At 44.1% G+C, this 72,089-nt stretch overlaps 1 protein-coding gene across 2 annotated transcripts; it reads right to left on the reverse strand.

Annotated features, from left to right (window-relative positions):
- Nucleotides 1-5,314: 5,314 nt before the first annotated feature.
- Nucleotides 5,315-60,437, reverse strand: CNPY1 (canopy FGF signaling regulator 1). Of its 2 annotated transcripts, XM_060247944.1 has the most exons (6): nt 60,363-60,437; nt 59,720-59,833; nt 43,507-43,622; nt 12,623-12,826; nt 10,832-10,928; nt 5,315-5,522 (listed from the first exon to the last, which is right to left on the reverse strand). In XM_060247944.1, exons 2-6 carry the CDS (start codon nt 59,817-59,819, stop codon nt 5,485-5,487), a joined length of 555 nt encoding a protein of 184 aa, XP_060103927.1. In that variant the 5' UTR covers nt 59,820-59,833; nt 60,363-60,437; the 3' UTR covers nt 5,315-5,484. The 2 variants fall into 2 exon arrangements, with proteins under 2 accessions (XP_060103927.1, XP_060103928.1); XM_060247945.1 differs by lacking the exons at nt 43,507-43,622; nt 59,720-59,833; nt 60,363-60,437 and adding an exon at nt 13,369-13,629.
- Between the last annotated feature and the right edge of the window lie 11,652 nt (nt 60,438-72,089).

Here is a 72,089-nt window from a genome sequence, read left to right on the forward strand (position 1 = left end):
TTAAATATAATATCAGTCACAGAAAACCTGAGCTCCTTGCCCGATCAACCTGATGCGGAAAATGAAATCGACCATTAAAAAGTAAGTGTGTGATTCTTACCCGGTCACCATCTTTGTTTTGAATGACAACAGAGGCCAGGGATTTGGCTATCGCAGAAGGGCACAGCGTCATTGACCTTAGAGGGATGGTGCCCTCATGGACTGCGCCAGGGGCTCCTTGAAGCGTTTTGCTGAACTAATCTTGCTCATTTTTATGTTTGTACAGCTGGCAGATTTTTTGCTACAGATAAAATATGCTTTCTCATCAGGATAATTAATTTTACTATTTCCCCTCTCCTGGGTTTAGGGTGAACATTTTCATGTGTTAGTAAAATAAGAACTGTCAGAGCTAGAAGCTAAACTTCATATTTCCACTAATCACAGTGGCTTACTCTTAATTGCTAATTAAGCAGAAATATTTCATCAAGCAATGGCATATCATGGTATTCCGTGCCATTAGATCTTTAACACACTTGAACATACATACTTGGAAGTAAGTCCTGTTGTCTTCAAGGGAGCTTACTTCCAACTAAGTGCCCTTAGGATCGTGGCCTTGCAAAACCAACCACAAATTTACTGATTTGAAAATATCCTATCCAGATGGAAGCTGAGATTCACTAGCAATGATGTTTACGTTATCCTGTATTGCAAGATAGTATATGTTGTATTTTAGCGATACAACAACTTTCTTTGATCAATAAATCGGGGGGGGGGGTTAAAAGAAAGGGGTTCCATGATTTTTAAATTTTCTTCTTCTTAATGTTCAGGAGGAAGAAACAAATGTTCTCCTTCTAGGATGGTCCTAATCAGGACTTTTTTTGTAGAAAAAGCCCAGCAGGAACTCATTTGCATATTAGGCACATCCCCTGATTCCAAGCCAGCTGGAACTGCATTCCTGTGTGTTCCTGCTCAAAAAAAGCCCTGGTCCTAATAATGAAATGCTCAGAAATGCCACTAACTTATTATAGTGACTTCTGGAGTTTTCAAGATATGGGCACCCACATCAGAAGACTTGGGGAAATGTAGCATGGAAAAGTATATTTATTTCTGCTCACATTTTGGAAAGTACAGCTGTAGCCATCTTAAGTTAAAGAAAAGCCTTACCATGGACCAAAATTCACTTTTATGAGGCCAAAAATGGCACATTCCGAACAAACTTCCCCCAACCCTACCTTCAAATTAAAAATACATATTTGTAAGAACTGAATCATATTAAAGCAACTAGGAGTAACAGCAAGACTTCTGTAAAAAATTCTTTATAATTATGAATGGGTATGTTATTTTGTAGAAATATGTTGTGCTGCATGGCATAATAAAAAGACCCTAATGACCTTTAGCTAGCAGAGATCTGCGTCCTAATGGCATATTTAATAATGAAATATTGATGGATATCCCCTGAGCTTTCCAAGAAGACTGTTGATGTATCTCCTTTTTTCACCCCACTAATACAGTGAATGGCCAGACCATTATTTCCCAGGTTAAGACAGTGATCCTATGAATTCGGGGTTAAGCCTGATTGAACAAAGTGAGATTTACTTCTAGATAAACATGTATAGAACTATAGCATGAAGGTAGCAAGCTCACTTCAGGCATGTATGTACATACTCATCTCTTATTTGCACTGGAGAATCTCTATTGATCTCAATGGATTTTTTTTGTCATAGTTGCAATCAATTTATGAAGACCCTGTAGAGTTTTCAAGGCAAGAGATGTTCACAGATGGTTTGCCATTGCCTGCCTCTGTGTCCTTAGTGGTCTCCCATCCAAATACTAACCAGAGCTGACCCAGCTTAGCTTCTGAGGTCTATCAATATGAGGCTAGCCTGGGTTATCCAGGTCAGAGTGATGGGATTAGTGTTTGTGAAAGCAGATAAGCATCACCATTTTAGATCTCATCATGGCATGGTGTTGAAAGTAGCTAGTGGTTTTTCAAGGAAGAAGAAGAGGAGGAAGAGATGGATCTATATCCTACCTTTCACTTGGAGCTTACATCTCCCTTTCCTTCCTCTCCCCGCAACAGGCACCCTGTGAGGTAAGTGGGGCTGAGAGAGCTTTTTTGGGAACTGCTCTTGAAAGAGCAACTCTTCGAAGAACTGTGACTGACTCAAAGTCACTCAGTAGGTGCATGTGAAGAAGTGGGGAATCAAACCAGCTCTCCCAGATTAGAGTCCATGCTCTGAACCACTACAACAACTGGATATAAAACAGTGTTCATTAAGACACAACCAACAGTTACTGAAAGAACATATGGAATCCTTGCCTTTTTTTTGAAATTCTGTCACTGTAAGGCATGGTTTCAACACAACAAATGGATGCTGGGAATCCAGCGGTAAGCCAAGTAGAGTCATGTGTATCTTGTAGGTACGTTGGTATTTGCCCATTAAATAAAGTGTTTAACCCCGAGTCAAAGTGCTAAATGTAGATGTTTATGAAAATACAAACAATTGTGCTCAGTTGGACACTCTTTTACTGCAATCTGTAAATAGCAATATCAAAGATCACCGGAGAGGCAGGAGAAAAGCAACTCTTTGCTCTGTTAATGCCTTTAAATTTGTTTACTTCATAAATGCAGTGTGGGGGGTGTCTCCACAGAGTTTATACATATGCTGGGTTTCCCAATAGGTGAGTCACTTTTCTTGGCTGGCGGGTGGATTGTACAAATAGTAATGCTTTTTTAAAACGGGGAAAAATGATTTACCATTCCCCCAAACTAATTGCAATATTGAGACTATTCCTGAGCAATTAGAATAAACTGATGAGATTTCAAGTTGATTATGACCCTCTGTAATATATATAAAATATAGATTTTAGGTAAGTCCTTTCCTTATCTTGATCCTAAAACAATCAATAAGATTCCATGAAGTGTGAAGGAAGCAATTTGACCCTTTCCATTTAATTTTCCATCCACCATGAATAGGGACTGAGTGTCTAGCTTTATTTGTCTAAATGAAGCCAACTGGAAATCTCCCTGTTTCTTCTACATATTCGGGGTGTTTACTCAGCGCATGAGTTCCATGTCAAAATTAAAGCCCTCAAATTGATTTGAGGGTTATTTTTGTTCATCAACAGAACAGAAACCTAGCCAATTAGCCCAAATGTGTGGCTGAAATGAAAGAAGGTAACATCTATTCCAGAGGCAGGCAACAGAAAGTTACTACAAAAGTACAAAACTGAGATACTATTTGACAAATCTTTAAAAACAATTCATTTTATTTAGATGAAAATTCTTGCTAAAATCATCTACAGATGAGGAATTGGCAGTAAATGAGAGAATAACAGTTGGTAACAAAGTGAATATTAAGGCATCAATTTTAGGCTCAGTTACATTTATTTTTATACTAATTTCTTTACAGTTCTAATGGCTTGTGTTTCATAGTGTGGTATTTAACAGGAAGCTGCCTCGAGCAGGACTTTGAAGAGCAGCAGAGAAATATTCTAAATAAATAATTATTTAGAGTCAACTCCATGGATTTCAATGGGGTTTGTTTCCAGCAAAATGTTAGTGGAGTTGTAGTTCTATGGCTTTCATGTTGCCCAATCCAATTAAACTGAAATAGGTTCAACTGAATGTAAGCCAGTGAAGTTCCGTTCACTGGAATGGCAATAGTGTGCCAGCCGTAAGCATATTTACTTGGAAATACATCCACTGATATCAGGGTCAGGTTACCATTCATCATAAATTGGCCCTCTGTTCCTTGGAAGGCTTGTGAGTTAAGACTGTAAACCATGAAACTGGAATTCTGCTTAAGTTATAAAGTGATGTTATTAGCTCCAGTTAAAGCCAAATTAGTACAAGTTCACAGTGAATGAATGCACCAAGATTACGTACCTAGCTCATACGTAAAATACACTTTAGGTCTAATATTAAAGTAAATCAAATTTCCAAGGAACTCATTGCCAGCCTAAATTTTGCAAATATTAAAATCTGTAAAGACAACAGAGGAAATTTGATTAGTAGGAATAAAGTATGCAAGGATTTTCCTTCTGAATTTAGTAAGACACTTCACACGGTGAGGGTATTATTTCAACATTGACACCTTCTATTATTATTTTGAGTCATTTCAAGGGTGTTTCTTCCCTTTTAAACTCTTGAACATTTCTATTAAATTCTGTGAAGGTTTTCATTGAATTCCTGGTTAACTCAAAACAGAAAATCTATTTATTCATCAAAGTTATTTTTTGATAAAATATTTCACACTCTGCCCCCCCCCCCAAAAAAATCTCTAAACCTAAAGGTGACCTTAAGATATCTACCTTTCCAATAATCTTTTTTAAAAAAAAAATTGTGGGTGATCAGCATGTGATCGGGTCTGTAAGCAGAATATACTTATGCTTATCAAGAAAAAATTACAAGTGAGAAACATTTTATATTAGCTATAGTGCAGGAGCTAGTAAAGAGCAAGCTTTTTAAAATTATAAAGCATTGCAAATTATGAACAGATATATTGTGCAAGTTTGTCATATAAAATACCTTCCAATAAAAGCCATTACTGGACAAAATTGACAGGTGCAAGGAACTTGCATCTCTGTCACAGAGTTAGTTCACAAGTCAAGGAATGGTTCAGCATTTACTCTGTGATTTCCAGGTGATCACATGAATGTCAGCAATTGCCAAATATGAGCTCAGAAGGTTCCTCCCACCCCATAGTTTAAAGCTCCATATTCATATGGTCTTGGAAACCCTCTCTCGGCTTGGCTTCGCGAACAAAGATTTAAGAAGGGTGCAATAGTCCACGTCTGCTGCAGGCTCGCTGGTGGCTGACAAGACCAATGCGGGACAGGCAGGTCCAGCCACAGTGGCTGCAGGGAAAAGTCTGATTTAGGATTGGTGCTGTCTCCAGGTTAGCATCAGGCGACCAATACCCTGAACCGCCTACATGCAGGATTGGGACTGCGGCTTCCAGTGGCACCTTCCACCTGCCGTTTCGCCCCTTGCCCATCGCTGATGACCCCCAGGTGAAAGGGTGGAGCCAGTACCGCGCACACTGCGCTTCACCTAAAAAATTCCTCTGCGCAGGCCTGAAGGGCATATCTTGGAAACCAATCAGTGGCTAAAATGACAGAATGATACTTAAGCACGATAATTTGACTTTGTCGCTTCTCAGTACTGATAAGCATTAGTCAACATTTTACCAGTCACAAGTAATCATTCCTCTCAGAAAGAGCCACTGGATTTCTTAGAAATTCAAATGAATGACACCATGGTCTTATTATCATGGGAAGCATTTTGACCACCTATTGGTTAAACAAGCCCCTGTCTACTGTCCACAAGAAATGGTGCAAATGGCAATTTTAATATATTTGTCTGTCAATACAAAAAAAATAATCAGTGTTTTCGATAGACTTTTTTAAATAAAAAAAGTGAAAATAAGAATGGAAGACAGAGACCGTAGAGCTATTTCTGTCATTGTTCTTCATCTGTAATATTACTCGACGGCTGTTTTGCTAGAGTTCACTATGTGTCTCAGGCTTTTCACAAAGACCTGAACAGGAGAGGAGAAAGTAACACATCAATAAAGCATTCAACAGTTGGCTTCCCTTAAACTACACAGCTTTATTCATCTAGTTTTCATTCTAGAAGATTCTGACCATAATGATGCAACAAACCATAGTTAAAACTAAGTAAACTTTGTTTTTTTCTTTAGAAAAGTGCAAGCATCCAGTAGTACCTTAAAGACTAGCAAAACTTGTGGCAGGGGAGGAGCATTCGTGAGGGTTATTTTTATTTTTACTTCTTGAAATTCAGAAGTACCTCTAAACTGTCTGACAATAAACCAGTCTTTTTGATGATCGGGCACAGTTCTTTCAATACAACCTTTTACAAAATGACAGTAAGTTTCCACAAGCAGTATTGCGTCATTATGGGTACGTTAAAACTTAATGAAAAGTAAGGCAAGCGGTTAAGCTGCAGTTCTGAGTCTTGTACAAACTGAAATTTTTGTACAAATGGGACATTTAAAGTTTGATAGCTTCATCTCCACTTGAAATAATTTCCTCAAAAACAGACTCCAAGCATAGTAAATGAAGGATATTCTACACATGTGCATCCCAAACACTGTTATCATATATCTCCAGTTACTGACGAAGCAATCTAAAATCATGACTGGTTCTCAACCCAGTTATTCTGGAGCTGATGGGTTTAGACTATTAACTGTTCTCTGGCAAGACTTGTGGGCTTAAATTAAACTGATTTTAGGCTTGGCAGAGAGGATACCTTTTAAGATATTTAAGCCAACAAGATGTAACACCTTCAGGTTTCTCTATGCACATGCTAACACACATATGTTTGTATACATGTTTCTTTCTTGTAAATCAAAACCAAATCCAAATGTTAAGATTATATCTTCACCTATTTTAAAAAAATATGAATTAAAAATACTTATGCCCTGAAGTATCTTTGTCCCCCCAAAACTTAAATTTATAGAATTTCTCACTGCAGGAGAGGGATATAATGAAGCACTTTATGTATTGACTGGGAATTCCCTACAATGTTTTTTGGGGGAAACCTCTCAGTTAAATGTAAAACTGCATAAACTTTCATAAAATAATTACATCCATGAAGGGAAACACTTCCTCAGTCCCAGGCACTGTATGCCGGTGCAGTGGAAACGTTAGTCTCCTTCAGGCACACAAAAGAGAGCTGTATGGTTCAGAACTGCGAGCACACTGCTTTGGGGGTGGCAAATTATCCTGAAGAGCAGCTCTCAGTGAGGACTAGTCACCTGGAAAACGTCAACTTTCAAAGCTCTGCTGTTAGAGGAATAATAGACATGTCGGAGTGAGGTAGAGACGGGGAGGGGGGAGGGAGCGGCAAACAAACGGCATGTTTTTAGAGTAGAATAGATATATTTTTTTCCTTCCATTGCGTGACTTGAAAATGCATGAATGGTTTCTGCTCAAGCTTTCTGCATAAATACATTCACCTTTGGGATGAGAATGGAAAATTTCAGCCAAAGAGAATAATTTTGCAGACTTATAAGCATGTGAAGAGGATTATTATAATGGAAGTCTCTATGTTTACCTTAACGATAAAATGGGGATGGGGTGGGGTACGTGTGGAAGCTACAAGTGCATTGTATCCCAATGGTAAATTGACTGACAGAAGTCCATACATTAACTCAGAATATCCTTGGGCATTTTCCTGATTCTGATTATTACAAACAACATCATAGCTATGACTCCCTTCAAAATGTCAGCAAGAAACTGGTGGATCGACAAAGTTTGGAGTTTACATAAACAAGCATTCATTCTGCCCACCCCACCCCCACTCCCTGAAATTGTTTAGACCAGCCATTTGATACATTAAGTGACAACAGTTCATCCTGACAAATATCAATACTTCTGCAAAATCTTTGGGACCATGAAGATCTCAGCTTCCGGCTTCTGGCTGAACCAAAAAAGAGAAGCATTCCGCTCAGAAAAAAAAAGTTTCTGGTGTTTTTAACTGGGGTGGGAAGGTATTCTTAGATAACAGCTAAGAATGTAAAAAGCATGCGCCACCTTTTTTATTATTATTATTCCTTGTCTGTGAAAAGGGTAAGTATAGAGATTTTCAGTTGAGATCAAAGAACACTTTTGACAGATTACTGAGCTACAGTTGTCTGTATCAAACAGTTTCATCCTTTTAACACATTTCACTTAAGTATTTTTTTTTTTTTGCTTTTTAGTCAAACAAAGGATGCAGATGTCATGTAAACACCTACAGAAGTGCCAGAACTCATGGAGGGAAAGGTTGCTGAATTTGCCACAGTGGTATCACGTATTCTTCAGGAATCCATGCAACTTTCCCCACGTATGTCTTCTGAGAAGACCCCACAATCCTTAATAATTTTCTGTTCCATGTAAGAAGTGCGAAGCTCATTAATTCCAATTCTAGTCAGCTTCTTCCAGGCCACCCCAAATACATGATATCCCCGGAACTTTTGCTTTGTGAAAGGCTGCAAAATATTCAGATGAACGCTGTTTGTAGTTTTGCTTCCCTGCAAAATTCCTAGGCTCATAATCAGCTCTTTGCCGGAGGCAATGTCTTTCCGTGGGCCATTTCGGTTCCTGAAAATGTTCATTTTTCATAAAGCTATATGTGCATCTAAAATAGTATCTTGAGTATACTTCAACACAAACTGCGGGGCTGACGGGACTGGCTGCCAACATTAACGCAAGTTTATAACAAAGCTGTAATATAATATAGATGGGAAATGAATTATAGATGCACAACATACATAAGGGTTGCTCTACATTTTGTCACACCGTCCTTCCTTATGCAGTGTATCCCTATTAACGATTGCTGGAGAATTCCACTTTTATTCTGTTCTTCTTGCCAAAAGGAGCTCTCTTGCTAATTCAGAAACGGATTCCCTCTCCACCTACACAGTTCAGGAGAGCTGTTTAGTTTTCCTATTGTCGAGGATGATGATATGAATTAATTTAAGATTTGTGCATTATGACTTCTTATTTTTTTTTTCTGTAAAATAAATCTACCTCCAAGTTTGAATTAGTAGGCTCTTTTTTACATCAACACTTTCCCATATTCACAAAGGGACTGATGACGCATATGGTGGCTGTTTACTTTTCCTTTCTCTCTTGCGTGGCTGGGGTTCCTCTTTTGCATGGCTGCCATTTTGTACCCCCGGGAGTCTTTACAAGGTCAAACATAAAGACTGCTATACCCTACCACTTGATAGGTTCTGGTCTCCTGTCCAGGCCCCAAATGATAAACCTTTTATCCCCCCTTTGCTTTTGATAATTACTCAATTCTGCAAGGTTGAATGCCCATTTTACTATTTGATGTAAGGCCCTTTCTTCCTTTCACAATCAACCACACACCACCATGGTCTTAAACTCGTTTAATATGAAGATACCTTCATTTCAGCAGAATATTTTTCCAATTGTCCTAAGGAGGGGATTCTAGATACAGTTTCTGGGGAGTCAGGTCCACCGAACTCAGTAGGAATTGCTTCCAAGTAAATCGAGCTAGCTAGACTGAGGCTTAGAATCACAATCTAACTCAACAGTCTGGAAGTAAGTCCCACGGACTGAGATGAAAGTTAGGCAAGTTCTAGAGAGACAGCTGGTTTCTTTGAGATAGTTTTAAGGGAAGTGGGCTGCTGAAGATCTATTTTGAAAGGTTTCTACACTATTTTAACAAATTCTAACATCTGAATAAGGAAACCAATAAGAAAAGAAGACAAAAGAATCCTCCGGCACCTTGGAGTCTGTCAACCCAATCCTAAACACATTTACTTGGAAATGAGTCCTGGTAGCTGTAGTAGATTAGACTCTTGAGTTAGCATGCCTAGACTGCAGTCTAACTTACTGCAGCCTTCACTTCCATAAGCTAAAGCTAACTTGGGGTGATGCTGCAGGAATAGGAATTCATTACTTTCATCTTTAGCATAAACACACAACTTTCAGCATGCTTTTGGCTAAGATGTAACAGCAAATTATTTCACACAAAAGCTACAGGCATGCTTGAATTAGATCAACATGTTGGCAAAAAATGGCTCATAAAATTAACCAGCTTCTCTCTGTTCTTGAATTTCCCTTTCTCTTAATCTCTATGGTACTTGCGGGGGTAGGGGGAGAAACTCAGGGTGGTGGGGAGAGATCCTAGTTAATGCATTAAGCATATGCTAAGGCCATGGTGTTGTGCAAACTATCTTAGCTGATCACTTTTTCTAATACATTAAGGGGAAAAAACTAACATATAATGACCCAAAGAAACAGAATTGAAAATCTATAACTGTAAATAGTGTAATTGTGTATGAGGCAAAGAAGGCCTTATGAGACATTTTCTTAGCTATTTAGCTTCATTTTGGTGAAAACTTCCCCTCTGCTAGCACTTTTTAACTCCTGTACTGAAAATGTCCTTTGTGCTTCAGATCAATAGATCTACTGAATCCCAAAACCATATACAAGCACTGGGTCTTATGTGAGCCACCGTTCCCACACATTTTCACTCTCTACTTCTAGAGTACTTTTAGCCCAAAGTGGAAGTTTAATTTTATTTTAAATTAAACAGGATTCTCATCCCCAGTCTTGTACCAGTATCGAAAATGAAAACCCAAGTGACCCAAATCCCTTGGTCTTCCTAACAGGGAATAATCTATCCGGGCATTCTTTAGGGAGGAAATTAGGGATGATGAGACAGAACAAATTTTATTTTAAAGGACCAAATAAAAACATTGAAATGTAAAAAAAAATGGAAATCAAAGATGCTGCCGCTCAAGCATCATTGACGAACTGTAGCCCACCATAATGGTATAATGTTTATTTTCCATAATCCCCCTTTTTTTCAGGGATCTAGAAGTCACAAAAATATATAACTGCTACAAATAGACCTTGGGAGCACTCCAGCTCCTTTGAAAGATGATGAAAGGCAGGATATAAATGTTTTAATTAATAAACAGTAGGGATTTTGGCTGCAGCCTTCAATGAATTTTGGATAGTTTCCTTCCTTTGTACGTAAAAGAACTTTTTCAGGCATTGTGATTACAGATACGTAATGAAAGCATGCAGAATATGCAGGTGGGATTTTTTAAAAATGGTGTCATGTTAGAGTCAGAGCAAGAATGGAAGAGCAGATGTTAAATCTGTGTAAAAGAACCCACTTTCAGCACACACATACACACCCAACGCGCTGTGGCAGGGCAATGTCAATGCTTATTCAACTCCAGATATTTTTTTCTAAAGTGTTTTTTGCTACACCCAAGTCATGCAACTCGGTTGAAGGGGGAGGTGGGGGGGGGAGAGATGCTGTTGAGAGAGAGAGCACATGTTACATCAGACACAGTACCTGATTTTTCAATGCACAGCCTGTCAGCCAGAAAGTCTGCCTCCTGGGCGATAAGTGAGAATATTTCATCTTCATACTGTTCTATGATAGTTTCACACTGAAAGGGGGTGGAAAAAGGTAGTTGCTCTCTAGCAAAGAACTAAACAAGACCTTTTCAGACAGAGTAGCAGCAAAGAAGTACAGTGTAAAGAAGGCCATGTGATATTTTTGACTGGTGCAGCCTCCTGAACCATTGTGCTATTTCTCTGTGTAATTAACAGCACATCCAAGATTTCAACATATGCTAATTCAGGACCCATTTCTAACAAAAATATCCTCCTTATGTTATGAGGTTGAGGGGTTTTTTTTTAAAGCATCATACTCAGATTGTGAACATTTTCACTTATAGAGAGGTTTACTTGCATTACAAACCAGTTAGGTGAAATTTTCACCAATTCTTTAAAATCGTCACATGGATTGTCCTTGGCATTCAAAGACATATACACCTTCGTCTGACTTTGCTTTTAAGTGAAATGCTGGCATCATTTAAAATGCTAACCGCAGCCCACAATTGGGTTTTCAAGCATGGTTTGGATTTCTAATTTTCTGAACTGTGGGTGCTGCCTTCACAAAATCTCATTGGCGATAACGCTTGACTCAAGGGAGCAATTTTAGCCGTAAGTGAAACATATGCACAGCTTTCCCAAAAACTCTGAACTGGATCATAGGAACAGAGTTACAAAATATATTTAGGGGGGAAAAATATGTATTTCAGTCAGGAGGCCAAAAATCTAGCACTAAGGCTGCCAAACATTTGCCCAGCCCCAATGATGACAGCTAGTCTACGCCATGAGAGATATAGATACAATCTCAGCACATTAAACACAGAGAATCACGAAACACAAGAATCGCCATTCTCTCTCAAAAGAACCAAGAGCAATTGGCCCAACCAGCTACCTTGAAGAATCTACAAAGCATTCAGATCCTGCAGCTGCGTTCACATTAATGTAGCTAGAATCTGTTCAGAACCCCAGTCCAAAATACAATTCTTTCAAGAAGTAAACTGCTTTGAAAACAATGGACTGTACTCCCACAGAAGGGCCTTCAGAATGGAGTGGAAATCTACCACTACCCCCCTTCTATCTTTATAGACTTAAAAAAAAATAGCAAGTATTCTTTGACATGGCCATGACACTCGACATGTTGGGGGGGGGGGGGGTAGAAAAAGCATTTGACGAAGGAACACCCTGGGACCAGGCCGGCTAGAGAAGCCATGCTGCCTTTTGCTTCAACCAGCTCTAGGCCCTCCTTCGTACTCAGGCCATAAACTCCCTTTCAACAAGGCCCAAAGGGGGGGAGGGAAGAAAACAGTACAACTTCCCTTCCTCCCCATCAGTCCAGCAATAAATATTCGAAATATTTGAAACAACACTCACATTAATTTTGGATTGTTAGCCTAGTAGCACAACTGCGTGCATCTTATTGAAGTCGGCAGGAGAGAAAAACAGATTATTTTGTTTTTTAAAGAATCTCGCAGGAGAGACGAAAACACGAAAACAGACAGCAACTGCATTTGCCTATGCAACCAGCATACTGAATTATGCAATATTTCGATGCACATGCAATGCTCCCGCTTAAAAAAAAACAACCCTAAGTCATGCCACACTGTTACTCCTAGTTAGGCTGGAAGAATAGGGCAATACAATGAGAACTCTGAGTTTACACTGAATGGAATGATTTAATATACAGTATCAAATATTATGCTAATAGCAATTCTGCCTGAAATGTCAGTCGTTTATTATGATGTCTTACCGCATATTTTAGGGGCTTATAAGCATCAGAATAAAAAAAGTATTTTTTATATTCTGCATAGATTGGCTCATCCTTCCGAGGGGCATATCTCTTGAATATCTTTTTCTTCGTGTCTGGATCATCTTGAAGCTGGTAATCGTTCATCCGGTCACATATCTTTTCCAAAACATCCGTTAAAAAGGTCTCGGATTTTGCAAAAGGGATCTAAAGGGGAAAAAGGAGGGAAATGCTGTTAACAAACATTTGAACTTCAAACATTATCAGAGCAAAATGCCTAAGCAGAAATGCCTAAGACCGATCAAAGGAAGAGGCCAACAGATCTCCATATCTCCATAACTGCTCATTTACGTTATACAAAATACATAATTAGCAATGTCACCTGAACCTAAATGACACTTAAATTAGACATTTTATGCTTCCATAAAACATTCCTTTTAGAACTGAAATAATATACTGTTGTAATTAAATGTTAAGCACATTTTGAAACTCTGTGTACAAGACACAGCAAAGAAAGAGAGAAACACTTCTTCTTATGCCCAGTGTCTCCTTAGTGCAACCCTGAAAAGATTTCTTGCTGGAATCAGCTTCACTTCTTTAAATGGAGCAGAGTTGGTACAAAGTCTCTCTCCCTCCCCCCCCTCCCTTTCCCCCTTCAGTTGGTCTATCTTCCTTGCTGCTCGTCAACTCTGAAGCAGCTGTTTAAAGCCTCCCAGGGGTTTTTTTTTGCAAAGAAAATAATCGCTTACAAAAATGCAAGTTCTCCCAGGTTCTACTGTTTCAAGCTTTATTTTCAAACAGCTGGCCCATGTCTTCGCCCAGTCCTCTTCCTCCAGAGTTAAGCCAAAATCCAGCGGAAACATTGAGACTGCTACCTACATTCTTAGCGAGAGTCTTCACAGTTAGTGTTGGAAGGGGTCAAAGAGCACCCCTCGCCCTTGGTAACAGGGACAAAAAAACTTCTCTCCCGTCTAGACAGGTCAAGGTGCAAGATGCGCCTATCCCTGTTGCTTCTTCCGGAAGGGGGCGTGAACTGAAGCCAAGTGCACAGTAAACAACGGGGGCTGCATCCCTGGGCCTTTAGAAGGTTCCCCCCCCCTCCACCCTCTACTGATCAAAGTAGGAAGTTTTCATGACAACCATAGTCAAAGGGACTGAATCACAAATGAACTCGATTTCTGCAATGTTGATATATCCAGTCTCCATTGTCTCTTTTCAGGCTCAGTATGAACCCTTCCGGTCTCAATGATTACATTACAGAAGCACTTTCATATGTGTGCTCCATTTACACAAAGGGTTGCCTTGCTTCACCACCATCTGGCTACAAATCAGATAAATAAAGGCAGGAGAATTAAAATTAAAGCTTAGAGTCCCTTTCCCCCCCTCCACCCCCTCCCAACCTCCTGTGTTTCTTAAACTAGGGCCTTTTATGAGACTTTTCCTCTCTCACCCCAGCCTTGTTTTGCATTTGGAAATTAACTTTTTCTTAAAAAAAATTTTTGGGGGGGACAACAAAAGACATAAATACTGCAGTAAAAGAATAAGAAAAAGTGGATCATATAGAAAGAATTTGTAGGTGACAGATCTCATTTCAAGTGTTCTGTTGAAGGCCAATTTCTAAATTAAGCAGAATGCTCCAAATAATTGCGTGCAGCTGTCAGTTTAATGGGCAAACATAATGACCTCAAGAAAACCACATGAAATATGCAATCCGGGTCCAACCCATCCCAACACACACCATGATTTGGGATTTAAACAGCCAAATACCCTGACGTTATATGGTTTCCGTGGAATTCTATGTTCAGCTGTTAAGGGTCTGGATGCAAATAAAACAAGAAGTTGCTTGCCTGTTGGTACCTTTCTGAATGTTACAAATGTCTTCGTTTTCCATGACAATTCTATATATTTTTTATTTTTTTAAATAAAGCTCATTGCAAAGGCCAAGGATTCAATGAAACAGCTACAGGATGTAATAATATGACGGTGGTTAAAGCTCAGCAAGTTGGAGCTGAGAGGTAACTGAGCCCCGATTTGAGCTATCCTGTCTTAAAGCTGTAACAGCCACCGTCTTAACACAGAATTAATAGTGTATAAGCTCACTGATTTCAATGAGCTTAGGCATGCTTAACTCTGCGTTGGATTGTAGGCATGGTGAATTATATAGAACAGTATATGGAGCACATGAAATCAATGGCAGCATGTTATGTTTTCACCTTTAAGGGGGACACACGTATGGCGACCAAATACGGCAGAGAAAATCACGTGCTAGGTAATTCTTAGCCAACTGATTGGAGAAAAAGACCGATAATTTGTTCACAGCATCAGGATGGCAGTTTTACCATGCTGGATAAGGTGTTCTGCTTGTATGGTTGCTGAGACCCAATCCAATGAAGGGCATTGGCCTATCAAGACTGCATCCCATATAAGCTGCAAATATCACTGCTTATGCTTGCACTGATTTGCATTTTTCATGTTCTGCGGTTCTAGCTTGCATTTCAGCTTTGGAACCTCAAAATATATAAAAAATGCAAATCAGTGCAAGCATATGCATATTTATGCCTCAGCATCAGTGGGAGTCAAGTGTACTGTGGCACATGCTGAACTGAATACATTAAGTGTATTTCAAGAACAAATTTAAAAAAACAAACAAAATTTTAAATATAGGGGATTAAAAATTACCTTGTTGCTTTGTCTACCCATTCATAAGGATTATACATATCAAGAAAATAGACTCCAATTGAATTGATTGCATGCATTTGTCTTCTACACACATATATTTCACAATAAATATGTGTCTGCTTGAATATGTATCTGCATAGAGTAAGGACTGGATTAAATATATGTCTTGCTAGAAACAAATGAGGGAACTGCATTATTCTACGTGCATTTTAGCATGCCCTCTCTATATATTTAGCAAAGTAGTGCTAAACAGTGTTGACATGGTGGATGGACTTAGTTACAAGTACTTTCTTTAGTTTCATTACAATCATGCACCTTCTTCTTTTTTTTTTTGAAATGATCAGAATTAAACTCAATGTGAGACTTCAGATCAGCTTCCTTTCCCCATATAATTATTAAGAGATTAAACTCTGCTTTTACATAATCTTGTGTGCCACTTTATACACAGGATTTACTCACTCAATGCATATATTCAAGCACATATATTCAAGCACTAGTACATTATGGTCTAGCACAAATAAAATGTGTACTATTGGACATAATCTGATCATTCCTGCCGCATCTCTGTTGCTATTTCTTCTTTATCAGAGAACAACCTGAATCTGTATTGAAAGTAATGCATTTGGCTGGGAATATATATATAAATAAAAAAATGTAACTGCTATGCATGGACATCTCTATATATGTTTATATAGATATCTATATATCTATGATATATCATTTGCAATTATATATCACAACTAGCATCACCACCATCAGAACTATAGCGCCCCTAACGTTAAGTATGCTTTAAAATTGCTTTAGTAATAAAAGAGCAAAAAAAAAGTATTTGAGTAAGTGGCAGAGAGCTTTTCTTTGGAGACTCTGAAGATTTTGAATAGTACTTGTCAATAAAGCAACTCCTATTGTTGTCACACCGGAGATGTGGGCCTCCACCCCGAAAAAGCTGTCTCAGAGATAGTAACCTCATTAAAATATGAATAACAAGGCAGCCATTATTGTAAAGAGAGAAAGGCATCTTACTTTCCATCAAACTTTAGCTGCTATCATTGGTTAACACACATAGAGATAAATAATTCGACGTCCCCAAAAAGTTGATTCCCTCCTTCCCTTTGATTTTTGCTGTCTGTACAGATTTTAGTATTGGGTGGATTACTTAAAACACTTTCAAATCAGTCTCCAGTGCTGATCATTCAAAGCATGTTTGCAGTTTAAAAAAAAAAGTTGATTGAACCATTCATTCAAAATGCTAACGGGAGGGGGAGGTTAATACCGACACACACGGCCATGCGCACACATAGCGACAATCAGTTCCAGAATATTTTAGCCAATTTTAAGCCCCATGATGGAGAATTCATTATGGGCTACAGAGATGACACCTTCATAACAGTCAATTACAAGGAAGCTCATGAGCCAGTTCATGACTATGTTTCTGCTAATCTCATCATAAATTTCTGCCTTGATAGAGACCAGAACCAGCCAAGAATGCAATCAGCTTGTGGACATGGGATAGGGAAAAATAAATTTAAAAATGTAACTGCTATGGATGGACATCTTCCAAAATCCAATGTGCCAATCAAAATGGTTTCTTTGAGCAGCATGATCCACACGAGAGAGATTCTACTCTTTAATCAGTGTTCCACTATGTATGAATTATGCAAGTCTACATGTGAACAACTACCTGTGTATATAAGTAAACATCTGAAAGCATGCAAAGGTTTTTTGAGTTGACAGTCAGTTGGCAGGGGAACCATTTCTAAGAATATAGAACAAGCATTTTTTTTAAAAAAGTGTTTCATGTCATTTAATCACAAGCATTTTAAACTGGCAAAAGTCTTCCAATCGCTGCTGATATTTATTAAAAGTCAATATTTAAAAGTGAAAATTCAGACACCCCCCCACACACACACCAGCGGCTAGAAAAGGAGAAACATGAATGCTGGGCTCCTCAAAAGGCTGATGGGATATATAATTAGCTATTATGTTAATTGAATCCACTGTGAGTTTGTTGTATGAGATTTCTTCATATAATATGCAAATGATCTCCAAGGTTTAGTTTTATTAGACAATATAATTAGAAATCCTTTTAAAGGAGAGAATTCTAATGAGGCATTATAAAGGTTGAGGGGGGGAATGTGTTTGCTATGTGGGCTTACCACCTGGGCTTGCTTAATTAAAAAAAGACTTTATTCACCATCAGGAAAAAAAAAATCAAAGAAAGTTTCAAGCATTTACCGGTATAGTTCTGAAGCAGATATTTGTTGTGAAAGCGTGTGAGAGAGGGGAGCAGAAGGAAGAATATAAATTCCTATGACCTTAAAGTAAGGCGCTTTCTCCAGCTATAAGCACTCCCTCTCTATATAAATAGAATTTCCCTACACAATTTGATAGCATACGATGTACATTAGAGGGGGCAATTCCACGAAAAAGCCCCACTGTTGTTATAACTATTAAGAGACGTGATCCGAGCAGAGGAAGGTACTTTAGCTTTTGTGGTGTAACTAATCAGTGTAACTTTGTTTGCTGTAACAAATACTGCTGATGTTCTAACATCTGGAATTAAAAGCCCTCCTTGAAAGTCAAGCGATTGTGTGTCCTGTTCTTCCAGAGCTGGCTGTAAATGCAACAGTTGCATGCCGTGCCATGCTAGATCGCTGCCGCTGCCACAGTTTAGGCTATTTCTGCTTCATCCATAGTTAATGTCCTGGAAAGTGTGTTCCTCTGACACATAAAACACTGGCTACACATCCAGTTTACAACAACAATGATAATTCATTTTGTTACATCAGAAATAATTTTCTAATGCTGTACAGGCCTTCCTTCATTTCCAACTGATGCCCTCTGCAATGGCCAATTGAGTCCTCCACCCCCCTATATGAGATGGCATCTGTGAGGGAGAAATGATAGAGCACCTTACGCACAACCTGTTGGTCTGTAACATAAATGAAGAGATTAGAACCCAGTGCTTAGGTTTTTGGCTTTGCGGCAAAGAGCATTAGTCCACTAAGTAAGCAACTGAAAACATCTGTAGCCTCTTGAAAATCAAAGAAAAGTTTGGTTGCAAGCATAGGGTTGCCAAATCCCATGGGATATACCTGGAGATTTTTGGGGTGAAGCCAAAGGAGGGAGGGGTTTGGGAAGCAGAAGGACTTCAATGGGTTATAATGTCACAGAATCCACCCTCCAAAGCAGCCATTTTCTCCAGGGAAACTGATCTCTGCCAGCTGGAAATCAGCTGTAATTGTGGAAGTTCTCCAGCCTCCACCTGGAGATTGGCAGCCAGAAGCATGCCGTGCTTCATCAGCTGCGAGAGCACAGCAAGATTTTTCTATAAGACTTGTAGTAAATTGTTTTTGTATTGCCTGATCTTTTGTGGTACATTGAAGTAAGAACATAAGAAGAGCCCTGCTGGATCAGACCAATGGTCCATCTAATTTAGCATCCTGTCTCACACACTGGCCAACCAGTTCCTCTGTACAGTCAGTAACAGAGCACAGAGGCCAAGGCCTCCTCCTGATGTTGCCTTCTGGCTCTGAGATTCAAAGGATTTGTGCAGGGGTATCGAACTCATTTGTTACGAGGGCCGGATTTGACATAAATGAGACCTTGTCGGGCCGGGCCATGTATATCATAAAATGTAATGCTAGGTAGTGGACATATAAACTTTATAAAGGGCACAGACACACAATTAAATAATTTTTTAAACTTAAAATAAAACATGCTTAAAATATTTAGCATGCTAGCAATATTTTGTTTTACAGTCTTTGATAAATGTCACCTCTTGCTATGAATTATTGCATCAAAAACTGCAGACAATGTCTGTGCTGTATCAGTCTTGAATATGTGCTGTTCAGGTGTACACATCTGTAAATTGCAAACCTACTTTTGATTCATTGACATTCATTACAGACATTTCATGGACCCAGAGGAACATGAAGCAGCTGGGCATTGTAAGTTGCTTCATGTGCTGGTCAAGAACATGTGAAGGCACCATGGCAGAGACTGAGGGCTATGTGCTTGTCTACAAAACTATAATCTTCCCCAGAAAAATGACTCCAACTAAAAAAAAAAGTACAACTTCCCCCCCAAAACAACAACAAGAACAGAGAGACAGCCATGTACAGTGTTCAGCGTCAGCCTACTATCTGGGAAGTCTAAATTAAGACCCCCAATCAAAGGAAAATGTGAAAGAAAGATTAAGGAAAATTTGCTGGGTAAACCTGGGGTGGAACACACTCTCAGCCTAATGCTGATATTTCTCTTCTAAATAGTTCACATGCTTTCCTATTGAGAAAGACTGGAGGGCATGAGTACAGTGGAAAAAGAGGAGGGGAACCCAGTTACACCCATAACAACTCCAACAAATCTCTCTCTCTCTCTGAAGCAAGACAAAAAGCTCATACCTTCACTAAAATGTTGCTAGTCTTAAAAGCATTCTTTGTAGCTCTCCTGATGGTGGGGACTGGCAAAGGAAGCTCTGGCTCTTTCTTTCCTTCCCCAGGGCATGAGGAGGGGGAGGAGCCTCAGCCATTCATTAGAAGGAAGAGAGGCTTGTCTCAGTAGCTCTGCAGGGTAATTAATTGAGCCTGGCAAACTTAATCACCCAGCAGAGCTATAGAGCCAAGCTCCCTCATTGGCTGAGGCTGCTCCTTCCTCCTCCTCCCTTTGGGAAAAGGGAGGGGGGGAGAGGGAAAGGCTGCTTTGCTGCTCTGACTTTTCCAGAGAGAAACACAAAATGACCACCGAAAAAAGCAGGCAAGGGAAAATGAAGCAGACAACAGCCAGTTGCTGGAGGGCCTTATTGGAGCCCTCTGTGGGCCTGATCCGGCCCGCGGGCTGCATGTTTGACACCCATGGATTAGTGCCTCTGAATGCTGAGGTTCCCCTCAGTCACCATGGCTAGCAGCCACTGCTAGAGCTATCCTCCATGAATCTATCTAATCCACTCTTAAAACTATTTATTCCACTGACCATACATCCTCTGGCAGTGAATCCCACATTTTAATCAGTCTGTGCGTTGAGTAGACTTTTCTTTTGTCCGTCCTGATGTACCTTTTTGTGGTAACCTCACGGTGTGAATTTTTTAAAAAAATTGAGATATTCTTCCAACTAGCAAAACTTCCAGATATTTTCAACATGGCAGCAGACTACAATATGACTCCCAAACTACGAAATTACAGTGTACATTTTCAATGTAAAATACCACACCAGGGTCCAATCCAGGACTCTTTTTCTAGAAAAAGAGGTTTCGGAACTCTCAAGAGGGAAAAGAAGGAGAAACAAATAGGTGCCCTCATGAACTTTTAAATGTTTTCTGGGAATTTTGTTTCCACAAAGGTTCTGGAACTCTATTCCACCACATTCCCCCAGAGAAAAAAGACCTGGTCCCGTCTCTTTTTAAGTTCTCCAAAAGCCTCCTATAATTCTGCACTAGACCTTTAGTCCTGGTTCAGCCCTGTCCCCAAACTGATTTTCTACACTGGAATCATAGAATCATAAACTCATAAGAGTTGGTTTCTCCGATTCCATTATTCAAGGGTAGAATGTCAGTTTGGGGACCGGGCTGAACTAGGGGTAAAGGACTAGTGCGGAATGTGTTCAGTGCATCAGAGGAAAGAGGGACAGAGAAGACTCAGCAGACCTGACAGGGGCTCCTGCTCAGGTTCTGGTTCAGCAAAAAACTGAAGATCCTGACAGATTTATTTATTAAAACATTTATTAGGCTGCGATCACACACACTAAACAATGCACTTTTGGTGCACTTTCCAACTGGATTTTACTGTGTGCACTGGCAAAGTACAGTTGGAAAGTTCTTTGAAAGTGCTTTGAAAGTGCATTATTTAGCATGTGTGGTCACAGCCTTATATCTCACCTTCCCTCATTCTTCAAGGCAGTTTACAACAATAATTCCATCAACTGGTAGTGCAATCCTAATCCCAATATGTTTAGAAGAGTGCAGGGCTTTTTTTTGAGCAGGAATGCACAGGAACACAGCTGCAGCTGACTTGATGCCAGGGGATCTGGCCTAATATTCAAATGAGTTCCTGCTGTGTTTTTTCTATAAGCTAAGTAGGGTCAGTATTTTGATGGAGGACGTCCAAGGCAGACAGAGGCTTCTCTGTAGGGAAGGGCAATTGCATTGAAAACCCCATGAAGAAGAACTTTAGGGGGTCCCCATGCATCAGTTGCAACTCGACTTCACGCCTTACCTGATTTAATTCTGTTCAAGACTGCAGTGTGGCAAACTGTAGGGCTGGGCTACCCATATCATTTGTGTTTTTTTTAACAGTATGATGCATCTAAAGGTTTTTTTTTTAAAAAAACCCGCCTAAATTCAACTGAGTGCAAGTGACAAAAGTCATGTGTAGCTCTCCCACTGAAATCAATGGACCTTCAAGGCGCTTCCTTGTGTCAGGATCATGCCTTAATGTTTCCTTAACAAATCGTAGCCACTGCGTGGTCTGACTTTTCAGTATCATTTATTCAGTTGCTGGAAAGTTCCAGTACCAAAAAAGCACCCCTCTTGTCCAATGCCAAAGTGTCTGTGCTACACTAAAAAATAAAATAAAATTATACACAGCACTGTCTACTTCAGCTAAAAAAACCCCCATTTACGCTCTCCTCACTGGTATCTTGTGCCCTGGCTCATTAACATTTTGCTTACAATCGCTAATGGGTGCTCCAAAATTGCCCAATAGCTGAATAATAAGCAGGCAATCCAAGCATAGCAATCAAAATGCAACTTTTTTTTTTTTGCCCACTCTGACTTTCTTCTTCTCCTGGAAACAACTTCCTGAAGAGCCTAAGGAGTGGGTCCAGAGCAACCTTCACAAAACAGGAAAGTGCTTTTCAGTATTAGAGACTCTCAGGGTGCTTCCAAACATAGGCTTTGGGAACAATAGTTGCTTGAACAGTGTCCTCTTAACCATCCTTTCTAAATCCATTGAACTCAGTGGACTTAGATGGATGTAAATCTGCCCTGGCCTGGATGGCCCAGGCTAGCCTGATCTTGTCAAATCTCAGGAGCTGAGCAAGGTCAGCCTTGGATAGTACTTGGATGGGAGACCACCAAGGAATACCAGGTTTGTTCTGCAGGGGCAGGCAATGGCAAACCACCTTGGAACATCTCTTGCCTTGGAATTGTAAGTCAGCTGTGACTTTCCACCACCAAATCTGTTTAGGATGGAACTGTAAAGCACTGGATTTTAGCAGGACCAGATCTACATGTTTTTTGAGGGGTGGGGAGGTTAAAAAATGATGCCCCCTTATGGGCCCATTCAATCTTATGAACCCACAGAATAGAATGGACTCCATACCCCATTTGGCGTCCCCCACTCTGACGGTGCCTGGGGCAAGCACCCCCTCTGCCCCTCCCTGGATCTGGCCCTGGGTTTCAGAAAGCCTAAAATCTGCACTCTCTGAAAAGGCCCTGTCGATCTTTGATCACTGCGGTGATTACTGCTAGACCAACCAGCAAGCAAGATTTGGGCAGATAGCACAAAACTGGCCATGGAGATATTAAACATTGCTTAAAATTGTCCTTTTCCTCCAAGGGCTCATTTCTTTCACTGAGTATTTAGCATGCCCATCACTGGAGGAAGTAGCTCTGTAAGAACACAAGGGACAGAAGAAGCCCTGGAACTGCTGAAGTCATCATTTTAGTGCTGAGATTAAGGTTTTACGATTTTTGCAGTGTGGATGTTACTGATTAGCTGAGGGCTAAATCTTACCTGGCTAGCAGCTATATATAGTAAATAGGGGCAGCAGACAAGCATTTAATCAGGGATCCAGAGCTGCACCCAGGAAGAGTGAAACAATTCAGTTAACGAATTCCTGCCACGAATATTGAGAATTTCGTTGCAAACACATTTGGCCATTGAATCTGCTCTTGCATTGATCAAATATGACCTGATTACCGAATCGGTTCGGACTGGCACCCAGCAGCATGAAAGCCTATTGGACAGACTCGCATTGGGTGTCTATAAAACGGCACCTGGGCAAAGACACTGCTAATCCAAAAATAATGACAGCCATCAACATCACGAAGGATGATTAATACAAATGCTGAAAAGTAGGGGTGTTTTTTTAAAAATCACTTTTATTTTCAGCTGCTTTATATGGCACAAATTATTTAACTGTCTGTATAAACAACTGCCTGCTGAATGGAGGAACGGCACTGCAAGGAGGGGAGCAGAATTCCAGTGCACAGGTACAGAAAGTTCATTACGCTTTACTGCACTGTTAGGGAGGAATAGCTGAAACAAACAGCTGCAAAGAGGTTGATGAACACAGGAGAATGTTCATCAAAAACTGACTTCCTGTTTGCGACTGGTGAACAGGACATAAGCTGACTCGGTTTGTGTTCTGGCATCTGTAATTTATTTTATTTTATTTAACTTATATCCTGCCCTGCTGCACTAATGGGCTCAGGGCAGCTCACAATAAAAAAAACAATAAAAGCAATGACAGAAAACAGTAAAGCAATTTAGGCGATTAAAGTAAGATGTGGCTAGTTTTCTGCTCTGCTGTTATGTGCTTCCCACGTTTTTATGACACACGGGTGCTTTGCCTCTGGAAAGAGCATAGTCATTACAAGTTCAGTTGTCAGTCATTAATTATTTTATTTGATTAAACAAAAAAAGCCCCCACATTTCTATCAGCTGATGCTTGAAAAATGAGTAAGTCAGTCTGAAAAATATGCTTCTGCTAGAGCCTTTGTCCCCAGACCTTTCAGGTCCCACCCACTTCCTAAAGAGATATAATCTTAGCCTGCCAGATTATAACTTTATCCTTGATTTAATGGCTGATTCACTCATAACGGAGTACCCAGGTTATGTCTGGGGTCCTCACCCAGTGTAATATTCAGACATGAATTATAGGGTTCGCCAATGGGTCAAATAGCATGAGGGGGAGGCTGAAACCCCTTCTCTACATGAGCCACAGGCCCGATCCATACCAGGCACCCTGTGCATAGGAATTGGGGAAGTGGCTACATTTTCCTGACTCTTCCTAAGAAATCTCTGCTTTCAAAATTGTATGTTGTTTACACTACAATTATGTCCGTGTTCTGGATGGAATACTCAGGCATCACCGCTTGTTGCTTACAAAGCTTGAAACTAAGTAGACCACACCAAGATAGAAGCATCCAAGTATTACATCCCTGCAGATGTGGAGACCAAAGACATTCAGCTCCTAGCCAAGAAGCTCACAGACATTATGCATAAGGAGCCAGCTGGCCACATCTGTGAAAACCAAGCCAGGAAATTTTGTATGGCTTGTGGGTAAGAACACAGACAGCTGAAAGGAAAGAGGATGAAAGGTTTGCTGACATTCCACTCAACCTTAACCATCCTTTATTCACCCAAAATAATGGTTAACTGCAGGGGACTTGGCGCATGACCCCATTCATCTAGCCTTCTATGCTAGCCTGAGAGCGGGGGAGAGAGGGTGAGAGAGGTGTACAATAAAGTGCACCGCAGTGTGCGCTGCCATTTAATGCCCTTCTGGATTGGCTGGGAATGCGCTTCAGGTGACAGAGCAAGAGAAAAGTGAATGCACATCCCTTGCACCTCTGGCAAAGGGTGCTCCTCTGCAGCACAGGCTGCACAAGATTACATTCCAGTCTGGGGCTGAATGTTAAGAAGCGCACTTGGAATATTTCACAAATGGTGGATAATTTCGCATGGCTTGGTAACGGTGATCAAGAGCTCATTTTCATCCAAAATCTCACGCTCCAAGCAGTCAGCAGGCAGAAACTTCTTCTCTGATATTCTGTTCTGAAATTGCTCCCCTCAAGTGTAATAATAATGAGAGAGATCTGGGACGATCTTAAAATCATGATAATGTATAAAAGGGGTTTGTCTTTTTTGTTTTTTAAACCATGTGTAGTATTTTTGAAGAACTATGGCCAAGTCTGCATGCTCCCCTCAAGTAGCCACCTCTCGGCACAGTGGGGCAGAGATAGGGTTGCCTGGTCACTCTTGGCAATTCACAGAGAAGGAGAGAGAGGGAGGCCCAGGCTACATTGCCAGTGCACTGGAAGCGATGCCATCATGTTGTGCTGTCATGGCAACACTCTAGTATGTGAGCAAAAACTCTGTGATAAAAATGGCTGCTACCATAGACTTTTAACCCAAATACCAGAGCATTGGTGCAATGTGATGATGTCACTTCTGGTGCATGCTGGAAGTGACATCACCACATAATGGTGACATAAACTGCACCTCCCTCCCTATCCTGGAAAGTCCCTGCACCAGCCAGCTAATCAGTGGGGGGGAGGTAGGGTTGCCAAATCCAATTAAAGAAAAATCTGGGGACTTTGGGGGCGGAGCCAGGAGACTTTGGGGGTGGAGCCAGGAGACATTGGGGGTGGAGCCAAGAACAAGGATGTGACAAGCATAATTGAACTCCAAGGGAGTTCTGGCCATCACATTTAAAGGGACAGCATACCTTTTAAAATTCCTTTCTTCCATAGGAAATAATGAAGTATAGGGGCACCATCTTTTGGGGCTCATAGAATTGGACCCTCTGGTCCAATCATTTTGAAACTTGGGGGGTATTTTGGGGAGAGGCACTAGATGTTATACTAAAAATTTGGTGCCTCTACCTCAAAAAATAGCCCCCCAGAGCCCCCAATACCAACGGATGAATTCCCTATTATTCCCTATGGGAATCGTTCTCCATAGGGAATAATAGAATGCCCAGTAGACATTTCCCTCCCCCCCCCACACTTTCTAAAAGGGGGGGAGGGCCTCCAAACCAGGGAATCCCCTGCCCCCTCCCTCTCTCACACACACACACACACACACACACTTACCGGATCTTCTTCCAGAGAACTCTTGTGAAAGCGAAAGCAAAAGAAAGGGCGGGGCTGTTCTCCCAAGCCCTTCCTGCTCCCTGCCCAGCCTTAAAGGAGCAGACATTTTACAAACGGCTCAGGAGCTCTATAATGAAGCCTACAGGTATGTTCTCCCCCCCCTCCACCCCCCGCTTCCCACTTCTTGAAGACCGGGAGATGAGGCTGCAAACCCAGGAGACTCCCGCCAGAGTGGGAGGGTTGGGAAGCCTAGGGGGAGGGTCTGATGACAGGGGATTCCTTGCCTCCATGGGGTGGGCGAGGCTGGCAGTCCTAGATAAGAAGACCTCTACACTATCTACACTAGAGAACCAGTTTGGTTTAGTGGTTGAGCGTGCAGACTCTTATCTGGGAGAACAGGGTTTGATTCCCCACTGCTTCACATGCAACTGCTGATGTGACCTTTGATCAGCCACAAGTTCTCTCAAGGCTGTTCTGCTCAAGAGCAGTTCTGGGAGAGCTCTCTCAGCCCCTACCTACCTAACAGGCAGTGTTCCCTCTAAGCTGAATTAGCATGAGCTAGCTCACAGATTTTTAGCCTCCAGCTCACACATTTTTTTTATAGAAAAAGCTCAGCAGGAACTTATTTGCATGTTAGGCCCTGACACCAAGCCAGTCAGAACTGCGTTCCTGTGCATTCCTGCTAAAAAAAAAGCCCTACCTGCAATAGAATGTATGACTTGGCTATATGAGACACTCAGTCCTTCTCACACAAAAATGGCAGAGTCCTCTGACGTTCAGGAGCAAATTTGGAGGAGAAAGCTATGTTGGGGCCAGAATGGACATGGTTGAAAACTGGACATGCAGAACCTTTTGGATCCCGGGCATTGTGTGGCAAGGGCTTCCTATGTGAAACCCCTCACTAGGGCTTCCAGGTGCCACCCAGGCCACTGGCCGGGGATGGGGGTGTCGGGTTGCCAGCTCCAGGTTTGGAATAGGCTTCCCAACCCCCCCCCCCCCGCCCTGGCGGGGGACCCCTGAATTTGCAGCCTCCTCCCCCGCTCTCCAAAAATCCGGAAGCGGGGGGGGGGGGAGAACATGCATGTAGGCATCATGTCGTTGTAGAGCGCCTGCAGGTTTAGAAACCTGCAAACAGTTTTTAAAATGTGTGCCCCTTTAAGGCTGCACAGGGAACAGGAAACACGAAGGGCTTCATGGGAAAGGGTCAGTAACAGTTTCCATGGAGAACGGCCCCTCCCTTTCTTTTGCTTTCGTTTTCACAGCAAGCAAAGTTCTGCTGGAAGAAGACGCAGTAAGTATTTGTGTGTGTGAGAGAGAGAGGGAGGGGGCAGGGGATTCCCTGGTATGGAGGCCCTCCCCCCCTTTAGAAAGCGTGGGGGGGAGGGAAATGTCTACTGGGCACTATTATTCCCTATGGAGAACGATTCCCATAGGGAATAATAGGGGATTGATCCGCGGGTATTGGGGGCTCTGGAAGGGCTATTTTTTGAGGTAGGGGCACCAAACTTTTAGTATAGCATCTAGTGCCTCTCCCCAAAATACCCCCCAAGTTTCAAAACGATTGGACTAGAGGGTCCAATTCTATGAGCCCCAAAAGATGGTGCCCCTAGCCTTAATTATTTCCTATGGAAGAAAGGCATTTAAAAAGGTGTGCTGTCCCTTTAAATGTGATGGCCAGAACTCCCTTGGAGTTCAATTATGCTTGTCACACCCTTGTTCCTGGCTCCACCCCCAATGTCTCTTGGCTCCGCCCCCAAAGTCCCCAGATTTTTCTTTAATTGGACTTGGCAACCCTAGTTGGGAAACTCCTGGAAATTTGGAGGTGGAGCTTGGGGAGTTAAAGGACCTCAGTGGGGTACAATGCCATAGACACCACCCTCCAAAGCATCCATTTTCTCCAGGGGAACTGGTCTCTGTAGTTTGAAATGTAATTCTGGGGGATCTCCAGTCCCACCTGGAAGTTGGCATCACTATGCCTTTTGCCCATTTTATAAAGCAGGCCTGGAAATAATTTAACCTAGTCTTCCACTGATTTTTAACAATGACTAAATTTCCTTCTAAAAATAAACACATTATGAACTAGATTCCCCCCTCTTCCCCCTCCCCACACACATATTTTCCTCTTTGGGGTAATTTAACCTTGTGGAGAAATAAATACGGCCTGTGGATTCTGTGCAGACTTATCAGCTAGCACTTAAGAGGGAGAAAGAGGATTATCACCACAGCTGTCAGGAAAGGCTGCCTTTTCCACACTATTCCCAGGTACCAAAGGTCATGTTCCTATCACGGCTTTTGGGGACTGAGCATGGTTTCCCCCAAGAATTAAGTCCTTTGCTGAAATAAACATAGCCTAATGATTGATTTAAACACTGAAAACAACTTCATGAAGGGAAGAGAGAGAGAGAGCAGGAGAGATAGAAATGGGTAAAAATGTATCTACAGTAGATTTTTCCATAGAATCAGCTCATCATTTGAACAGCTTCATGTTTTACACAACCAGGGATCATTTAAAAAAAAAAAAAGGTGACGGAGCTTATTAGCATAATTCATTAGCATATGCCGCCCCCCCCCCCAGCCAAAAGCAGCCCAATGCAAGAAAGGAGAGCCCCGGGCAAGCAAGGCCTGCTTGGGCTGGCTAGAGATCCAGCCAGCCGAAGCAGGCCTTGATCACCTGGGGGCCGGGGCTCTCCTGGGCCGCCCCCCCAGTCAAAAGGCCAGCAAGCCACCCGCTATCCAAAATCACATAAGAAGTGGAGAAAGGGTGGTTCGGGCTTCTCCAGGGGTTAATAAGGGCTGCTGGGGGTGTGGCAAAGCCCCTGGTGGCTGGCTGGCTGCCCACTCTTCTAATCCAGGGATTGTTATGCAGCTGCACCTACTATTCAATGGACAAGATAGGTGGGGAGGAGGAGGGAACCTTCAGAAAGGTTCAGGCACTGCGTTCCTGTGAGCTCCTGCTGAATCTGAGGCCTGTACACAACCATCTATTTTCTGTGAGAATACCTTTTCAGTCCTGGCCTTGAGCTGGTGGAACTCTCTGCGTGATTACTTCAGGCCCCTGCAGGCTCTTCCGCAATTCTGCAAGGCCTGTGAGGCAGAGATGTTCCGCCAGGCTTTTGACTGAAGGCTGCAAATGTTTATTATTCGGCTGGCACCTCCCTTTTCCAGGGATTTAAAAAAGTTAGGGGGCTTTTTAAAAAGATGGGGGGCGCCCTTTGCCATCCGCTGCAGGGCTTGCCACTTCTCAGAAGCTTTCTGAGGTAGGGGTAAAAGCTGGAGGCTCTGAAAGTGGCCAAATCAGGGCAGCCAACCCTACAACTTTGGAGTCAAGAAGGGAATGCACCTTGTGTAGAAGCAGGGCGGTTTCCTTCCACCTTCCTCTCCCCTACCCTGGCACTTTGCAGCCAGCAACTCCATTCATCCCCCCTCCTCAGCCCATTTCACACAGTTTCCTCCACTTCCCACTCCTCCACCTTCCTCTGTGCCCTGCTCAGCTCTCCCGGCTCCAGCTGCTGCTGCTGCTGCTTTGGCAGCTCAGCCATGGCAACAAGAACGGGGAAAACAGGCTGCCCCCTGGAGGGCCCTCTGGAAGTCAGGGTGGCCTTCCTGGAAGTAAGGGGGCAGTTCCCCCACAGGCCCCCTGTAGCTATGAGCCTGCCCTTTTCCTAGTTCCCCCTCCCCAGGGACTTTGTAAGTTTTCTTTCCCCTCCCCCCCCCCCCCCCAGCAGGACACCCTGGCAGTCCGGAATGTAGAAAAACCTATAGGGTGCCCTCTGAGTTTTTATAATTTTAACTAAATTGTGTGTTGCATTAACTTATCTTTTGTTTTTAAAGTATGCTGTCCATTGCGAGCCAGGACAGGGCAATTAATCAAGCTCACTAAATAATAAGAATAAAACTGGACTTCTCACCCAAAACATGCATTGTGAGAGCAATCAGAGCATGCCATCAAACATCCATGAACACCTGTGAGCTTGTTGCTGCTCAGTCAGGTGTTTAAGGACTTCAGTCTTTCATTTGTTGCAGGAAATCCTGTGGATGCACCTGTGGTGGATGGACCTGTGGTAGGGTTGCCAACCTCTCCTGCTATTACAATTGATCTCCAGATAACTAAGATAAGTTCCCTGGAGAAAATGGCTGCTTTGGCGGGTGAACTCTAGGGCATTGAGCCCCACTGAGTTCCCTTCCTAGGCTCCACCCCCAGGTATTTCCCAGCTCATAGCTGGCAACCTAACCAGTTCAATTTCAGACAACTCACAGCTACTCTTATTTCCCCCTTCTTGTGAGGTTTGCAACTCTTAAGCCAGACAGACAACTCTGGACAATGCGTCGATGATACACCTTTCCATCCTCACTATTGAAATATATGGAAAAAAGATGAGGCCTCATTTCTACAGAATTAATATAATTACATTTCATATGCCTCCAAAAGGTTGCTACTTTCTTCATCCAGAGCTGTATTTATATTAAATGCTGCTGCTGATGGTGATGATGATGATGTATCCTTCATCTTTCCAAAGCCATAGGTTGCTCAGGGTTGAGTAATCAACAGTTTTGCATAGATGACGCCATAGCTCCTCCATCAACAAAACCAATTACAATAAAAAATGGCATAAAATGCAAAGAAATAAAATTAATAACCTATGTAGGGAGGGCAGGTTTTGAGGAGGGGCGGGACTTCAGTGGGGTATAATGCCATAGAGTCTACCTTCCAAAACAGCCATTTTCTCCAGGGGAACTAATCTGTGTTGCCTGGCAATCAGTTGTAATCCCAGGAGATCTCCAGTCACCACCTGGAGACTGGCAACCCTAATTAAAGCTGGGGATTCGGGGTGGGGTATATCATATCTGGAGAAGGGCATTACCTCAAATACTCCCCTATCTAAAGTTTCATTGCATAGTGAAGATGTGAGCCCATATCTGCTTCGTCCCCTTCATTCTGCTTTTACACTATTGCATTTATTAATCTTTCAAGACTGTGTTTTTGCTGCAGTAAACCCCACGTTATTTCTTTAGCATGGGCAAAGATGATCTCCTGATCATCTGGAGATCAGTCACAGTAGCATGAGCTCTAAATCCAGAGGATCCCCATGTTCCACCTGGAGGCTGGCATCCTTAAGTTGCATCATGTTGTTGGAAATCCTGCCAGCAGAGATTTTGTATGGAATCCTGGCCCCACTGATGGATCTCCTGATGGCATCTCATTTTTTGGGGCCACTGTGTGACACAGAGTGTTGGACTGGATGGGCCATTGGCCTGATCCAACATGGCTTCTCTTATGTTCTTATCTTCCTGATTTTTTTCTTATTTAAGAAAAATGCAGCTGGTTTTCTTCCTGTCCTTTTACCAGTATACATTAAATTCTTAAAGTAAACACAGTCTTGACAATGGCCCAGCTAAGCTGTTTGCTCCTTTCCTACCTTCTCCTCTATGATTTGGTACCAATGGCCTATGTATGGCCAACTGAAGAACTATCATTTCAAATATCAGAACTATTATGTTGGAATCGAACAGGAGTCTACAGTCTTGTTGAACCTGTCAACACTACTTAGATTTTCAAAAAAGGAAGCAGGTGCTCCCACAAAATGGCCACCATTTGTAGGTATAGCTGACAACAAAATGGATGCTGGGAGACTGGCTGAATATGAGGAATCATCACTGTAGACGTAGCCTGTGGCGGAACCGGCCCGATTCTGCCTTCAGACCCGGTCCCGTCAGTTCCCTATGGAGTCGCCAACTCCTGGAGGGAGCTATTTCTCCTCCTGCCTCTTGGGCGCGCTGCCACCACCTGCTCAGTCCCGGGGTTCAGATTGAGAGGAACAGGACTCCCAATCCCCCTCTCCCGCTATGAGGCTAGGCCTCCAGGTCCTCTGCCACCCTGCACTTGGGTTTCACAGAGACCTCAGCACTTCTTTGGGGCACTCCTGGAGGATTGGCACCTTATCCAACTGCATGCCTTCCCCCTTCTTACCCGGGGCCCCCTTCTTAACACAGCGTGGTCTAAAGCGGTTTGGGGATCTATGTGGTACAGAGATTGACTGCCAGTATTTAAAACAGAAAAAAAACATTTATTTAAAAGAGAAAACAATAGGGGAAGAAAAACAAAACAAAAACAGTTGCATCTACAAAATTAGCACAGCACAGCCCAGCACAGCAACCAGTATAACAAAGAAAAGTTGATTATAAACGCGTCCTGCTGGCCCTGATCTAAACTTGCCCTGTCTTGTGAATTACTTACTTAGTCAGCCTGCCTGGGGCCCCCCCAGGCAGGAGCCTCCATTGCTCACCACATGCTCGCTCGAGCCCCAGTTCAAATCTGCCTTCTCTTCCTGCCTAACACATGCAAGGAACAACAGCACTTCCTGCCTCTCTAGGAGATTTCCCCCCTAGCGTTGTTGGTTTGGTTCTGGAAGGGAGGGGGGGAGTGAGGGGAAGGCTACAACGCCTGCTGAGGGATTTACTGACCCCTGCCAAATGAAGCACCACCACTGACTAAAATGGCGTTTCTCCACATAGCCTATAAGTTCTTTTCTTCCTCTGGCTGTTAAATTGCTGCTGTGAAATTTAAATTCCTCATCTGTTTATGCTTCTAGACAAGTGCAAGAGGAGATGGATGCCTTTTCTTCCCCTCAGCCTTAGCCAAAGGTAGGGTTGCCAGCCTCCAGGTGGGGCCTGGAGATCTCCCACCTTTGCAACTGATCTCCAGCTGGCAGAGATCAGCTTCCCTAGAGAAAATGGCTGCTTTGAAGGGTGGGCTCTATGGCATGGTGCCATGCTGAGGGGCCTCTTCCTTCCCCAAATTCTATCATTTCCCAGATCCATCCACAAAGTCTCCAGGCATTTTCCAGCAGAGACCTGGCGACCCTAGAAGGTACAAGGACCAAGCCAGGATTCAAAGGGTCCTGCATGAATAAGGGCTTGGCATTCTCCTGCAGATATAACTAGGGTTGCCAATCCCCAGGTGAGGGCAGGGGATCCCCCGGTTTGGAGGCCCTCCCCCTGCTTCAGGGTCGTCAGAAAGCGGGGGGAAGGGAGGGAAATGTCTGCTGGGAACTCTGTTATTCCCTATGGAGATTTATTCCCATAGAAAATCATGAAGAATTGATCCGCGGGTATCTGGGGCTCGGGGGGGGGCTGTTTTTTGAGGTAGAGGCACCAAATTTTCAGCGCAGCATCTAGTGCCTCTCCCCAAAATATCCCCCAAGTTTCAAAATGATTGGACCAGGGGATCCAATTCTATAAGCCCCAAAAGAAGGTGCCCCTATCCTTCATTATTTCCTATGGAAGGAAGGCATTGAAAAGGTGTGCCGTCCCTTTAAATGTGATGGCCAGAACTCCCTTTGGAGTTCAATTATGCTTGTCACAGCCTTGATCTTGGTTCCACCCCTAATGTCTCCTGGTTCCACCCCTAATGTCTCCTGGCTCTACCCCCAAAGTCTCCTGGCTCCACCCCCAAAGTCCCCAGATATTTCTTAAATTGGACTTGGCAACCCTAGATATAACCAGTCTTCAGACCACAGTGATCAGACCTTTGCATCAGAGGGTGGACTGCATGGCATCACAGATGGACCCACTGAGTTCTCTTCCTTCTGCAAACTCCATCCTCCCAAGACTCCACCCCCAAATCCCCAGAAATTTTGCTACCTGGAGCTGGCAACCCTACAATGCCTGACTGAAGTAGGACGGCTCCCACACGTTATCATTCCACAGAATGTGCAGAATGGAATTGTGTAGGAGGACATTTTTATGAAGGGTAGTTGTGCTGTTTTCAAGTTTCTGGGAACTGTCTGCATCATTTTTTTCGTTGTGTTTCCTGAACTGCGTTTTATTGTATTGCTGTCTTGTAAGTTGTGCAATTTGGCTTGAGTCACTGTGAGAAAGGCAAATGAAGTCAAAACATAAAACCTAAAAGGGGGAGGGGGGAGGGATAAAACCTCTAGGTGAGGAAATGAAAATGTCCCCATCGCACCATGGCAGCTCTTCCTGCTTCCACTGAGAAGATCTTGATCAATGTTCCCTCTAAGCTGCAGAGTCTTGTGAGCAAAAATTCTACGTTGTGAGCTACTGGCAATAAAGTTGTGAGTGACTGCATAAATTAGCTTGCTCTAGGGCCATTTTTCCTGAATGAAGACAAAAATGTGTGAGCTGAAGTCTAAAAATCTGTGAGCTAGCTCACGTTAACTCAGTTTAGAGGGAACACTGGTCCTGATCCCCTTTAAGAGGAGCTTTCAAGGTCAAGGCTGAGGTGGAAGCTGGCTAGGCCAATCTCTTCAACATTTCCAAGATGAAAATAAGTTATGATGTTAATCCTCCTATTCTCATATCAAGCAGGGCCTTTTTTAAAGCAGGAATGCACAGGAACACAGTTCTGGCTGGCTTGGTGCCGTGAGTGTGACTTAATATGCAAATGAGTTCCTGCTTGTTTTTTCCCTACAAAAAAAGTTCTGATATCAAGTATCCCAAACCCCTGCCTACCAAGTAAGCATGGCTGAAAGTGCTACTGAGTCTGCGGTCATGTTCTTCAGTAACCTTTCCTCCACTGATTTAAAAGCCAGCTTGGATTAAAGATATACTATAAAACTGAAATAGTCCTGTTGTCTTGCTGAATCGACAAGATAGGAAATAATTATTCCTCCCTTCCTCAAGACAGGCTCAGGGACTGTTCATAATCAATGAGGACAACTCAGGTGCCTGCTGGGAGGCTTTACTGGCTGAATGCAAACGAGCTGAAATGGCTTGACTCAGAGTCTGAGTCAGACTCAGAGGAGAAGCCCTCTTGCCAGATCCATCTTCAGTGTGGCCCCAAGAGGCATAGTGAAGGAAGCTGAGCCGATAGGTTCAGATGGATCACCAAAGCAAACCAATCCATGAGCTGGAAATGTTTGTGTGTGAACTCCGCAATCACAAGATAATTTTCTTAGTGCCAATGCCAAGAATGCCTCTCTGACAGTAACAACCAGTATGGTGACTGGTTTGGTTTTACTAACTGGCCACAAGCAATCTCAACCCTCGAACCACCCTGCAGAAAATCATATAGGTTGGACATGGTTGAACCCAGTGTTCCCTCTAAGCTGAGTTAGTGTGAGCTAGCTCACAGTTTTCTAGACTCCAGCTCACACATTGTTGTCCTAGCTCAGGAAAAATGGCCACAGAGCAAGCTAATTTATGCAGTAGCTCATAACTTTAATGCCAGTAGCTCACAACTTTAGTGCCAGTAGCTTACAAAGTAGAATTTTTGCTTACAAGACTGCACAGCTTAGAGGGAACATTGTTGAACCCCATGGGAAATACCCACACGTGCAAAGAGTCCTTATTCAAGCAGAACTGCTGAATCTTCTCTCTGTCTGCTCACATTAAATGAAAGCGATTGTACCCCCACTGTCTTTTCTGTAGGTGCAAGGCATACCAACAAATGAAATTAAATGAGCCATCTGTTATAGATTCCCTTCCTCCATATGAACATAGCTGGTTCCCTAAAAATTATACTACAGTACAAGGTGTTTTGCAGCCATTGCACTCCTGCTTGCACAATTTGAATTATGCTAGATACATTTTCCTTTCCACTCATGGATACCATCCATGGTAGGTAGAGTGCTGGAACACCACTGGAGAGGCTTGGGATCAAATCTCCTACTAAGTCATGATGCTGACTGTGTGATTCTGGGATGATCACCTTAGCCTGCCTCACACGGTTGCTGTAAGGATAACATGGAGGAAGGCAGAACAACATCTGCCATGGAAATGGGATGATGAAGAGACACCTTGCATCGCTGTGCCCGGAGGCTGCCAGCTCTGGGTTGGGAAATACCTGAAAATGTTGGAAGTGGAGTCTGAGGAAGGTGGGGGTTGGGGAGGGGAGGCCATAGGCTCCACCTTCCAAAGAGGCCATTTTCTCCAGTTATGTATGTTGCCTGGAGATCAGCTGTAATCAGGGCTTTTCTGGTAGCAGAAACTATTTGCATATTAGGCCACACACCCCTGATGTAGCCAATCCTCCAAGAGCTTACAGGGCTCTTAGTACAGGGCTTACTGTAAGCTCTAGGAGGATTGGCTACATCAGAAGGTGTGGCCTAATATGCTAAGGAGTTCCTGCTACAAAGAAAGCCCTGGTTGTAATAGCAGGAGCTCTCTAGCTACCACCTGAACGTTGGCAAGCCTACTGTGACGTGAGAGGCCTGCATTAAACAGCAAGGCCAAGATGACCTTTTAAAAAAGGAGGGATTGCAGGGTCCTCGGGGGATACGGTCAGGCCTTTGATGAGCTATTACAGTAATGAGCAATAAGAAAATATTAGAGTATTTGCTATTAAGGGGGAAACTGGTTTGCCCAATGCAAGAAATGCTGAAATTCAAAAGAAGCCTTTTGGGAAGCCTACCCACCATGGATGGTGGAGTTCAGAATGCCTGGCAGTTTTCCTCTTTCCCCATCCGACTCAGATGTTCATTGTTTTCAGTAAATATCTGGACTCCGATGCTTCTGATTTGATGTTGCTTTCCCACAAATGTCTCCTGTGAGGATTGAGTTTTGTACATTTGGAGCGTTCAGCAACTGCTAACACTTCATGAAACACAAAATATGCTGTTTGTCAAAATGCAAGTGGAATTAATCTGAGCTGATTTTGTTTGGTATCTCATTACCCTTGGAGGCTGTCATGTATGTCTGGAAGTTCTTTTATATTATTAACCTGCTCCTGCTTGGAATGAATCAGTGGCTGGATCCTTTTTCCTTTCAGTGATCCTTCCCAGTTCATGTAATAACACAAAATAACAATAATAAACAATAATAATAAATATACTGGATTTATATCCCGCACTCTACTCTGAATCTCAGAGTCTCAGAGCGGTCACAATCTCCTTTTCCTTCCGCCCCCTTCCCACAACAGACACTCTATGAGGTAGGTGGTACTGAAAGAGCTCTTACAGCAGCTGCCCTTTCAAGGACAACTCCTACAAGAGCTATGGCTGACCCAAGGCCATTCCAGCAGCTGCAAGTGAAGGAGTGAGGAAGCAAACCCGGTTCTCCCAGATAAAATGCCACGCACTTAACCACTACACCAAACTGGTTCTCCAGTCAAATGGCAGTAGATAAATATATAATGAACAGGCAAACAAAGCACATTCCATGGAAATTCTGGACTTCAGTTTTAAGATGGATTTCTTTTACATGTGTAAAGACTGAAAACTGAATATGAACATCAAAGCGAATAGTCATTTTCACCACTAGTGGGCAGTACTGGCCAATCCATTGGCAACTTGACCTTGAATAGACCCTTTGCTAAGACTGGAGGGTCCGGCCACCAGCCTTCAATGGGTCTAGAATCTGAAGGATGCTAGGCGGGATTGAGCTCACCCGGTCTTCAACAGGTGAGGTATTACTTACCATTGCCTAGACCTCAAGTGGTGTATATTATTTCTTTTTAGCTGGTTCAGTTACAGTCTGCCTTTCTTGCTGAGATTTGAGGTGGATTGCACAATTAAAAGCAATAAAATGATGATAAAATATATCATTTTAACAAAGCAACCTGGACAGTACAGTACTAGGGAAGCCAGTTTCCGGGAAGGACTTGGGGATCCCCCAGAATTACAGCTCTTCTCCAGGCAACAGAGATCAGTTCCCTTGGAGCCAATGGATGCTTTGGAGGGTGGACTCTATGGCACTGTATCTCACTGTCCAGGGCTTTTTTTGAGCCAAAATGCATGGGAACGCAGTTCTGGCTGGCTTGGTGTCAGGGGTGTGGCCTAATATGCAAATGAGTTCCTGCTGAGCTTTTTCTACAAAAAAACAAGCCCTGCTGAGGCCCCTGTCTTCCAACTCGGAACTGGCAACCTGACTGCCCCCCCACCCCATCAATGGCCAGGAGGGAACCGGCAACCATATAGAGTACAAACAACACAGTGAAACCCAATTACAAGGTTATGAACAATATGGTGTAGTGTAATACACAACAAAGAATGTTGCCTTTCCTGCTGTTTATTCTTTTAAGGGAAGAAACTGAGAATGTATTGATTTACTTCATTTACACCTTAGCTTCCCCCAAAGCAGCTTTCCTCATTCTCCTCTCATCCATTTTATTTTCACAACAAGCCTGCAAGGTTGCTTTGGCTGAGTGTATATGACTGCCCCAAGGTTACCCCGTCAGCTTCCATGGTCTAGTAGGGATCTGAACCTAAGTTTCCCAGATCCTGGTCCAACATTTTCCCCACTACACTACATCACATTGGAGTTGGAAAGTAGGGAAGAAATAGTGATAACGGATGATAACAATGGTTATTTATAAAACACATAAAGGATGACACACTTCGTAATCATCAAGTTATGAACAAACCCTGCTGACAGGTCTCAGGGGCCAATGCACACATTACAAAATTCACGTTGCAGACATTTATCTGCCATAAAATGTACATCTGGAGTTCCGTGCTGCGAAGTCCAGTCCCAAGGTACACAGGGCCCAATTTGGATCAGGACCATAGTGTGTGAGAAGAAAGAGTTTTAGGGTTGAGAAATTTCTGGGAATATGGGGGTGGAGGCTGGGAAGGGCCCTCAGCAGAGTATAATGCCAGAGACGCCACTCTCCAAAGCAGCCATTTTCTCCAGGGGAAGTGATCTCTGTAGACTGGGGGCCAGTACCAATACTGAGAGATCTCCAGGCCTCACCTGGAGTTGGCAACTCAAGGTTTCAGCCTCCTTTCCCACTGTTTTGCCAAGCAGAATGGCCTAGGGAGGTGTCTATTTCCCTTGTTAGATAAAGTTACATATAGCCATTGGTACATGTAGGTTTCCTCAGTGGGCAAATAATTGCTCTCTGGGACTGTTTCAAGTCACAAAAAGGTGCCGGGGGAGGGGGGCCCCTTCTCCTCATGAGTTGTGGTTCTGATCTGAATTGGGCCCACACATGCCTGGGAATTAAGCTTCCAGCTGCAAGAAGAGAGCTATAAAAAGACCACATGGACTTCATAGTGAATTGGGCTTGAGAGGTGAATGAGAGGGTGAGGAAGGTCAACATGGGTGACAAAAGGTGACAAGAGGGTCCTACGTTGCAAAGTGAGTCCATCCGAAAATGTTGCAGATGAATAATTTAGCCCGAGGGCCATTTATTTATTTATTTAATACCCCAACTTTCTCCCAAATGGGGATTCAAAGCGGCTCGCATCATTCTCCTCTCCTGCTTTTATCCTCAAAACAACCCGGTGAGGTAGGATAGGCTGAAAGAGTGTGACTGGCCCCAGGTCACCCAGGAAGCTTCTGTGGCATGAGCAGGATTTGAACCAGAAGAAGAAGAGGAGATTGGAAGTACACCCTGCCATTCACTACCCAAAGGAGTCTCAGAGCTGCTTACAATCTCCTTCCCCTCCCCATAACAGCAGTGCCGGCCCTAGGGCACATGGCACCCCAGGCAGGCTCCCTCCCTCCCTCTGAGAAGCGTGACGAGGCTGGGCCCTGCAGACTTTGAGGCAGCCAGCATCTGCATTTGTTGGAGGAGGCTTCTCCCCCCTCCTTTCCAGAACAAGAAGTGAGGGGGGAGCGAAGCCTCCTCCAGCGCTCTCTTCAAAAAATGTGCAGATGCCAGCTGCCTCAAAGCCATTAGGGCCCAGCCTTGTCATGGTGAGCTTCTCGGGGGGTGGGTGGAGCATGCCGGAAGGGAATGGAAGGGGCTGGCGGTGGCAGCAGTGGCAGCAGCTGTGGGGAAGAGAGAGGCAAATTTAGGTGGTTGTCTTTGGTACCAGGAGGGGGGGGGTGTGCCCAATTCAGCACTCCCTTCTTACACCCTAGGCAATCGCCCAGTTTGCCTAGTGGGTGAGCTGGCCCTGCATAACAGACACGCCTGTGAGGTAGGTGGGGCTGAGAGAGCTCTGAGAGAACTGCTCTATTTTTGATCTGTATTTAATTTTTGTTTTGTCCTTGTTTACTGTGATTTTTCACATGTCAGATTTGATGTATGCTAAATTGTTGACACTTTGTAATTATTTTATGTAATGGATAAATAAACTTGATTATTGTCAAAAAAAGAAGAAGAAGAAGAACTGCGACTGACCCAAAGTCACATCAGCAGGGGCATGTGGAGGAGTGGGGAATCAAACCCAGTTCTCCCAAATTAGAGTCCATCCACATAACCACTTGACAAGACTGGAAGGTGGACTGTATGGCATTGTACTCCATTGAAGTCCCTTTCCTCACAAACCCAGCCCTCCTCAGGCTCCACCTCCCCCAAACCTCCAGGTATTTCCCAACCAGGAGCTGGCAATCCTCTCTCTCTTCCAGGGATGTGGCAGGAAGGCCTCAGGAGAACCCTCACCCCAGGGCTGAATCCCAAGAAGCTGACAGTCCCGAATGTCACTTTGGGCAATCTGCTTAGATGTGGGGTGGGGAGAGCAGGTGAGACTGTGCAACCAAAGCGCAGAACTTCCCATTTTAGAGCACTGCTGCCTGCCCCTTTTGGCTGACGCACCTTTCAGCTTCACTGTCACCGTGACGGACTGATCTGTCTCCGTGATGAGATTCCCCCTGACAGTACCTTGCCCCCAGGAGCCATCACATCCCCATTACAGCATGTTTTAAGAAGGAACTGCACAGATACCTGTCAGGAACGCCTTAGATCTACACTTTGGGCATATATATAAAATGTATGAACTCCTCAGTTTCGAGCATGGTCCTTCTTTTAACCCTTTCCAGTCCACCAGCTTCCTTCCTATCCAATACAGAGACTGCAATTGCAGCAAGGCAGCTTTAGGGGGAGGTGGTTGGAGGAAGAAGAAATTGGATTGATATCCTGCCCTTCACTCCAAATCTCAGAGTGGTTTACAATCTCCTTTACCTTCCTTCCGCACAGCAGACACCCTGTGAGGTAGGTGAAGCTAAGAGAGTTCTCACAGAAGCTGTCTTTTCAAGGACAAACTATGACTGACGCAAGGCCATTCCAGCAGCTGCAAGTGGAGGAGTGGGGAATCAAACCCGGTTCTCCCAGATAAGAGTCTGTGCACTTAACCGCTACACCAAACTAATGGTGAGGTGCCTTCCTGCATCCTTGGGGAAAAAAACCCTAGTAATGCATATGATTAAATACACTTATTAGGGCTTTTGTGGGTTCCCCAGTATATCAATTGCTTTCACTGCTAGAAATCAATTCCTTTTGTTTGCATTTTGAGTAAATACAGTAATATTGTTAATTGGGTTTGCCTGTGTCCTTTACAAAGTTTATATATCTGGTACTGGCATTGTATGTTATGGCGCGCATGGCTCGGCCTGACAAAGTGACATTGACGTTATGAACACACTTCTTTTTCTCTTCCCTTATGTAGTCAGGTATTATGTAGCATAACTAAGTATTACATCTATCATATCACCACTTTGAACTCTAGCAAAATGCCATACCTACCAGCTTGCAAGAAGACTGAGCTGACTATCCACATACAGCATCTCATTCCAAAGCACGACAGAGCTCCTAGCCTAAAAGTGATGCTTAGCAACTGGATTCAAGTTTACTTTTAACAGGATAGAACAACAACTTAAAGACCCTTCCCACTGAGTCAGCCGCACATGCAGTCTTATTCCAACATGGCTTCTCTTATGTTCTTATGTCAGATCTAGCTCTCATAACAAATGAATTTGACACCTCTGTGATAAAGTTTCTAGAATATTGGGCAATATCCCAACATCCCATCTGGGGTTTCACCTGGACATGATGTGGGCACATATCCTGACGCCATTTCAGCCCCTTGCCTTGCCTCTGAAGCTCCCAAGGATGGCAGGATGCAGCCTGGTATCCCTAACAGCCCCTCGAGGTTTGTCTAGTGGCTTTGAGGTATATCAGGAAGAGCCTCATTTGCAGCACCATCACCCAAGAGCTTGCTGCAGCTGGAGACTGCAAGGACTGAACTTGGGTTGCCAGATCCAGACTGGGAAACTCCTGAAGATTTGGGATGGAGCCTGGGGAGGACAGGGACCTCAGTGGGGCACAGTGCCATACAGTCCACCCTCCGGTGATCATTTTCTCCGGGGGAACTGATCTCTGCAGTCTGGAAATGAGCTGTAATGTCAAGAAATCTCCAGGTCCCACCTGGAGGTTGGCATCCCTAGATTGAACCGGGGACTTTCTGCATGGAAATCGTGTGTTTTATCACTGAGCTATGCTTGGGGAGTGGGGGAGGAGCTCCCATATAAGCCAGGCAGCAAGTTCACTGCAAGTTCCAGACCAGCTTTTCACAAGAGTAGAATGACTTGAATGCTATCAACATGAGCAGAATACACTATACTGATTGCACAGTAGTAGAGTTGTCAATCCCCAGGTGAGGGCAGGGGACCCCCCGGTTGGAAGGCCTTCTTCTGCTTCAGGGTCATCAGAAAGCGGGGGGGAGGGAGGGAAATGTCTGCTAGGTGCTTCATTATTCCCTATGGAGACTGATTCCCATAGGGTATAATGAATTGATCCGTGGGTATCTTGGGCTCTGGGGGGCTGTTTTTTGAGGTAGAGGCACCATGTTTGCAGCATAACATCTGATGCCTCTCCTCAAAAGACCCTCCAAGTTTCAAAAAGATTGGACCAGGGGGTCCAATTCTATGAGCCTCAAAAGAAGGTGCCCCTATCCTTCACTATTTCCAATGGAGGGAAGGCATTTAAAAGGTATGCAGTCCCTTTAAATATGATGGCCTGAACTCCCTTTAGAGTTCAGTTATGCTTGTCACAGCCTTGTTCTTGCCTCCACCCCCAACGTCTCCTGGCTCCACCCCCAAAGTCCCCAGATATTTCTTGAGTTGGACCTGGCAACCCTACACAGTAGCATGATTGGGATGTGTAAGTGGATGACTCCCACGTATGAACATATGAAGCTGCCTTGTACTGAATCAGACCTTTGGTCCATCAAAGTCAGTATTGTCTTCTCAGACTGGCAGCGGCTCTCCAGGGTCTCAAGCTGAGGTTTTTCACACCTATTTGCCTGGACCCTTTTTTGGAGATGCCAGGGATTGAACCTGGGACCTTCTGCTTCCCAAGCAGATGCTCTACCACTGAGCCACATGTGGGGAAAGTTGCCCCAAAGTAACCTGGGAACTGGTTCCCCAAAAGTGAAAGTTCTTCTCACCCTCGATTTCCCTGTCTGCTTCTGAACATCTTGCATAGCTGTGATTTACTTTGGTTCAACACTGTATTGTGATAGAAGATGACTTCATTGTCAACATTTAAATCTCCCCCTCCCCAAAAAGTAAAGGAAAGGGAGAAAAAAAATACCTCAATTTCAAGCTCACAGATTACTTTGGGTCCCAGAGGAAAGAGAAGCAATTTAGTGGTGTCTGGCCTTCCCCAGGAAAAGGTTAGGAGATTAAGAGACCAACCGCTGTTTGGATAAGTGGTTGGTAATTGCACATGCCAGCAATTACGGCTTGCCGTGTTTCTCCCTCTTACCTTTTTCTTCCCTCGTGTGCCGTCAGGGTTTAGTCGAAATGTCCCCGAATTCACAGTCCTCTTTGGGCCTATTTTCTTAATATCGTACATCAGCTCATCCGCAAGGGCCCTGCAAGCTACAGAGAACAAAACACAAAAATAGAAAAGGGTGCATCATCGCCGCTGCTGAAATCACACCAGAAAACACAGGACATGCATTTTGCAGAGGGCCAGTTAGGTCCCAGTCAAATGGCAGGTAGGGTTGCCAGGTCTGAGTTCAGACATATCAGGGGACTTTGAAGATGGAGCCAAGAGCAAGGATGTGACAAGCACAATTGAATGCCAAGGGGAGTTCTGGCCATAACGTTCAGGGCTTTTTTTGTAGCAGGAACTCCTTTGCATATTAGGCCTTACATATTAGGGCTTACAGTAGGCCTTGGTAATAAGAGTCCTATAAGCACGCAGTCACAGAACCTTTATTGGCATAACGAGTCCTGCAAGCTCTTGGAGGATTGGCTACATCAGGGGTGTGTGGCCTAATATGCAAAGGAGTTCCTGCTACATAAAAAGCTCTGATCACATTTAAAGGGACCACATGCCTTTTAAATGCCTTCCCTCCATTTGGAAATAATGAAGGATAAAGGCATCTTCTTTTTGGGCTCATAGAACTGGATCCCTTGGTCCAATCTTTTTGAAACTTGGGGGATATTTTGAGGAGAAGTATCAGATGCTATGCTAAAAACTTGGTCCTCTTCCTCAAAAAACAGGTCCCCCTGAGCCCCCAATACTCACCGATTGATTCTCCATTGTACCCTGTGGGAACCAGTCTCCATAGGGTGTAATGGAGTGTAATGTACCCAATAGACATTTTCCTCCCCCTCCTCGCTTTCTGATGGCCCTAAAGCAGGAGGAGAGCCTCCAAACCAGGGGATCTTCTGCCCCCACCTGGGGATTGGCAACCTTAGCAGGTTCTTATGCTTTGAGTTTTGCTTCATAGCAACAGGGAGAGGGGGAAGGCCTTCCAGGCACTCTCATAGCCCACGGAAGAAGGGGCAGCCATCTGGACTACAGAGGCCACTCTGATCCCAGCACTAGAGCTGGAAGGGCCTTTCTAAGGGCCTGTCTAGCCCAACCCTCAGTGCAAGAGATCCAAAGTGAGAGTATCCTTAACAGACGCCAGGCCAACCTCTGCTTGAAGGCCTTCAGAAAAGAAGAACCTGTTGGGAGGAACGGACTGTGCAATGTCGCTTAATGCTAGCACAGACTTTGGCATGTCAGGGGAGGGCCGGAGAGAGCTGGCCTGATGTGGGTCGATAGGGTGCTCTCTGACCTTTCCTTGGTTCAGTCCTGCTGCTGTCCTATCCCCGTCCACAATGTGAAATGAACGGATGAAATGAATTCATTTACAGATAAAGTGTTAAAGGAAAAAAGAATTGCAGATTTATACCCTGCCCTTCTCTCTGAATCAGAGACTCAGAGTGGCATACAATCTCCTATATCTTCTCCCCCCACAACAGACACCTGTGAGGTGGGTGGGGCTAAGAGGGCTCTCACAGCAGCTGCCCTTTCAAGGACAACTCCTGCCAGAGCTATGGCTGACCTAAGGGCATTCCAGCAGCTGCAAGTGGAGGAGTGGGGAATCAAACCCGGTTCTCACAGATAAAAGTCCACACACTTAACTGCTACACCAAACTGGCTCTGGCTGTCTAGATGTCTAGCTTACACCCAGGGCTTTTTTTGTAGCAGGAACTCCTTTGCATATTAGGCCACACACCCCTGATGTAGCCAATCCTCCAAGAGCTTACCGTAGGCCCTGTAAACGCTTGGAAGACTGGCGACATCAAAGCCTATTATGCAAAAGAGTTCCTGCTACAAAAAAAGAAACCCTGGGTGTAAGCTAGACATCTTTCCCCTAACACTTTATCTGTCAATCAAAAGCACCCTGGGGAAGCTGTGAGTCTGAGGAGCGAGTGTAATGGGGCGGGGCACTTCATCCTTTCCCTTCCCATCGCTTGGAAGAAGAACCATCGCTCAGTGGCATCCTTTGCTGTCAACGTTCTGCAGCTCAGTCCCTGACACCTCCAGTCAAAAAGGATCTCAGGTAGGAGTTGATGCACAAGAGATTCTTTTTTTGTAACTGAGATCTAGGAGAGCTGCTGCCATGTTCATTGGCCTCCTACTGAGATCCTTTTCTAGTGGCATGGAGAAAAATACAGCAACTTGCGTGTCTCTCCCCCCCCCCCCCTTCCCAGTGGGGAGCAGAACAGCTGGGGGAGGCATGATTCTAAGCAGAGATGTAACAGGCAGGAAAGAGGTTAAGCAGGCTCTCCAGTCTTCTGTTGGCCCACTGGTGGTTTTATTTTATAAAGCAAAGCAACGTTGAAGGAAAGGAAATGTAGCTGCATAATATGGCCCCAGAAAGAAAGGAACAACATAAAAACTCATTGCTTAGGGATAAGGCCACAAGCTTCTTCCAGCCTCACAGTCCCTTTATAGGGAGCTGGGCCCTGTGGGATCTGCTCCAATTCCTCAGGGCCTGTACAACAGAGCTCTTTCACCAGGCTTTAAGCTGTGGGCATCACTTGTTACTGACCTCCCCCCTTCATTCCATACCAGCGCTATAAGATCTGCTGGGCCTGGACAATAGGCCATGTCTGGGAGGCAGAACCTGCCATTTTAGTCTCTGTGGTCATTCTGCAGTTTTAGATTTTATATATTTTAAATTGGTCTCTTATTGTTTTTTCCTCTTGAGTGTTTTTATGATGTAGCCCACCCTGAGCCTGTTCTACAGGAAGGGTGGGCTAAAAATCAAATAAAATAAATAGGGTTGCCAGTTCTGGCTTGGGAAATACCTGGAAATTTGGGGGGTGGATCCTGAGAAGGGTGGGGTTTGGGGAGGGGAGGGGCTTCAGCGGGGTAGAATGTCATACAGTCTACTTTCCCAATAGGGTTGCCAAGTCCAATTTAAGAAATATCTGGGGACTTTGGGGGTGGGGCCAGGAGACATTAGGGGTGGAGCCAAGATCAAGGCTGTGACAAGTATAATTGAACTCCAAAGGGAGTTCTGGCCATCACATTTAAAGGGACGGCACAACTTTTCAATGCCTTCCTTCCGTAGGAAATAATGGATATAGGCACCTTCTTTTGGAGCTCATAGAATAGGATCCCCTGGCCCAATCTTTTTGAAACTTCGGGGGTATTTTGGGGAGAGGCACTAGATGCTATACTGAAAATTTGGTGCCTCTACCTCAAAAAACAGCCCCCCAGTGCCCCAGATACCCGCGGAGCAATTCTCCATGATTTTCTATGGGAATAAATCTCCACAGGGAATAAGAGTTCCCAGCAGACATTTCCCTCCCCTCCCCCCGCTTTCTGACGACCCTGAAGCGGGGGGAGGGTCTCCAAACTGGGGGATCCCCTGCCCCCACCTGGGGATTGGCAACCCTATTTCTCAAGCAGCTAGTTTCTCCAGGTGTTACCTAGAGAGCAACTGTAACCCCAGGAGATCTCCAGTCACCACCTGCGGGTTGGCAAACCTGCCTGGTTATTTTCATGCTAACAGGTCAGAGTTGCCAATCCTGGGTTGGGAAATTCCTGGAGATTTGAGGGTGGAATCTAGGGAGGGACCTGAGTGGGGCGTGAAGATACAGGCTTCACCCTCCAAACGAACTATTTTCTCCGGAGGAACTGAGCTTTGTGGTCAGGAGGCCAATTTTAATTCTGGAAAATCTCCAGGCTCCATCTGGAGGTTAGCAGCTCTCTATAACAGGACAGTGTGAGCCCAAGCACACTAGCTTGCACCAGGCCTGAATGTGGCAATTGCAGCTGGGTCTGTCCACCTCTGGCCAAAAGAAGGAAGAAGCCTCAGTCATCCAGTCAATGATAGGCTGGAGCAAGTCAGGTGATATTCCCTGACAGCCAATAAAAGGTGGCCATAAAAAAAAACCTGTGCTGCTGAGCCTTTTAAGTATAGTCAGGTCTTCAGAACTAGCTAATAAATGCTTACTTTTCTGTAATGCTTACTTTTACTGCAAAAGGCTCCCCCCACCATTTATGCATAACTAGCTGGTGTCAAAAGCACAGGGCTGGACCAGGGCAGACTTCTCTGCAGCATCAAATCAATCAAGCTTGTTCAGTCATCTGAGGAGAAGCATCTGAGAAAGGTAACGACTGACCCAAGATCATACCGGCAGGTGCAGGTAGAGAAGTGGGGAATGAAACCCAATTCTCCAAATCAGAATAACACTGCTCTTAACCACTACATCAAACTGGCTCTCAGACCCTGGAAATACAGGATTTAGCCAGGTGGATCCTCTTGACAGCTCATATAAGTCACTCCACTTTCAAGTTAGGCATTTGGAGTCCAAATATATTCAACTTAGCAGGGCTACCTGGATGAGAAGAATGGCGAGATCATGGAGGACTGGGTTGTCCTCTTCTGGAGCAAAGGAAAGGACTGTGTGTGCTGCCTAGTTAGAGATCTGGCATCTTTCAAAGGGGAATACCATCTGTTCCAATGCAAATACCTTTTCCTCCCCTCACAGGAAAAAAACCCAAACAATTTCCCAATAAAGTGTCAAAAGATAACCAAGTCCGTTCCAACTAAGCTCATCTGTTTTATTGCCTGGGGGGAGCCTCTAGCTGATCAAGTATTGGCATAGAAGAGCTACTGTTTAGTGGACTGATCACATTTTGCTATGGCTTAGAGCTGCGATTGGCTGTGCAGTTCTCATAGCACCGCAAAACTATGGGGGATGGGGGGTGAAATCGAGCACAGATCTAAGAGGTTGATGAGCAGCACCCTCAACTCCACCTGAAAGGCAGAGCAGATTGATCTCTGAATTTATGTTCCATCTACCTGAGTTTAATTTACCGTCTAACTCTTGTCATGCATTTTTAAAGAGCGGGTTGAAAACTCTTTGTTTGCACAAACCCACAAAAACCTAAATAATTAAGTGCTCGTTGGCATGTGAATCCAGGGGGGGGGGGGGTTGAGCAGGAACACAGTTCCACCTGGCTTGGTGACAGGGGGTGTGGATTAATATGCAAATAAATTCCTACTGGGCTTTTTCTACACAAAAGCCCTGTGCAAAACAATGGTGGGTGGGTGGCCTAATATGCAAATGAGTTCCTGCTGGGCTTCTACTACAGAAAAGCCCTGTGTGAATCTGTTGCAAAACCAGTTTCACTTAGAAGATGATGATGATGATTTTGGATTTATATCCCGCCCTATACTCTGAATCTCAGAGTCCCAGAGCGGTCACAATCTTTACCTTCCCCCCCGCCCTGCACAACAAACACCCTGTGAGGTGGGTGGGCTGAGGAGCTTTTACAGTAGCTGCCTTTTCAAGGACAACTCCTGCGAGAGCTAGGGCTGACCCAAGGCCCTCTCAGCAGCTGCAAGTGGAGGAGTGGGGGATCAATCCCGGCTCTCCTAGATAAGAGTCCATGCACTTAACCACTACACCAAACTGGCTCTCCACTACACCATACTTACCATTATAGTTTCCCCAAAAGGCTCTTGGAAGTCATAGTTTTGAGTGCATGATGAAAATAGTTTGTTATTTATAAGGTCAAAGGTCATTTCCTGATAACCCTCTGAAAACTACAGACAGAAGTTTATAAATGTATCATGCTCCAAAAATTGCCATAAGATATAAAGTTGGGGGTTATGTATAAATTCTGACCTGGATGGTCCAGGTTAGCCTGATTTTGTCAGAACTTGAAAGCTAAGCAGGGTCAGCCCTGGTTAGTCCATAGATGGGAGACCACCAGAGAAGTCAAGAGTTGCTATGCAGAGGCAGGCAATAATGGGGTTGTCAGGTCAGTGTTGCAAAATACCTGGAGACTTTGGGGTGGATCCAGGAGAGGGAGGGGTTTGGGGAGGGGAGGGGCCTCAGCATGGTAGAATGCCATAGAGTCCACCCTTCAAAGCAGCCATTTTCTCCAGGGGAACTGATCTCTGCCAGCTGGAGATCAGTTGTAAAAGTGGGAGATCTCCAGACCCTACCTGGAGGCTGGTGACAACCCTAGAAATGGTAAGCCACCGCTGCTTATCTCTTGCTTTGAAAGAGAAAACAGGGTCATTATAAGCTGGCTGTAGCTCAATGGCCCTTTGCATACAGATGCTGGACATACTCCCCTTTTCATTATGGCTACCTAAAGCCCACTGAAACAGATTCAGCAGATTTTATTTATAGTTGACTTTGAAATGCTGCTGAATTAATCTGAGTTCTAAATTGCAGTGAGAGAATACGCGTTCTTTGATGAACTGGGTTTACTGTTACAGTTTTGCATGCCATTTGGCAACTAAATGCAATTTCCTGAGTGTTGTGTGAATCCAGCCAGCTATTGCTTCAGTATTGCATGGACATTAGTAAGGCACTGTTGCCTTTGGACACCCTTTCCTGTTCCACCTTGGAAAAAGCCTTTCTGCAGAACAGCTGAACCTGTTTGGGAGGAATACAAGAGTGGAAGCATCAGTGACCACTGCTGCTCAGCATGTAGTTAGGTCCGGCTACTGGGTCAAAGAGAGGCCAGAACCAACAGCAAAGGGGACTACGTCTCTGTAAAAAAAAAACAAAAAAACCACTGGATCAGTTCATTGAGCACAGGATTCTTCTTTTTGCCAGTCTGGTCTGAACGTTTGTTCCCGTCCGGCTTTAAAATTAATTAAGGCAGGAGCAGGCGGTCTAGAAGGTCTGATGAAGCTGTGAAATTTGTCATTGAAATCCTCTTTCAGCCTTTGCCAAGGAGTTGCGTGGAAACTGGGAATGCTTCAGAAAGGTTGAGAGGAGGCCAAAGAGCCAGTAATTGAATAATCTGGCCCAGAGAGGAGACTGAAGGGGAGACAAGAACAGCCTTTGCATCCTGACAAGTTAGCACTGGCTGAGGCCTGGAAAGAAATACTCAGATCACACAGGGAGATTCCTCAGAACAGAACCAGCAGGTCTCTCAGATGTCATCCAGAATGGAACAGAATTACCCAGATGTCTGACTTACTGCTGGGACCAAATACTTACCCTCACACATTTCTCCATGAGCCTGCCATCCCTTTGATAAACAAAGCCCTTGTCTGGGGGTTGCCGGAGCAAAAAGTTGCAGCAAAGAATCTAACCTAAACTAAAACCAGACACTCATGGTACCTCATACTAGCTAGACATACCTGTGTAGCCATCCATTTTCCATTTGAGGCCAAAAACCATTTGGGGGGAATTTCTAGCGGGGAAATGGGTCAAGGGTTAGATAGCCCCTTCCCCTGTTCGCCACACGATTTAAATTGCATTTCTAATTGCTGTATTTGGTTTTAAAAAGCATGTCAGTCTAAAAGAGTGTAGGATGTCACATAGTTCTGCCATTGAACGTATTTGAAATGGTCCAGGATAATGTCAACAATAGTGGCCATGTATCCACTATGGAAGCTTTTTGGGCTCCACGATGAAAACATTGCGTCAGCAGACCGGTGTAGTGGTTAGAGTGTTTGACTAGCACCAAGGAGTCCCGAATTCAAATTCCTACTGAGCTCTGAAGCTCACTGCTTGACTCTGGACTGGTTATCTACTCTCTCCTTGTAACCTGCCTCACCAGGTTATTAGGAGGATAAAATGGAGGAAGGGAGAGCTGTGTACACCACACCCTTTTTAAAGTCATACACCTTACCTGAAAAAACAAATGCTATTATTTTAGTATTATCCCACTACATCTTGAAAATTTTCTGGGCCCCAGGACATTTTTGCTATGGGAAAAATTTCCCATCCGAACAGGTAATTCCAGAACAGTGCAAGACCAGCAGATTTCTTTGAGATCTATCTTTCCCCCCCCCTAATTTGCTATGAACCTGCACATTTCTCAGCAGCTTTCGACTAAATACAGATTGTTATATAGATGTTAGAAAGCTGAATCTTCTCTTTTGTATCTTTTTCATCAGCTCCCCCAGCAATGAGCATGTATTGTTGAACCATGGGTACCACCACCATGCAATCTGGGAATGAAAGTCCATTGCACAGTATTGCCCTCCTCCCGATATTTGAATGTCTTCAGACTCTATGGTATTGTACCCCCTGAGGTCCCTGTTCCATCCCCAAACTTTCATGAGCTTCCCAATTGGGAGCTGGCAGCCCTCCATCCCCCACCCTCTGCTGCTGGTGAGGGGGGACCTGGCAACCATAGCCCCCTTCCAGTTTGGCTGAGAGTACAGCTTTGACATGGAGGCTCTCTCTGAAGATGCAGCACAATGTCCCTTGAAACTGAGGCAAAGAATGTTCTCCTTGGCTAAGGCTTCAGAGAGAAAGCTCTGGGAGCCCCCACAAGTGGCACTCAGAAAGAGCGGGGGGCACTCAGAAAGAGCCCCCACAAGTGGCACTCAGAAAGAGCGGGGTGTCCTGAGTTCCACCTGGGGAGAAGCCTTTGGCAATGATTGGTTGCACCTGTGTTCCCTTCCTCTTCCCATGAGATCACTGTCACATACATACAAAGGGGCTGGGTGGTCCTATTCCAGGCTCATCATAATCCCATATTAGCCTAAAAATATGGTCATTTGCTCAGGTTTAAACCAGATGAGATACTAAAGGTGCATGAGAGCCAGTTTGGTGTAGTGGTTAAGTGTGCTGACTCTGGAAAGACTGGGAGAACTGGGTTTGATTCCCCCTACTTGCAGCTGCTGGAATGGCCTTGGGTCAGCCATAGCTATTGCAGAGTTGTCCTTGAAAGGGCAGCTTCTGAGAGAGCTCTCTCAGCTCCACCCACCTCACAGCGTGTCCGTTGTGGGGGAGGAAGGGAAGGGAGACTGTAAGTCACTCTGAGGCTCTGAGATTCAGAGTATAGGGTGGGGTATAAATCCAATATCATCTTCTTCATCCACACTATGCTAACTAATGCATTTTACATCTGGATTTTTACTGCGTAAGAATAGCAAAAATCCGGATGTAAAACGCATTAGTTAGAGTAGTGTGACTGCACCTTAAGAGATCCATGCTCCAATCTTTAATACTTGTAAAACAGTGGCATGGGTTGACATGGATTGGGGCCACAGTATGCTCCTGTCCAGTCCAGGTAGATTTCTTCTCGAAATTATTAAAAGCGAAGCAGAAGGGAAGAGGTTTTTTTCTTACTTTCCCCTTATCTCAGATCCTCAGGTAGAAACAATCTCTGGCTTCCAAAGCAAAAAAATAACAATAAGAGCATATAGAATGGATCCTTCTGTTTCCCACATAGCATACATCAGCCTGGGTATGAGAACATATGAACATATGAAGCTGCCTTATACTGAATCAGACCCTTGGTCCATCCAAGTCAGTATTGTCTTCTCAGACTGGCAGCGGCTCTCCAGGGTCTCAAGCTGAGGTTTTTCACACCTATTTGCCTGGACCCTTTTTTTGGAGATGCCAAGGATTGAATCTTCCCAAGCAGATGCTCTACCACTGAGCCACAGTCCCTCCCCTTGTAGAAGCTTGTAATGACTCCCCTCTACCTCAGGGCCAATGAATTCCAAGACTCATCTTGACCCTTGAACATCTGGGCAGCTGTTGGAAACACAGCATCCTTGCCAGATAATTCTGAAAACTAGGACCAATCTCTCCTGTTGTTCCCTTGTTGCCAGATTTAACTGCCTTGATTGTTACACAGACAACAATTTTTTGAAATCTGCAATTACCGTTTTACAGAACATTAAGTACCATTAGGGATTTCTGTTATACTGGGGTGCTTTTATTTTGTTTGCATAAAGCCCAGATGACATCTGTTTGTCTTGCAGATAAGAGTTGGTACCATCTGAAACCAATCCAGTCTTCTGCAAGAACAATCTTGGATCTGTAAATTCAATTGCAGCTTCATTACAGGGTAGCTGCTGCAGATCCAGCTGTTGCTGTTTTGGTTATGTATGAATTCTCTTTACTTTGGTCATTCCTCCATTTTCATTTGAAAGTAATAAGGATTCCTATAAGCCGGGCCTTTCTTGATTGGTAGTTGTATATTACGATGTGAATGTCATTTGGAGAGGCTTTTTGATTGATTTTTCTCTTAACTGTTCTATCCCTTATACTGGAAATATGACAGCAATCTTTTATTTGATAATCAACAAGGCAGCAGATCATATTGTAGCCAAGAAAGACTATTCAGGGATGGGGGGGGGGGGGTGGAAATGAAACAGTTGGCCAGATCAATTTCATATCTGGGTTCTACCAGTGTAGCAGGACTGTGACTATCATGGGGCCGATGGGTGAACTGCCTCCCCACCCCCCCAGAAGCACAATTTGGCCGCCGCATAAAAGCTACTAATTTTGACATGAGAACTCCCATTTAAATAATGGAAACTTGTTTTCAGATACAAATCTGATTTCTAAACTATTCCCCTTACTACAAGTGGAACCCACAAGGACTTGCAGGAGGCATCTCACTTGCCCCTCTCTCAGTCTTTCCCTTTCTTGAAAACTCCCATAGTCTTTCCCCTTTTCCTGCTTCCTTCTCTCCTTCTAGGGCTGCGAACCTTCAAGTGGGGCTGGAGATCTCCTGGAATCACAACAAACACATTGACTTTCATAGGGTGACTGCTGTTGAACAAGCGGCCAGGCCTAGTTTGGTCCTGCAACTCATGTGATTTTAAAGTCACCCAGAGGTTGCTTCCAGGCCTAGGGTTGCCATAAATAAAATGGAAATAATCCCAGCATTACAACTGAACTCCACACAACAGAGATTTGTCCTCATAGAGGAAATGGCTGCGTTGGAGGGTGAACTCTATGATGTTATTTTCAACTGAGGCCTCTCCCCTCCCCAAACTCTGCCCTCCTCAAATTTTACCCCAAAATCTCCAGGAATTTTCAACCTAGAGTGGGGTTACCAGGTTCCCTCGCTATCATGGTGGGGGGATTTGGGGGGCATTCTTTGGATGGGCAGGATGTCATGTGCAATGTTCCTGGCTCGATGCTGTTACCCAGTTGTGTGCAACCCTCTGGTTTTGGGCAAAACTCTGGTTTTTTGCCTTCAATACCATAGAGTTCGCTGAAAACCCAGAGCATCACTTTGCAATGTGTCCTTTGTGATGGTGTCCCCCAGAACTGACTTCATCATGTTGGGGGCATCATGCAGTGATGTCCCTGTTTAGGGGTCAGGTTTCCCCCAGCGGCCAGTTGGCCAGCAGCGCATCAAAGCCCCCCAAAATGAGGGCGCTCCCACTGGGACCCGGGGGCTAGTAATCCTAACCTAGAGCTGGTAACCCTAACCAGACCTGGAGTTCACCTTCAAAGACCAAAATAAAGGCCCCTCCCCTTCCCCTATCTTTTCCCTCACAGAAACTGAAGTGTGGAATGATGTGGTTGCCCAGCAACAGCTGCTGAGTGAATCTGTTGCTTAAAGCTACAGGTGATGTTTTGATCATTTTTTAAAGCTGTCTGGTGTTCTTGTTGTTTCAGATTTCACATTTTCCTGCAATCCTAGGCCCTTTTCAGGTTCGTAAAAAGATCTATCTTGCCCACTCACAACTCCAGTCACCGGATTTAAAGTAGCCAAAGATATCCTGGTTTCGCTGTTAGAATACAACATGACTGTAATCATGGCAAGTTTAAAGGGTACAATAGCAAACTTAAAATGGGAATGACCAGCTTCTGCAAATTTGGGAGACAGAATCCTGCCTGATCAATCTGTCTGGGGCCCAAATTGTACCAACCATGATGTTACAGTGGTTCCACTACACATTAGCTTGGAAGGGTCTGGGTCTATCTTGATGAGCTATAGTTGACTAGTAAGGAAAGTCTTGCACCAAACCTAGTAAGGAAAGTCTCACACCAAACCAGTGTTGCCGCCGCCGCAACCACCATCAGGGCTTTTTTTGAGCAGGAACACAGTTCTGGTTGGCTTGGTGTCAGAGGGTGTGGCTTAATATGCAAATGAGTTCCTGTTGGCCTTTTTCACAAAAAAAGCCATGACCACCACCACCACCTTGGTTCAGCTATGGCCTGGTTCCATAACATCCTAGTTCATCTCACACTAAACTAGGGTTGCCAGCCTCCAGGTGGGGTCTGGAGATCTCCTGCTTTTACAACTGATTTCCAACTGGCAGAGATCAGCTCCCCTGGAGAAAATGGCTGCTTTGAAGGGTGGACTCTATGGCATTCTACCATGCTGAGGCCCCTCCCCTCCCCAAACCCCTCCCTCTCCTGGATCCACCCCCAATGTCTCCAGGTATTTTCCAACACAGACCTGGCAACCCTACACTAAACAGAAGACATTTCAGCATCCGGGGGGAGGGGCTTTGAGAATGTCTCAGCTCCCTACCTTTCCTTTTGTATTAAAATAGATTAAAACTGGCTGATGTTTGTAAGGAAGATGTTCCCAAGCATCAAGACAAATCAGTAGTAGGCTGCAACACAGGTCAAGACAACTCAGCTAGCTACCAAAACATATGAAAGTCTCTATCATTAGCGTTTCCCTTCTGCTTGGAGAGTCCCTCCTTTGCTGGTGGTTCTGTAGCATTCAGTCCTATTTAATCATCATTTCTGAGCAGCTTCAGGAGAACCCATTAAAAAAGGAAACGTGGGCAGCTGAACCCTTTCAAAGAACTCAAACATTTGTTCAAATGTGTAAATGTTTGTAATTGAGTAAAGAAGAAATGAAATAATGACAAAAAAGAAACAGTTGGGCAGGGGGTCCTTTCTCAATCCATCCTCCTCCATATTTTCTTATCCTCTGCAAAAGGTTAAATGCCTGTGGCAGGTCTGTACACATGAACACATCAGAAGTGAAGTACATAATGCTGAAGTTATTCCACAATTGGGAGGTTTTTTTAAAAAAAAAATAGCAACACTTCACCCTCTCCATTTCAAAACAGTAAGAAAAGCCCACTTTTCTTAAACAGACCTTACTTTGCATAAAAGAAGCCTGATGCTACAGACACCCCGGCTCTTTAAATCAACGAGCATCTGTAAGTCGCATCATGAACCCCCCCCCCCTTCATTTCCTTCTGCTGCTTTTCAGCAAACGCACGGCAGTCTGTCTCTCAAAACTGCCGCGCTTGCATCACCCAAGCAGCGCTTTTTGTCAAGGGATCCTGGGACTGGAGTAGGGCTGAATCTGTCGGCCCGGCATTCATAAGGGAGGATTTATTTCAATATGTTGTTGAAACTACCTTGTGTCAGGTTTATCTGTCTCGGGGGAGATGTACATTTCTTATCACGCGCTGCGCCATCTGTTAAAAGACGCAGCCACTTGTCTCTCTGCGAGGAGACCACAGATGGAGAGTTTTCCCCCTTGTACACAGAAACTGTCAATAGATGACAAAGCCCGGTTTGTTTGCAGCCAGGTGGAATCACTAAGGAGGAAGAGAGGGCTACTTAGGTGCTCTTCCACAGGTTGACTCTGTGTGTGAGGGTTGATGAAAGAAACAAGGGCAGTCAACAAGGAAGGACTAGTGAAATAACCCCAAATCCACACAGGCACAATATTTAGGACTGTGCATTACTGAAGCATCTCATTATTCACCATACATATACATAAGAAGAAGAAGATATTGGGTTTATATCCCGCCCTCCACTCCGAAGAGTCTCAGAGCGGCTCACAATCTCCTTTACCTTCCTCCCCCACAACAGACACCCTGTGAGGTGGGTGGGGCTGGAGAGGGCTCTCACAGCAGCTGCCCTTTCAAGGACAACCTCTGCCAGAGCTATGGCTGACCCAAGGCCATTCCAGCAGGTGCAAGTGGAGGAGTGGGGAATCAAACCCGGTTCTTCTAGATAAGAGTCCGCACACTTAACCACTACACCAAACCGACCCACATTTTTAAACAAGGACGTTCAAAAACCTTGACTTAATTGTGCAAGCAAAGCCACTGGCTTTGATCTGCCAGCTTGGCATAAAGCTACTGTTTTATTTCCTCAGCCACTGGAAAGGCTGTTTTGTAATGGCCAGATCATATATCCATAACTACTGACCATGTGAAATAAGATCAGAGCAGGTCTATACAGTCATAATAGAACAGAACTGCATATTCAGACCAGTCCACAGTACAGAATTGTTACAGAGGCTGTACCTTTTCAGAGGCCATGGTGTACTTAAGAAAATAAGAAAAGGTCTGTTGGATCAGAGTGGTGGTCCATCTAGTCCAGCATCCTCTTTCACACAAGTGCCTTGGAAGTCCAACAAACAGGACATAGAGGCCAAGGTTGTCATCAGTTTTTATGACTGCTGCTGGTATTCAGAGGTTCCCTTTAGTCAGCATGGATAAAAACCATTGATGGATGTGGATCTCTCTTCCATCAATCTAATTATCTTGTAAAGCCATCTCTGCTTATGGCCAACACTCCATCTACTGGCTGTGAACTGCTCAATTTCATTACCCATTAACTAAGGAAGTGTTTGCATTTGTTTCTCCTGAATCTATTGCTCACCAGCTTAGCTCTGTGCCCCATCCTGAGTTCTAATATTATGGGACTGTGAGGGTGCCAAACTCCAAGTGGGGCCTGGAGAGTTCCCAGAACTGATCTCCACACTACAGAGGTCAGGTCCCTTGAAGAAAATGGCTGCTTTGGAGGGTGGACTCTATTGCACCATAGCAGGGGTGGCCAATGGTAGCTCTCCAGATGTTTTTTTGCCTACAACTCCGATCAGCCCCAGCCATTGGCCATGCTGGTAGGGGCTGATGGGAGTTGTAGGCAAAAAACATCTGGAGAGCTACCGTTGGCCACCCCTGCACTATAGGATTATACCCTGCTGAGGGTCCTCCCCCTCCCCCAAGCTTTGCCCCCAAATCAAGGAATTTCCCAATCCAGATTTGCCAACCCTATAGTGCAGAGAAAAAAATTATCTTGGCATACTACTTCCATGCATTATTTTGTAAGCCTCTATTGTGTCCCTCCTTTATCATCTCTTTCCCTCAAAGTTATCTCAACTAACTCCACTCTCTAGAGCCCACAAACTTCCTTTTTTATGGGCAAGAGCCTGTCTGTGGAGGAATGTGAGTGTAGGCAAAACCATTTTCCTGTGTTAAGGCTAGGGTTGCCAAGTCCAATTCAAGAAATATTTGAGGACTTTAGGGGTGGAGCCAGGAGCAAGATTGTGACAAGCATGATTGAACTCCAAGGGGAGTTTTGGCCATCATATTTAAAGGGACCGCACACCTTTAAAATGCCTTCCCTCCATTGAAAATAATGAAGGATAGGGGCACCTTCTGTTGGGGCTCATAGAATTGGACCCGCTGGTCCAATCCTTTTGAAATTTGGAGGGTGTTTTGGGGAGATGCTATCCTGCAATTATGCTGCTTCTACCTCAAAAAACAGCCCCCACAGAGCCCCCAGATACCCTCAGATCAATTCTCCATTATATCCTATGGGAATCAGTCTCCATAGGGAATAATGGTGTGCCCAGCAGACATCCCCCCCCCCCTGCTTTCTGATAACCCTGAAGTGGGGGGAGGGCCTCCAAACTGGGGGGATCCCCTACTCCCAACTGGGGATTGGCAACGCTAGTGAAGGCCCAGCTTCCACAGATAGTTAAGATTTACATTCCAACCAGGGACATACAAATATGGCATTTTACATTTGTTTTAGTTCTCATGCATAACTGTTGCAAACATTCCATATCACTCGTTTTCTTTGTTTGTGTTCCCTTTTGGTCCTTTCCTTTTACAGTAATTAGTGTTCTTATGCATGCCATTTTTACCATTTTATGCAATTTAATCATTGTGAATCATTTTATGCAATTTGTACACACACACAAAGGCATCAATTTTAACAACAATTTGACTGTCGGTGTTTGTTATTACAGTGGAGTGGGGTGGGGGGGAGATGGCCGCCATTTTGTCCTAGCCATAAAGAAACTCCAGTTTTTTAATTGATCCAGAGTAGCTACAAAATTTGTCAATCTCTCATTCTAAGTCATTTAGCCTAGTGTTCCCTTCCTATTGCATGGGATTTTAAAACTTCACACTTTGGGGGTGGGCATCTCTATTTTTATTTACGGAAACATTTATATCCACCCTTTCCTTGTGGTTCAAGGTAGCTCACAATTTTCAAGCTGCTCTCTCACTGGCAGCTTTTGCAATCCCTTTTCTCTTCGTCTAAATCGCCTTTTCGGCCCACTTTGATGGGTATCAGCCACGTGGAGTGGACAACCATGCCACTAAATTCCATCTTTTAATATGCAGAGCTGTCAGACTTGAGAGTGTGGAGATATTGGACGACCTGATTGCCTGACACCATTAAACTAAGCAAACGAGACACAGGGGGAAATGCCTCGGTAGACTACTTACCTCCACAGAACAACTCTGGGTCCCGCTGTCCTTTTGCAGTGTTGCCAAACAGACCTAACAGCAGCAGAGGCAGCAGCAGCTCCGACTGAAGCACAGCCATTCCCGTGTATTGGTCTGAGGAAACACACAAGGCAACAGTGAATGAATGTGCCTGTACTGCTATCCCACTGCTAGACCCAATCTTGGCAGCCACACAGGGTTAAACAATAGACCCTGCAATAAAAATCCCCAAGATTTGTCTACTTTTGCATCTGAATTATTGTAATGTTTTTATTCTTCAAATGGGAACCTTTCCTGTACCTCTCTGGTCCCAGGGTTTCTTTGCAAAAACAAACTATTCCCAACAGTGCTTTCTTTGTAGAAAAAGCCCAGCAGGAACTCATTTGCATATTAGGCCACACCCCTGACATCACCATTGTTTCACACATGGCTTTTTGTAGAAAAAGTCCAGCATGAACTTATTTGCATATTAGTCCACACCCCCTGACACCAAGTCAGCCGGAACTGCATTCCTGCACGTTCCTGCTCAAAACGAAGTCCTGATTCCCAACAAACTGCTATTACTGATACAGAGGAATTGCTCAAACATTAAAAAAAAGACCCACAAAGATCACAGTGTGACCGATCTATTATGTACACATACCTTATTAAAGATGTTGCAGAGAATGGCAGGTAAAAACCTGGCAACCACTGATTGCTTGTTGGAACAAAATCTCGCCTGATGAAAACATAAGAAATGAAATCCTGAGAACATAAGAACATAAGAGAAGCCATGTTGGATCAGGCCAACGGCCCATCAAGTCCAACACTCTGTGTCACACAGTGGCAAAAAATTTTATATACACACATACACTGTGGCTAATAGCCACTGATGGACCTGTGCTCCATATTTTTATCTAAAGTACTTAGATACATATTTTTATCTAAGTACTTGAATTTATGTGAACACTTTGGATGTTGATTTATAGGTAGTTTTATAATGCACTCCCTGTTTTGCATTGAATAAAAACTTGTATCTGTATAGTTATACTAGCTAAAGGTTATGTTTGCTGAGAACTATTAATTAATTTTTAAAAGGATTAAGGGAAGAGAGCACGTTCAGGTAAGATTAGTTTCCAGGATGGTCTCCCTCCAGTGTTTCCTATTCTATCCTGAGCTGTAGCTATACCACAATACTTCTGCTTTTTCTGCATCATTATAAGATGTACTTAGAAAAAGACAGATCTGTCCTACTGTGATTGCTTCCTTTTCCTTCTGAGTGATGCTTCTGTATTAATGCCCTGTTTCTGCTGCAGCAACAAGCTCCCTTCTTTAACAGTTTAAGGTCCCCAAACTGCACTTGTGACACTTCTGGTTGCTTCAAGAACATTCCAGATGTGCACATCTGACTGCATGAAGCTTGGAACCCTGTCCATCCAAGACTGGATTCTCCCTTCTTTAGAACATTTGTGTTGCTCTGTGCTTTTCAAAGAGCAAGGCAGACCACACTAAGGAGACCCAAGCAGTTATGGAGGAAGGTTCAGTGCCTAGGATTGCCGGGTCACAACCTGGAAATCATGTCTTTTGCAGCTCCATTGCAAGTGCAAGAGATTGCAACCACAGCCTCTCCCCCATTCCTCCTTTGGCTGGGCGAAAAGACATTGCAATGAGTTAGAAACGTGAGGTCACGGAATTGTTGAAAATACAGGCAGATGGATAGTATAAGCTCTTGTTGTCAACACCATTCCCCTAACTAAGTAAAGTTCAGGCTCTGGGAAAGGAATACATCTTCATCAGAGTTTTTTTCCTCCCATAAACTTCACTGTTGGAAGCAGCTCATCTTACCCCTTTCACAAACAAAGGAATAACACAAACCCATGAAGTCAATGAGGCATGAACCCACCTATGGAAAAGAAATGTTTTGCATGCTGGTCACAGCTAAAGTTCCCAAACAGGCCAGATTGCTTTCTCTGCAGCCAATGAGCAGATTTCCCCAACTTGTCAGCAGTAATTCATGTTAATAATCCTTAAGCACCTTCATTCAAACCGGTTTGGGATGGATCAGATCAGTTCAGAACCCATTTTTGGCTCTTAAAAAACCTGTTTTCTCCTCCTGATTTTACAACAACCTCATGAGAATGCATCAGGCAAGGACAACGCTGACCTTCCTTTCTGCTGCTTAGTAATACGCCTGAGGCTCGAACTAGAGTCTGATAGCCGACAGGCAGCTGCCACTGAAAACAGCAGCTTTGTGCTCTCACCTGTAACATCTAGCAATACAAAATAACTGGGCCACCAGGACAGAGAAGCAAATCCCCCCCCCCTCCACTTCTCTAGCTGTAGGTCATGGGGGTGGCAACTTGGCAGGGCAACTCCCTCCCATTAGGCATTTGTATCACTCCTGGGAAAGGTGGAAAAGCAAGAAAAGGGGTGGCTGTTTTGGTCAGCATGGGATGGATTGGTTCATATTTAGATACATACATAATAGTGAGATTCAAAGATACTAAGAGTCAATGGAGAAGACGATGGTGCTATGAAAAGCGGAAGGGAGCAAGAAAAGAGGAAGACCCAACAGGAGGTGGATGGACTCAGTCAAGGAAGGCATGGTCTTCAGGTTGCAAGACCTGAGCAAGGCTGTTAACGACAGGATGCTTTGGAGGTCGCTCCTTCATAGGTTGGAAACAACTTGATAGCGCACCGCATAATGTTTAATTTGGATTCAGGTTTGGTTTTATTTGGATTCAGGTTCAGAAGCTGCTTGGCATTTTTGGTCTCATCCAGGTCTAAACAGTCTCCGTGCACAGAGAGGAGATCAAACAAGAGATACTCTAGTTGCATTTTGGACTGCGAGTCAGTGAACTGAATCATGTACCTCATGAAAACATACATGGGGCTGATGTAGAACCCCAAATAAGAAAGATTTGTGGGTTCTGATCAACATTCCCTCTAAGCTGCAGAGTCTTGTAAGCAAAAATTCTACTTTGTGAGCCACTGGCATGAAAGTTGTGAGCTACTGCATAAATTATTGTGCTCTGGGGGTCATCCTTCCTGAGCTAAGACAAAAGTGTGTGAGCTGGAGGCTAAAAATCTGTGAGCTAGCTCACGTGAACTCAGCTTAGAGGGAACCCTGGTTTTGATCTAATTCTATGTTCTCGGTTAATTCTCATCTGAGGTTCCAAGTCAGTATATAATCCTGAAAGTTGCAGCTCCAAATTTTGTTTTGTTTTGTTTTATTTGGGGCAGGTCTTCAACTCTGTAAACCTGCAAGGACCACAGGATACAACCCTGACTTCAGCACTATGGCTTTGCATAGTCTCAATGGACAGCTCCCTTGATCTTCCTTATTTATGAGGAGGCCACAGCTGGTCTGATGCATTCTCTGCAACTACCTGCAGACCTGGTGGATTCTAATTGTAGATCTGCATATATCAAGTCCCACCCCTTTCCTCTCCAGAGAAAGGAAGAGCATCCCTTGTATCTTCCTGGGTCCTAGTGCCTCTAGCTGTTTCTTGTTCTCTTTTCAAGAGGAATTCTTCCCTGCATTCCCATCACCTTTTCTTATTCCGTTATAAGCCCTGTGGTTGTTTTCTTCTGCATCACAGGCTGCACTGTGACAACAGCCTCTGTCAGAATAACCATTTATGTATGTGTGTAAAATGCCATCAAGTTGCAGCTGACTTAAGGTGACTCTGTAGGATTTTCAAGGCAAGAGTTGAACAGAGGTGGTTTGCCATTGCTTGCCTCTGCATAGCAACGCTGGGCTTCTTTGGTGGTCTCCCATCCAAGTACTTGCCTGGGTCATAGCTTCCATGATCTGATGAGCTCAGGCTTTCCTGGGCTATCCAGGTCAGAGTGGGGCCATGGACTTCTTATAAAGGCAAGTAGAAAATATTTCCAAATGCTGGATTTCTCCCTGCATGTTTAGAACAGAATTTCAAATATGGGAAGGGTTTACAGGCCATCCTAAGTAAAGTTGCATATTTTCTAAGCCCATTGACTTTGATGGACTTGGAAGGGTGTGACCCTGCTTAGGACTGCACTATTAATTTGCCATTCAAATCCAGGCAACAGAGAAGAGCATCTCAGGCTGATGGCAGGTTTTGCATAGCTCTGTCCCTTTTAGCACAGCTACTAACACTGTGTGTGGATGGACTTCCTGTCTTAACTAGAAGTCTAGGTTATACCATTAAAAAAAACTCACCATGTTCCTGTTAAAGGAAATGACAACTTGGGTTGCCAGGTCCCCCTTGCCTAACAGAGGGAGATGGGGACAGTAGGGTTGCCAGATCCAGGTTGGGAAACTCCTGGAGATTTGGGGAGAACGGGAACCTCAGTGGGGTACAATGCCATACAGTCCAAAGCCTTCATTATCCCCAAGAGCACTGATCTCTGTAGTCTGGAGATAAGCTGTAATTCCGAGGGATCCCCAGGTCCCACCTGAAGGCTGGCATCCCTACGTGAGTGCATTTTATTCCAGGTGTTGTCCATCCCTCCAGACAACATTAAATACTACCAATTTTGCAATTTAGCAAAGATTACCGAGAGTTGAGCAGGAAAAAAAATCATAGCCATCCTAAAATGCTTTTTTAGAAACTTTTTAATTCTGTCTTTTGCTTTATGGCAGAAAAGTACCATAGTTCTGTGACACTTTAGATCTGACACCTGACCGCAGGGTACAAAAGAAATAAATTGCAATGGTTGTGTTCTTAAAAAAAGCAAACATAATTGAATTCAAGAGCCTGGATTCAGCCACTCAGCAGGCCAGGACTCCTGCTGCAGGGCTGGCATATTTGAAAAATAGCAGGGTGTGGAGGGGCCGAGGGGCTCCATATTCCTGAACAACTATGAAACCTACACAGCAAACAAACTCTCCGGAGAAAAGAGATGCCATCCACACCTCCAATCCAGACTAGACTGGACTTTGCTCTTTCCCAAAACGTATTGAAGATGAGCCCCAAGCAAAAGCTTTTGAGCTTTTAGCTATAACTCAGTGGGATTTTAAAGCTTACCTAAGATGCAAGATTTCAGCCTCTGCTCTGCCCAAGCTGCACTGTGTTACAGCTGTACAGTGTCAGACTGGGCAACTTTTTAAAAGCCCAATGTTGATCCACGGATGGCTTTTCTCTTCGGCACAGAGGCGTTTTACGGAGAGAACCACTCCTCAGCAGAGCGTGCAGCTATCGCTGGCCTGTTTGAGCGTGAGCTTTCCCAGCACTTCTGCTATCAGCAAGCAAAGCAGCTTGTCAGCGCGACGGACCAATAAAAGAGCACCATGTGGGAAAAACAAGGAGGGGAGTAGCCGACTGCAAGCTGCCCAAGCCGGAGCTTGTTTGCCAGCCCTGAGCAGGTAGCATAAAGCCCAGAATGGAATCCCAGTTGCCATGGTGAATGAAATCACCTGCAGGATGTATGGCTCTGTTGGAGTTTTCCGGAGAGTTGCTTTGGGAGAATCGTTTTCACGCAGATTTCTCTGGCTGCAGGGTCCAGCCAGTTTTGCAAAGAGTTTCTGCTAGGACCTGTGGCTATCCATGGCCCCTGCCATTGTGGATCTCCCCCTCCCCACCCCCCACAATTACTTGACTCTCTATTGCCACTGTTTTTAAACAAAACAGAACTTCAGTCTTAGCCCCCTTGTCTATGCAGAAGAAGAGCCTGTTGAATGCTGTCGAGAGGCCCAAGGAAGGGAAGATGGCATGGTATAGCCTGATCTCATCAAGTACGGGAAACTAAGCAGGGTCGGTGCTCAGAATGGAGACCACCAAGGAAGACTCTGCAGAGGAAGGCAATGGCAGACCACCTCACTTGCCCTGAAAACCCCTTGCTGGGGTCACCATAAGTCTTGGATGGGAGACCACCAAGGATGACTCTGCAGGGTAAGGGAATGGCAAACTGTCTCTGCTTCTCATTGCCCTGAAAGCCCCTCGATCCAAATAATTATAAAGGAGTCCAGAGTTTCTGTTGCAGAGAATATGGGACTGCAAACCTAGGACTTTCCACAGTTTAGATCCTTCTCCAGCCTGATCTCTCGCAATAGCTGCTTCATGGAGCCACAGTACAAATTTTCAAGTTCGGATCAATGCAACTAATGCACAACTTCTGTTTCCATAAACTCTGGTCAATATAACTTGACATACTTGCATGGAGGCAGTTGTAGCCCAATGGGACATTATATCCTGAGGACATGATGTAATAACTCAGACTTTGTTAAAGGACCAGTCACTGCATTCAAGGAAAAGGAAAAGGCAGTATTGAATGTCTTACATGCTTTGTTTGTTGTTTGTATAAACGTATGTGCATAGACACACTTTTGGCGTGAGAGCTAAATTATTTCCGGGGAGCTTTAACTACTTTACTATAATTTCACATCGGAACTCGTCTCTTTGCATTGAACCCCTGAAGAGAATGGCTGCTTTGAAGGGTGGACTCTATGGCATTGTACCATGCTGAGGCCCCTCCCCCTCCAAACCCCACCCACACCCGGCTCCACCCCACAAAGTTTCCAACACAACTTTTCTAACACAGACCTGGCAACCCTAAACTGGGTGCTGCCTATAACTGGGTAAGGCCTGGGGAACATCCAAGAATTACAGCTCATCTCCAGACTACAGAGATCACTTCCTCTGGAGAAAATGGATGCTTTGGAGGGTGGACTCTATGGCATTGTACCCCACTGAGGTCCCACCCCTGTAGACTGTCCAGTGGGCTCTTGCTGCTTATTCCTGACTCGCCCATCTGGACATCAAGCTAAACCAAGGGTGGCCAAACTACAGCTCGGGAGCCATATTTGGCTCTTTCACACATATTGTGTGGCTCTTGAAGCCCCCACTGCCTCATTGGCCAACTTGGAAAAGACATTTCTCTCTTTAAATCACTTCTCCAAGCCAAGCTAGCCAGCGGCTTGGAAAACGCATTTAAAGTTGCTTTCTTTCCACTCCTCCCTCCCCTCCATCCATCTATCTATCTATCTATCTATCTATCTATCTATCTATCTATCTATCTATCTATCTATCTATCTATCTATCTATCTATCTATCTATCATCCTCCTTCCTTCCTTCCTTTCTTCCTTCCTCCTTCTCTCAAACATCTGATGTTCATATCTTGCAACTCTCAAACATCTGGCATTAATTCTGTGGCTCTTACATTAAGCAAGTTTGGCCACCCTTGAGCTAAACATTTCAACAGCCATGGGGGGGCTTTCAAAAAAAGATGAGCTAGATATTAGGGTTGCCAGATCCGGTGTGGGAAACAGGAGGGATTTCAGGAGAGGGTGGCAGGGTTTTGGGAAGCAAGGGGCATCAGCATGCTATAATGCTATAGAGTCTGCCCTCCATTTCTTCAGGAGAACTGATCTTGATCATCTGGAGATCAATTGTATTAGCAGAAGATCTCCTGGAGCAGGGGTGGCTAAACTTGCCTAATGTAAGAGCCACATAGAATGAACACCAGATATTTCAGAGCCACAAGACATGAACATCAGATGTTTAAGAGAAGGAAGGAAAATAGATTTGGGAAGGGAGAGGTAGAAAGAAAGCAACTTTAACTTTAAATGCATTCTCCAAGCCACATAAGAACATAACATAAGAACATAAGAGAAGTCATGTTGGATCAGGCCAATGGCCCATCCAGTCCAACACTCTGTATCACACAGTGGCCAAAAATTTATATATATATATACACACACGCACACACACACACACTCTCTGTGGCTAATAGCCATTGATGGACCTCTGCTCCATATTTTTATTTAACCCCCTCTTGAAGCTGGCTATGCTTGTAGCTGCCACCACCTCCTGTGGCAGTGAATTCCACATGTTAATCACCCTTTGGGTGAAGAAGTACCTCCTTTTATCCGTTCTAACCTGACTGCTCAGCAATTTCATTGAATGCCCATGAGTTCTTGTATTGTGAGAAAGGGAGAAAAGTACTTTGTTCTTTACCAGCTGGCTTGGCTTGTAGAAGTGATTTAAAGAGATTTAAAGAGAGAAAAGCCATTTCCAAGTTGGCCAATGGGACAGTGGGGGCTTCTAGAGCCACACAGTATGGGTGAAAGAGCCACAGTTTGGCCACCCCTGTCCTGGAGGTTGCCAACCTTTTGCAATGTGAAAAGGTAAGGGGACAGGGGAACAAGACCGCCTGGTCCCAGCATGCCACGGGCTCAATCAGGATTGGGGCATTGCATCACTTTTTAAATGGCCAGATTCTTCTCAAAAAATGGTGTTGGCAGCCACTGGTTGGAGCTGTGGCTGCTGTAACATCTAGTTTGGCCCCCAGAGACATTTTTCAGCCAGCCTCTTTGTACCTTTTAAGGGAAGGCCTGTTCCTTATTGAGTCTGAAGAAGAAGACTCTGGTGTTTGGACACATGTAGTTTTCCAGGTTAGCTGCTTCCAGCCCCCAATTGCTGTTGTTAAGCTTCCTCTCTGTCTTCATGCATTGCTTGTACATGGTAGTTCTGGGACAGTCTCTCCAATGTCATGCAGATTGTTCATAGCCACGCCCACCCATAAACATCTGCTGGATCTAATTCCCTTGATGAGGCTCAGATGTCTGAAATTTGCTGTTATGTCATTACCGTGTATAGTTAAGGGATAGCTGGCAATTATCATAGACTTTATGCTCAGCAACCTGTGGTCATGTTGTAGCTGTTTTTCTTTGCACTCTTTCCTTTTGTGTGTCCACACCAATCTCTTTTTTTGGCCAGACAACTGTTCTGGAAGGTGGAAGGACATTTTGCTGTACTGGGGAAAAAATACAAAATACGGTACTCCGTGATGCTATCAGTGCAGTGGGGGACACCAGAAGGTAGCCTTGCCTAAGGTGCCAGACAGTCTAGAGCAGGCCCTGACTGGCTGCCACTTGATGGCACTTTGCACACACACCTCTCTGGTGGGCGGGATTCATTTCCTGTGGCAGGGGGTTCCAAAGTCTATGGGCAACAGCAGTAAAAGTAGTGCTCTGCATGCCCACCAAACTCACCATAATAAATATGAGCACATCAGCCAATCTCATTTTGTCTTAAAGCAGGGGGCTCAGATATATTATTCCTTAAACACAATCCAGTGTAGACTTATTCTGCCTAGGGTCCATCAAAATGAATGGAAGCTGAGTAAGAGAACTGCAATGGGAGCAGATGCAAGAAAATTTTCTGGCATGTAAGGCCCATCTTCCCCAAATACCTACTATTTTTCTCTCCTTTTTTTTTTTTTACTGAACTTGTTTTCGAACGGAAATATCTGATTCTCTGCATGGGCTTAACTGCACAATGGATTCATCTTTTCTATCCAAACACATCCAAATAAATACTTATATTTACTCCCACAGGTGAAAACCAAAATGCGCTATTATTATATCAACAGGAACGCTCGCTGTCTCAGAACTATTCTGGCAGGGTTTTCAAGAATGCTTCGCTATTTGAGGTTGAAAAGTATGCTCATCTGGGTAATATCTGTTTCTTGCGCTTTGTTCTTTTGTCTATCAGAATCAATGAGCTGATGTCAGATAACGATTGTGTTCCTTATCAGCCAGCGCTTCAAAGCAGCATGCAAATTGCAGACTACAAAACGGCTTTAAAATATGCATTTCACGAGTCGTGTACAGATGGAGCTGGAGGAAAGCACAGCGTTTGAGGGGTGTTGCTGTCTTCTCACCCTCCTGGACATGGGTACAAGGGGTGATGCATGGGAGGAGCAGGGGGGGGGGTTGTAAGAAGAGCCCTGTAAGCTCTTGAAGGATTGGCTACATGAGAGGGGTGTGGCCTAATATGCAAAGGAGTCCTTGCTATAAAAAAGACCCAGGGAGGAGGGTTGCCCAATGTGGGCCCCCCAGTTTTGTAGCCTCAGGACTGTCAGCATCCCTCGATTGGCATCTTTGTTGTCTAGAATGAAAAGCTCATCATTGGCTTGGGTCTATTTCAAGCCTAGCTGAGGTTTGCCCATGAAGAAGTATGGTCATTATTCTATTTCAAGGTATGGTTTATTAGGCGCATGGATAAAAATCACTATATATATATCCATACGGGAAATGCAACAATTCACCCGAGAAAGATTTATAAAAGAAAACCCTAGCAACCTTTTATAGCATTGGAAAAGGTGCAGAAAAGGGCAACTAAAATTATTAAGAGAATGGAATGTCTTCTTTATAGAGAAAGGTTTAGGTGGTTAAAGCTCTTTAGCTTGGGGAAATGATGGTTGCATGACAGTGGTTCACGGAATTTTGCTTGGAATAGAGAAGGCAGAGAAAGAAGTACTTTTCTTCCTTTCTCACAATACAGTCATACAGTCACAGAACCTTTATTGGCACAACGTTTCTCAGACCTAGCAACAGTGATTCATGCAACGGTCACCTCAAGACTGGATTACCCTCTACATGGGGCTGCCTCTGTGCCAAACCCGGAAGCTGCAGCTGGTGCAGAATGCAGCGGCTAGGCTACTATTAGGGCTCCCGAAGTGGGAGCACATACAGCCGGGGCTGCGCGGACTGCACTGGCTGCCGATTGCATACCGGGTTCATTACAAAGTGCTGGTTATTACCTTTAAAGCCCTATATGGTTGAGGACCTGCCTACCTGAGGGACCGTCTCTCCCCATATGAACCCCAGAGAGCACTGAGGTCAGCGGGGAAGAACCAACTGTCTATCCCTGGGCCGAAGGAGGCAAAACTACAGAACACCCGTATACGAGCCTTCTCTGTTGCAGCACCACACCTATGGAACCAGCTCCCGGAAGAAGTGCGGGCCCTGTGGAGCCTCGAACAGTTCCGCAGGGCCTGCAAGACCATCCTTTTTAGGATGGCCTTTGCCTGACTAAACACTTGATGGATTCGCCTTAAGTGAGATCCGCCATCATATCATATCTGCTGATGGAATAGCACCAGGAATATTTAATGTGTAATTTTAAACTGGAATGTTTTTAAGGTTAAATGCTGTTTTTAATACCTATTGTATAATTCATTTTATTAATATGTTGTTAGCCGCCCTGAGCCTGCCTCAGCGGGGAGGGTGGGATATAAATAAAATGTTATTATTATTATTATTATTAGAATACAAAAACATATTGGTGCTCAATGAAATTAATGAGCAGTAGGCTTAGAACAGATAAAAGGAAATATTTATTGACCCAAAGAGTAATTAACATGTGGATTCACTGCTGCGGGAAGACAGCTTCAAGAAGGGATTGGATAAACATGCAGAGTGAAATTCCATCAGTGGCTATTAGGCACAAGGTATAGATAGAACACTATGTCTGGAGTAGTGATGTTCTGTATTCTTGGTGCTTGGGGGAGTGTAAAAGTGAGTGGGCTTCTGGAGTTCTGGAATTCCCACTGGACCTCCTGAGGGCACCTGGACTTTGGCCACTGCTTGACACAGAATGTTGGACTGGATGGGCCATTGGCCTGATCCAACATGGCTTCTCTTGTGCTCTTATTGTGTACTGGAAATGAATTAAATTGGATGACAATATACTATATTCACTTGAAAAGAAAATTGCCCCCACAAAAAAACGAGAGTTATACACAAAGGTGTTTTTTTTAATTGGACATAACTGTGACTTGTATGCAAATTTTTTTAAAAAACCTCTTTTTTTGAGAGCATACTTTAAAAAACTAGTTTTGCACTTGAGTAAATACTGACACCCCGTATATTTGACATCTTAGTACGAGATGAAGTTTTGCAATATATTTAAATAATTTTAATATTACTGTGATTCTATGATGTAATGCTCTACTTCTTGTAGTAATGAGACCATTATATCTTTAATGCATGTATATATATCTATAAGCCCTGATGTGTATGGCCCAGACTAGCCTGATCTCATCAGATCTCAAAAGCTAAGCAGCACTGGCCCTGATTAATATTTGGTGGGAGAACTCCAAAGACTATTAGGGTCATGACTAGGCGTGTGCATTTGGCTAAACCCAAGCTGAAAAAAATATCCAAAACCCCCCCAAAACCCTTTTCAGTATTTTCCAGATAGTCTTTCAGCCAGATATAAATCTGGCTATTTTTGGCTATCTGAAATGGTCAAGCCCCAAAAATTCTAAAAATATTCAGGATTTTTTTAGGACTCCCAGATAGTCAAAGTTAAAGGGCATTTAAAGGGATTGCAGTCCCTTTAAATGCCTTCCAGATGAACTTGCCACTTGGAGAAGGTGTTTAAAGGGGCTGCAAGCTCTTTAAACACCTTGGGAATTTGATTCCTGTGGAAGCTGGTTCAGGTAGCCAGCTCGAGGTTGACTCAGCCTTCCATCCTTCCGAGGTCAGTAAAATGAGTACCCAGCTTGCTGGGGGGAAAGTGTAATGACTGGGGAAGGCAATCGCAAACCACCCCGTAAAAAGGTCTGCTGTGAAAATGTTGTGAAAGCAACGTCATCCCAGAGTCGGAAACGACTGGTGCT

This window comes from Heteronotia binoei, chromosome 10 (genome assembly GCF_032191835.1).
Source record: "Heteronotia binoei isolate CCM8104 ecotype False Entrance Well chromosome 10, APGP_CSIRO_Hbin_v1, whole genome shotgun sequence".
In the NCBI taxonomy this organism is placed as follows: domain Eukaryota; kingdom Metazoa; phylum Chordata; class Lepidosauria; order Squamata; family Gekkonidae; genus Heteronotia; species Heteronotia binoei.

Bases quoted from the DNA above. Each gene is read 5' to 3' on its own strand.
- CNPY1 (XM_060247944.1), bottom strand. From the start codon at position 59,819: ATGGCTGTGCTTCAGTCGGAGCTGCTGCTGCCTCTGCTGCTGTTAGGT. The intron at 43,623-59,719 runs GTAAGTAGTCTA...TGTTCTCTGTAG, and splicing joins CCCAGAGTTGTTCTGTGGAG to CTTGCAGGGCCCTTGCGGAT. The intron at 5,523-10,831 runs GTACTGTGTCTG...TCTCCTGTTCAG, and splicing joins GCTGTGCATTGAAAAATCAG to GTCTTTGTGAAAAGCCTGAG.